General features: G+C 43.6%; 1 long non-coding RNA gene across 1 annotated transcript; it reads left to right on the forward strand.

Annotated features, from left to right (window-relative positions):
• Positions 1–25,463: 25,463 nt before the first annotated feature.
• Positions 25,464–35,111, forward strand: LOC308594674. The gene is made up of 3 exons (XR_014011549.1): positions 25,464–25,623; positions 27,546–27,662; positions 34,261–35,111. It is a non-coding gene; the product is annotated as an uncharacterized lncRNA (long non-coding RNA).
• The last annotated feature ends 36,978 nt before the right edge of the window (positions 35,112–72,089 follow it).

A 72,089-nucleotide genomic window follows, 5' to 3' on the forward strand; every position in this document is an offset into this window, starting at 1 on the left:
TCACCCATGAGGCAAGGAGAGGCAACCACCTCAGACAGCAGGATCCACAGGGGCTGCAGCTCCAGCCTCCAAGGACGGCATCAACAGTTGTTGCTGCGGTGACAGTGATGGCTATGGCTGGCTCTGCCATCTCCTTAGCAGCCCCCCCCCCCAATGCTACTTCTATACCAGACTCTTGGCAAATAGGAGGCACTGCTGGTCTCCTCCCTCTCCTAGGGAGGAAAAGGTGGGGGCTGCCCTCTGGGGTCTCCTGGGCATTTGCCTGGCATGATTCAGAGTGGCATCTTTCCCTTCTGTGATGACCTTTGATTCCCACTTCAACCATTGAGGAAGGTCGATGTGATTCTCCCCCTTGTCCCCAATGTAGATCTGCCCCCCCCCCCCATTTCTGATGTAGATAGTCACTCCTTTCTTCTTACTTGGTTGGTGGGTGTGCCATTTTGTGGTTCATCTCAGGTGCCAAAATGTCTTGGTCAGGCCCTGGTTGGGTCAGTGCTCTGCCATTCTCCACCCAGAGAACTGCCTGGGGCTGCCACCTGAGGCCTCAGACTCTACCATGTTGTCCAGAAACTTCTAACACCGTATTGCACAAGGAACCGAGGGAGAAAGATCCCAGCCCTGGTTAAGCTAAGAGTGCTTTGATTTATTTCATTTAAACCAGTAGCAGAAATCCCCACAAAAGCTGCATTGTTGAGCAGCGGCCTGGGCTGAGATTTGGGGTAATTATTGCATCCTTCCCTTTCTCCCTCAACCCCATCTTCTTCTAATCATGTGCTCACAAGAGAAGTTTTGTTCCCCACCCCCTGCCAAACCTTCTGGTAAGGAGAGGAGAAACTGCACCCCAGACTGTGGTGCCCTTGAAGCAGTCACCGTGAGAGAAAGTTTCAAAGCCAAAGAAAACCATACAAGGTAAATTGCTGTGCTGGTTTCCCTTTCTCTTCCTCAATATATAGGAAGCTGGGAGAATAGCCACAGAAAAAGTGCCAGAAAGCATTACAGAAGCCTCCCTCTTTCAGGCGATAATCATCAGAACCTGGGAAAATGCATGCAGAAGGAGAGGAAAGTTACAGTTTCCACCAAAATATGTCTAGGGAAATAGTTTCTTTCGTCAACAAATCACCCCAGAAGAGTTTCCAAGGGGTTTGGAGTAAGCGGTTCCAGGTCTGTTCCCCAATCCAAGCTTCAGATCTGCTACACAGTGGGGGTCTTTGCTACAGATTCTGTTTCAACGTTGCCAGTTTGCTTTGTTAAATCTCTCTCTCTCTCTCTCTCTCTCTCTCTCTCTCTCTCTCTCTCACACACACACACACACACACACACACACACACACACACTCACACGAGGAAACCACAACTGTAGTCATGAAAACAGTTAAATAGAAGCATGTCTGTTGTAAGTCTATGCCCCAAATTCTTCTTGCATGGAATGGAGACAGATACAAGTGAATTGCATTACAAGTGAACCAGCATTACAATAATTGTCTTTCGAGGAGCTGGGACTGGGAGTTTATGTAGGAAAACATCATGAAGATTTGTGATCTTGATATCTCTATATATTTATTTATCCATTTTTATTTATATTCCTTAGTGCAGAACCACTACAACTGGAACTAAATAGCTCAGTCAGTACAGAGTGAGACTCTGGATCTCAGCGTCATGGGTTCAAGCCATGACCACGCTGGGCAAAAGATTCCTGCTTTGCAAGGGGCTGGACTAGATGACCCTCATGGTCCCTTCCAACTCTACAATTCTATGATTCTTGAATACAAATCACTACAAGCTTCCTAAAAAGAAGAGGGCAGGGGCCTTGAATTTTGAGAGAAAAGCTCTCTCTGAATATTCCAGGCATGTTGGAGTTTTCCAAGAACCTCTTGCTCATCCTCTGGCTATAATTCAGTGTCTCCTGCCAATCAATACCACCAAGACATCTTCCTTTTGCCTCTGTGATGCCTGATTGCTGGGCACCAGCACAAGCCAAGAGAAGCCAGCAATTTCTCTACATTGGAAGAGTAATATTTTGTAACAAACCAAATTTTAAAAAATTAGACATCTATGTAGAATCCTGTCTCACACAAGCTCAGATAACAACAAGTAGTTTCAACTTTTCAAAGTCTTCACATATACATGATTTGGGCATGATTTCCACCAGCCCTGTAAAATTGGTAATTTGTATTATTTCCTTGTTAAAGGTACAGACACTTGGAGGCTTCGTGGATGAGGGTTAGCATCAAACCTAGACAGCCTCAGGTGGTGCTGGTGAGAAGTCGGGAAGAGCTGTTGCGCGTGTGCCTTCTTTGCATGCTTTCCTGGTGCAGACTGCATTCCTTTGGGGGTAATATTTTTGGGGCACACTATGGCTGTGGGGAGCCCCAGGGGCAGAGCCACCCTTTCGCTCTCTTTCTGACACTCACGCCTCTCTCTCTTTCTGTCTGTCACCTTTCTCTCTTCCCTTTCCTGCTCAACAGGTGATTGCAGGAGGGACAGATTGCTATGGTGTGGCAAGGCCCCGGGCCCCACAGGTCCTCTGAAATAAACACACAGGCACGAATATATTGGGTTAATTGGGATAAATTAGGCCACAACTTTATTGGTTACAGATGTGAGTGGTTTGGCTTAGGCATTTGGGTGAAGCCAGACTATATCCTGACTTCTGCCCGTCAGCAGCAAGTCTCTGAAGGGTCAACCACTGATGGGGGGAGCCCTATGATATACATCAATTAAGAACACCCCCAGGGGCACCAATAGGGTTGTGGCATGGCCCTAGCCCACACCACAGGCTTCAGACAGGCATTTTAAATAAAAGCATACATTCTACTCATGTAAAAACACACTAATTCCTGGACCATCCATGGGCCGGATTGAGAAGGTAATTGGGCCGCATCCGGCCCCCAGGCCTTAGTTTGCCCACCCATGCTTTAACGGGTTACTCTTAACGTGGTGGGCCAAGCCAGAGGCAACAACCGCCCCTCCCATGACAAGGCAAAGTTGTGACGATTGCTACAAGGTAGTCGAAAACCAAACGTCTGGTGCCAATTTGCCAAATGAAAAAATTCCTACCTGGCCCCGACAATCAGGTGACCAGGCATTAGTCCATAGCAAGGCCAAAGTCAAGCAACACATAAAAAAAGAGGGTGGGTGGACTGGGAGATCCGACAAGAAGGTGAATGGCGGTTGCCCCCCACAGCCGCACCACAGATTAAATCCGATTGGTCAGCCAGGGGGTGTGACCGGGCTGGGAGTCCTAATGACATGGGCGGCATCCCTCCACCCCCTGCTGGGTCACAGGGAGGTGCCAGATGCTCGGCCACAACTCCACCCCCTCCCTGGGGAAGGGAAGTGGTTTTGCCAGAGGTGTAAACTGAGTGCAAAGGGCTTTTGAAACAGACCAAGGGCCACAGAAACTAGGCAGACCTCTGATCTGATCTAAATGGATGTAGACATATACATGCAGGGAAGCCCCCATGTAAACTGGAATCCTGTTGGTCATTTATAGTATTATTATATCTGTTACAGAGCTTTGTGCTCTCAGGGAGAATGTGTCATGTGGAATATTAACAGGATTCAGGTTGCCCCCCCCCTGCACCTGGATTAGGCAGCAACCATAAATTACCTACTTAGAGGAGAGTTTAACACACACACCTCACTAAACAACGATCGGTATAAAAATTAGACACAGAGTTTAGTGGCAGATCTGTTAATTAAAGCTCCGTAGCCTTCTGCTTTGCATGCTGACTGGGAAGAAAGCCCCAAGGGGCATTGCTGAGAACTGTGTAGGATTGCAGTCATAGTGGATTAACAGACAATGACACACTTGTTTAATTTGGTCAGTGGCTATTTTGGGTCTATCTTCTTTTTCAAAGGAAATGAAAAATAAAATATTTATACAGTGGCACCTTTTGCTTGTCAAACTGTTAAGTTCTTACATATTTGTTTAGTCTCTCTCTCTGTCTCGAAAAAAGGGTGTGTATATGAAGGTTTGGGCAATGTACATATATATTCAAATTTAATCAGTTTAAAATAATATATTATTAAGCTGAAATAGTTTAAATAATCAATATTGTAGTTCTCACACTGCACTTCTTTTGAACCCCTTCGGCTACTAAATGCCACTTTAGGGCACTGAAAGAGCCACAGCCATGAGGGAGTGCTCGTTTTACCCTAAGTCTCCTCTCCTTTGCTTGTGCTTCACTCAGAGCTTCCATGCAGATTCCAGAAGCAAAATAAGCTGTTGGGTGATTTGAAACTGGCCACATTCATGTGCTCCTTTGAAATGAGATCACAGTCTCACCAGAAAGAGTTAAGACCTTAATTGCTGATGCTCGCATTAAATTTCAGGAACTAAAGTAAAAAGCTTTTGCAAGTGAGAAGACACAGCCATTTTCCCCAAGTGAATTTTGGTAAGGACTTACATCAATAAATACTTTCCTTTCAAAGCTACACAAAAGCCAATGGCTTTGGAAAGGTTTGCGAGAAAAAAGCACACCAGCCACTCCAGTGCAGTTTATGACTGGCGTCGCTCAATCCTGCAGCTCAGTTCACAGCTTTCACACATTACCTTGTTAGGTGAACACTTAAGATGTTTCAGAATGTGAGAAACGTGTATCACCCAGGGACACATAATTGGCTGCAAATTCCCAAATAGTGTACGCCCATTGGTGAACTCAGGTTTGCTTTGCGTAATGTGTGAAAGGGCTCTCTTGCTTCTCTTAAACATTAGCATCACCTATGTGCTTCATGCTGTGTGAACGAACTTAAGGAACATGCTGAACTCAGTGGGACTTATTTCTATATAATGTGTTTAGAACAGGTGTACTTTTCTCATTAATCAAAGTTGATACATCAAAGTTGCTGGCTTTATTATATCAGTCTAATCCATTTGCACTTAGTTGCATTAATGCAGTTTAAAACCATCCAACTGGTTTAGCTGGTTGAGAATTGTACAATGTCTATTGGTTTAAAACCAAATATTTTTGTTTAATGAGGTTTCTGGCCTGGCCAGGTTTCTGGGCCAGTTCTGATCCATGTTTTGAGCTCCCTTGTAGAAACAAACGCAGCACAACCCTTCCCCTCTGCTTACATACAATCCTGGCAACAAAACTTCTGTCTAAAGATTTTTACTGTGACCTCTACCAAAATTATGTTGACTACTTAGAAGTCAAAATCTGAAGCCAAACTCTGCCTAATTTGTATGTATTTGGTCCTGTGACATGAGGGAACATGGAAAGAGACTCTCTGACCCTGACGTAGCCCAATTATGTGAAAACAGAGACTGGTTTATCATTTCCAGCATCGCATCCGGGAGGAACTGGAGGCGCTCCCTGTCGCTTTGATTTTCCTCTTCAGCCACACTTGCTTTCAAACAGTCTGGAAACCTTTTACCTTTCCTTTGATGAAGTATCTCAGAGGAGGGAAGGTAAGAAGCCTTTTCCCCTTAGAGGTTCCGGAAGAAGGGCCAGGGAGGAAGCTGCCAGGTCATCTCAGTGGAAACGGGGGAAAGGTACAAAAATCTGGGATTGCTCAACTCCCAAATTTTGCTTCCTTTTCACATAGTTTGCCCATGATCTGGCCAAATCTAAGCACTTGTGCAATTTCTGATGGGAGAGTTAAGAGTGGCTTAGCCACACTTTTGTATTGGAATCAAGGGGATTTAAAAGTACAGTGATACCTCGGGTTACAAACGCTTCAGGCTACAGACACTTCAGGAAGTAGTACTCAGGTTAAGAACTTTACCTCAGGATGAGAACAGAAATCGTGCGGTGGCAGCGGGAGGCCCCATTAGCTAAAGTGGTACCTCAGGTTAAGAATGGTTTCAGGTTAAGAACGGACCTCCGGAATTAATTAAGTTCATAACCAGAGGTACCACTGTAATGGAACATGTGCTGAATATTGCTAAGCTCTAATTGGGAATGTTGGGCATAATCCATCAAAACTGACAAAGTCCATCACCAAAGACTCCTGAGTAAGATTAGCAGTCATGGAAGAAGAGGAGATGTCTTCCTGCAGACCACCTTCAGCAGGAACATGCCATTGAAGAGACAGGATTGTCCCTCAGTTCTGAAGGAGTACCACTGAGTTCAAAGGAATGGAGCTGAGGGAGGAAGAAAGCCCAGCAACCTGATTCTTACCTCCAGATATGAGGCCTGGGAGAAGGTTTAGGGCAACCCCACCCCAATGCCGTCCATAAGCAAGCTCTGTATTTTCCCCTTTGAAAAACACATGCATTTGCCCATACATTGAAATCTTTGGCAGGTGACGATCCAAGTGTGAGCCTTGTCAGTAGTGGTGTCACAATTGCTGGATGTTCTCTGCTGCCTACTTTGTTGTCTTTCTTGAGGCTAGGGGAAAAAAACCCCTCTTTTTATTTTTCCCTAAGCTTTTATCTTATCATTTTAGTGCTGAACTCAGGCCTGAAGCCATATACAAATTGGTTCAGATTATTTCTTTATTGAAATGTATATGTTTGATTGTAAAAAAAAGAAAGAAACACCACCTTCTAAATGGTTTACAGCAGGCACGTCCAACAGGTAGATCGTGATCTACCGGTGGATCACTGGACGTCTGTGGTAGATCACTGGTAGATCACTGGCTCCCCCCAAAGAAGCTCAACAAGTTTGGCTCCCCTAAAAAAAGCTCAACATTTTTGTCCTGCATGCCAAAAAAGCATGGCTTTCCCCTCCCTCCCCTCCCTAAAAAATGTCAACAACCTTGACCTGAACCCCCAAAAAGGGGGCAGATCACTGCCAGTTTTTAACTCTGTGAGTAGATTGCAGTCTTTTGGGAGTTGGCCACCCCTGGTTTAGAGTATAAAACTAAATGTTAAAAAATATTGCTAAAAATAGTTAAATGCTGGTATTAAAATATTTAAAAGATGAATAGAAAGAATAAGATAAAGAATAAAAAGAATAAAGAATAAAAAGAAATAAAACACATGCAGCTTCTATCTTGCCGAAACATTTGTTTAAAGCAGGTGCCAAAGAAAGTACAGTGAAGGCACCACCTGCCTGATGCCAATAGGCAGGCAGTTCCAAACATAGGTGCCGCCATACTAAAATATTGATTTCTTACAAGTGTGACAAGAATAATACAAGGCACCTGTAATGGTGTCAGTTTTACAGATCAAAGCAGTCAAGGGGGCATATATGAAGCAAGGTGGTTCCACAAGTAAATTGGCCCCAAGCCATTAAGGGCTCTATATATGAATAGAAACACTTTGAATTTGGTCCTGTAGCAAATGAACGACCAGTGCAGATATTTGAGCAGAGGTGCTATGTGTTGATGGGGTTGCACTCCTTTCAGCAACTGAGCCGCAGAATTCTGCACTAACTACAGCTTCTAGGCCAAATTCAAGGGAAGCCCCACATAGAGGTTATATGATATCACATCAAGCAGTTCTTACCCCATGTTTTGTATTTCCCCATCACTTTCCTTACCTCAAAAAGCCTGGTGTTTTTTGGTGTTGTTGTTGTTCTGGGTGGTGGTAGAGGGAAGAAGTAGAAGTAGATATGTTGTGCAAGAATGCCAACTCCACTCTAATAATGGAGCATGAATTTGCTGTTACGTGATGGAACCTTACCTGCAAAATAGCAGCAGTCTGTAAGTGGCCAAATAGGGAAACTAGTTTAAGGAATATAAAGCTACTGATTACAATAGTGGGCTCATTTAAATACATGGAAATGAAATCAAAAGGAGGAAGAGGAAGAGGAGGAGAAGGAAAAAACATGGAAAGAACAGGGTGTTAGGACTTCAAAAGAATTAAACCAACACATTTATTTAGATTTATATTCCTTGGGTCTCCCCCTCTCCTGCCCCCAACAGATTTAAAGATCTATTCTCTCTATGATTCATGCACACACATAAATCCCATTGATGGAGCATCTCCAGGTGATTGGATGTGCATTCCAAATAAGGCATGGTGTCAAGTGCATATTCCCCAGCACAAAAGGGCCAACTGGCAACCAATATGTTGTCTATTAGTATTATGAAATTCGTTTCAGCATTTAACTGGTGCATCCTGTGTGCAAAATTGAATAATTCCATCCTAGAAGATCTCTTTGCTTTTTACTGAGACCTCAGACCCCGACATAAGTTTCGCTCTGAGGTACAGAGTGACTTACACTGGGGTCTGGGGGGTCCTAAAGCCAAAATCACATATAGTCAAAATACATTAGGTTCAGTGGTGAGTGGGATTGCCAAGGCCTTTTTCCCTAGATACCCACCTCTTTTTTAATTTGCAACAAACCCTTCAACCCTTCAGGCCTTGGGCACAAACCTTCTGGAAATTCTCACGTGCAAGTTGCATAGAAATGGTATTGTTTCAATGAGGTTTGTGCAGGAAACCTTTCAGGCTGGCTGTGCCCGTTACATATAAATGGTTTAATAAAAATGAACAAAATGGAATGAGCTAACTAGATATGTGGATCTCATTAGCAGAAAAGTATCTCTTGGAAAACCTTGAAACAAATTGCATTAAGTGACAAATCTATTTTAAAAGGAACAGAGGAAAAAAGGATCTATGTTTCTCTCTTGACCTTTATTTACAAAGCATATTTTCATGACAACAAGATGTTCATTAGGTTTAGAATTAATCTCCCAATTACCTCTCTCTGAAGATAGGCTCTGATTTGTATTGGCATGAGCTGCTATGAAGATGCAACAAGCCTCTGCTCTGTGGTGTCACAAATGAACAAAACAGAAAGATATGATTAATCAAATGCCCGCGATGCCAGTGCTCTAAAGCTATGGCAATCCTGTTACAGAAAAGGTCAGCCAACAACTTTCACCCCCAGAAATGTCTTGAGGAATGGAGTGCCAAAGAATGTCATGCTCCTAAACTTACTGGCTATTATTTCTCAAGGCAAGCAGATGGACAAGTTATGACTCACCCAGAGGTTTCTCTCTCAGTCTTTACCAGTTAATGGTGTGGGACATGATCCACGAGAGGCAGTCAAGTACAACATTCCTTGAAATGCTAGAGAAGACATGTGAGGGAAAATTTGGTCCAGCCAGTTGAGGGAAAATTTGGTCCAGCCAGTTGAAGCTTCCTGTTCCTCCTGGCCAGAGCATCCTTCCTTTTGCATGTGATAGAAGGTGGGCGTGACCTAACCTGTCCAGGTAACAAAAGGACAAGTCACGCAGCAACCTCTCCCTGTTTTGACTCCCTTCTTTTTTTGACTAGCTTTTAGCTAGGACTGCTCTGCTAGATCTCAGCTAGCAGAAGCACCAGGATTATTCCCCCATATGGGGTAGATCCACATGTACATATTTGTAACTAAGTCTGCCTTCAGGAATCCAACTGTGAACTGATGTAAGTAAACTTCTTTTATTGACTTTGAATATGATTGTGGCATCTTTATTCTTTTAAGAGGGATTCAAGGGAACTTACCAGAAATGTACAATTCAATCTGAGACAGACTGAATTGTGTAATAGTGAGATGCTCACACGAGCCTGCAACCAGCTATCTGCTGTGCATATAAAAAGGGGAATGTAACTCTGCTAAGTAAAGGAACTTGCTAGCGCAAGTTAGGAAGGATGCTAAGAAACAATATATCCTCTCCTGCCACCCTGAACATTCCCACAAATGGAAGATCAGTGCCCGGCTGACGCTGACGCATCTGACCTGAAGCAGTTATGGTGAAAACATTGAACAGACTCACATCTCTGTGCCTTATTCAGTCCCTCTTCAGGACCAGCTTCCAAGCAGAGGGTGGACTAGTGTTATCCAGGCATTAATATGGGGACCAGTGCAATCTAATCATCTCATTATGGTCAGGATCTATGAATGATGGCATCACCAAGCAGGAAAGTCCTCACATGGATAGAACACATTTATTTATTTTAACTTAAGGTATAAACCCACCCCTCCTCATGCGGATCCCAGGGAGGACACTGCAGACTACCAAACACATACAATAAAATCAATACAATAAAACAGTTCATAACATGCAACACTCACTTGTGTGAGTTACAGAAACAGGAGCTAACTGCATGACCTCACCTCCTCCGAGAGTCTGGGTAAAAAGATGTATCTTTAACAGGCATCAGAACTCAAGGACACTTGGCACCAGGCACATATTTTTAAGGTTGTAAGCTGTTTTAAATTGTTTTTAATTTTGTGTTAATGCTGTAACCCAGCTTTGGGTGAAGGGTGGGTAATAGACAGACAGACAAATAGACAGAAAGACAGACTCTGAGGTCATTCTGGAGGTGTGGGCTTGTTACAGAGAAAGAAAGCCCTTTCTCACAACATTGTACAGTGGTACCTCGGGTTACATACACTTCAGGTTACATACGCTTCAGGTTACAGACTCTGCTAACCCAGAAATAGTGCTTCAGGTTAAGAACTTTGCTTCAGGATGAGAACAGAAATCGTGCTCCGGTAGCGCGGCGGCAGCGGGAGGCCCCATTACCTAAATTAAGAACAGTTTCAGGTTAAGTATGGACCTCCGGAACGAATTAAGTACTTAACCCGAGGTACCACTGTACTGTGTTCTTGCCCGCGTTAGCCCCAAGAAAGGCTTCTTCCTTCCCACTCTCAATACACAGGCTGGTTGGTCAAGAGAAACCAGGCCAGAACTGGCCCAGGATGTTCTGCTGCTTCAGGCATAACAGAAAAGGACCCCACCCCAGCCCACTTCCCCTGCTGCCCCGCCCCCTGCTTCCCACCATGGCTGTCTCCTCTGTGCCCACCACACACATCCAAACTTGGTAAATGCAATTATGTTAAAAACCTCCTGGTAGGATCTTAGTTGTCAGCCTTCCCTGCTTGCAGCAATTAACATCCCTTTAAAAACCTAGTTGAGAAAATTTCTGGGGCTCAGGGGTTGTTACTTGGGCCAAAACATTCCCTAAAGGGGATTTTTTAGAAGGGGGGGGGGGTGGCTGTTAAGGTAGAACATAGCCACGTGAAAGCACATATAGGACACACTATTTTGGCATGCAGAGGTGAAATGCTAAGGTTTCCCATGTGGAAATTAAGCATAACTATTTTGTGGATCAAACTTGAGAAGAACCCAGACATAAATAACACAATGTCCGCCAGGTTTCCTAGTATGATTTCAGACAAATGGGTTTAACCAAACGTGGATGCTTCGTGGGGTGTTTTTGTGGTTAGTCCAATTGCTTTCATTATATCTTTATAGCAACAATGTGTCTGCTCCCCATGTGCCATAAAACAATCTCTGAACTGAAGCTCAGCTTCAGAACAGAAGGGCTCCTTTACCATCCTGCATAATAGCATTGCTTGTTTGCACTATTCTTACCGAACTTTCCAAACACATGTCATTTTCTCTTTCATTCTGGGAGTGATTGTACGCTAAAGCAATTATAGGCAAACCCTTCCAGAGTTCTGAAGACCAAAACTTTCTTTGTGTGGAAGCCCAAAGGCAATTATTGGCATTAGAGTTTAAGGGAGGCATTCCATTTCTCTGATGTAACAGTAGCTTTGGGGGGCATTTTTAAATGAAACAATTTGCCCGCTTGGCGAATTCAGCGCAAATTTGAATTATTAGTATTACTATTATGCAATGATAAAGACCTAACATGGAAACATCTTTGATAAAGTACAAAAGCAGTTTTGGCATTCAAAAACCCCCTAAAAGACAGAATCCATTGAGGGGTGTTCTGTGCAAGAGTTAGTGAAACAAATGCGAAAGATGCAAACACTCCCAGTGATTTCAGCAGAATTTGCACTGGATAACTTCCATATAGATTAGCTTTCTCCAACTTGGCCTTCCAGATGCTTTGGACTACAACTCCCATCAGCTCCAGTGTGCTGTCTGGGGCTGATGGGAGTTGTAGTCCTTTGCCCCCTCCCTAAATTGGACTGGTGACTTCATTAGATCCCTTAGACCTATCCAATTACCGCCCAGTTTCAAATCTTCCATACCTGGGTAAGGTAATTGAGAGAGCGGTTGCTGAACAGCTTGGTAGGTTTCTGGAGGAAACATCGGCATTAGATCCATTTCAGTCCGGTTTCCGTCCTGGTTTTGGGACGGAGACGGCTCTGGTTGCCCTAACAGATGATATTCGTAGACAACTGGATCGAGGCGGGTCAGGACTGCTGATCCTTTTAGATTTGTCAGCAGCCTTTGACATGGTCGATCATGATCTTCTGGACCATCGCCTTGCAGACGTGGGGATACAGGGCATAGCCCGTAACTGGTTGTGCTCTTTTATCTCTGGTCGGGGACAGAGGGTGGCACTAGGGAGGGAAATGTCGTCACGCCACTCCTTGGTGTGTGGAGTGCCGCAGGGCGCAATTCTCTCCCCAATGCTTTTTAACATCTTTATGCGCCCTCTTGCCCAGATTATCCGGAGCTTTGGGCTGGGCTGTCATCAATATGCTGATGACACTCAGCTCTATCTACTGATGGATGGCCACACCAACTCGGCCCCTTACACACTGACCAGATGCTTGGAAGCTGTGGCTGGATGGTTTCGTGGGAGCCGATTGAAACTAAATCCTTCGAAGACAGAGGTCCTATGGCTAGGTCGGGATAGCATGGGGATGAGGGACCAACTCCCTTCTCTTGCGGGGGCCCAATTAGTGCCATTGCCTTCCGTTAAGAGTTTGGGTGTAATCCTTGACGCCTCCCTTTCCATGGAGGCGCAAGTCACAGCAACAGCCAAGGCGACATTTTTCCACCTTCGCCGCACCAAGCAGTTGGTCCCTTACCTTTCCCGCCCCGACCTGGCCACAGTGATCCATGCAACAGTCATCTCCAGGCTTGACTACTGTAACTCGCTCTACGCGGGGCTGCCCTTGAAGCTGTCCCAGAAACTCCAGCGGGTACAGAATGCTGCAGCGAGGCTCCTCACAGGGTTTCTGCCATGGGAGCATATTCATCCAGTGCTTTTCAAGCTGCACTGGCTCCCGGTGGAGTACAGGGTCAGATTTAAGGTGCTGCTTTTGACCTTTAAAGCCCTTCACGGCCTAGGACCCTCGTACCTACGGGACCGCCTCGCCTGGTATGCCCCACGGAGAGCCTCAAGGTCCATAAATAACAACACCCTAGTGGTCCCAGGCCCTAAGGAAGTTAGATTGGCTTCAACCAGAGCCAGGGCCTTTTCAGCACTGGCCCCAACTTGGTGGAACGCTCTGTCTCATGAGACCAGGGCCCTGCAGGATCTGATCTCTTTCCGCAGGGCCTGTAAGACAGAGTTGTTCCGCCTGGCCTTTGGATTGGAGCCAATTTGATTCCCTCCGCCCCCTTTTTCTTTTTTCTTTTCCTTCTCCTGCAATGAGGCTCCATTTTAATATTTTAATGTTCCATTATTTTAATGTTGTATTTTATTTTTGTTTTTAAGTTGTAATCACTCATCTTGTTTTTATTATTGCTTGTAAGCCGCTCTGAGCCCGGCCTTGGCTGGGGAGGGCGGGGTATAAATAAAAAATTATTATTATTATTATTATTATTATTATTATAACACCAGTCCTAAAGAATCGTCAATGGCTCCCAGTACATACATACACACATACACACATTGTGCCACTGGGGTGGCGCTGTGGTCTAAACCACTGAGCCTCTTGGGCTTGCTGATTGGAAGGTTGGCGGTTCGAATTCATGTGATGGTAGTGAGCTCCTGTAGCTCTGTCCCAGCTCCTGCCAACCTAGCAGTTCGAAAGCATGCCAGTACAAGTAGATAAATAGGTACTGCTGCAGCGGGGAGGTAAAAGGTGTTTCCATGCACTCTGGCACTCGCCATGGTGTTCCATTGCACCAGAAGTGGTTTAGTCATGCTGGCCACATGACCCAGAAAGCTGTCTGTGGACAAACGCCGGCTCCCTCAGCCTGAAAGTAGAGATGAGTGCCACACCCAATAGTTGAATTTGACTGGACTTAAATGTCCAGGGGTCCTTTACCCTTTACCTTTACCTAAAATAACAACCCCTGGGTATGTTCAGCTGCTCATGCACTGGGGCTTCAAACAGTTAGGATCCTAGATTGCATGGGCATCTCAATTGCATGGAGTTCATCTGCCAGACCAGCTCCATTAACATGTGACCCTGAAATCTCAGATTCCACCCCAAAAAAACTGAAGCCAAAGTTTAGTGTTAGTTTTGTGCCATGAACTCACATGTTAATGGAACTCTGGCATTGTGCTGATTAGGATGCAAGCCCAGCAGAGAGAGTTACTATTTGGGCTCAGTCCAACCTCCCACTTTTGTCCCGGGTCTTCAATACACACAGCAAACAGACTCATGTTTTCTACCAGTGGATTTCTCCCTTTCACCTCAGTGAACTTGACAAGTGATGGAGTCTCTGCATTAGGGATGTGTAACTGATTTGGGAATGGGAAGCAGAAAGAACTAGTAAATGGATAGTTCTTACAATGCAGGTAAGTAAGAAGTAGGAGCATGAAACTAAGCCTCCTGATGTATATTGTGCTCTAGGAGGCTCAATTTGGTCAGAATTGAGTTTACACCTCCAGAGTTAGCGCTAAATACATTACTTCTGGTAAATGAGCCACCATAGCCACTAGAGGACTGTGAAAATTTGTGTTCCAGACTTTTTAGACTCGTCTACCCATGTACTATCTGAAACCAAAAGGGCATATTACCGGTAATTGCCAGGTGTTAATTTCCCCCCAGCTCTCCTACCCCACTATTGAGATCACCATTTACCTCTTTCCCCCCGTCATGGTCTTTTAAAAAAGCCTCTCTCAATCTGATTTCATTTGTATTTCAAGGCCTTCATTGGTGCCAATGGTAGCTTTCCTTGAAATGCATGTATCCATTTCAGAAAGACAATTTTTGTTGGGCCTGTTGTTGATTTTTGTAGTGCCATAAATATGAACGCACTTTTACTAAGCAATGTAATCCAAAAAAGGTGTCCCTCCTCCAAGGACCATCCTATCTAAAGCAGGAGTGAAGAACTTGTGGCTATCCAGATGTTGCTGGACTACAGTTCTTATCATTACAGTTCATATGCTGGCTGGGGCTGGTGGGAATTGGGGTCCCAACATCAAATGGAGGGTCACAGGTTCCTCACCCAGTATCCATTGCTGTGGCTGATTCTGGAGCTCTTGGGCTTGGTGGCTCATGTGCCCCATTTGTCCTGGGTCTTCAATATACAGCAAACAGACTCACAGCCTTGTCATCCAGTGGGGTTCTTCTTCCATCTCAGTGAACATCCACCCTCCAGATGAAGTGGATTTTGGATAGCCCTTCTGCTTCTTCTTCACTGCCTATTTTCAGCCTAGTTCATTTTTGCCTTTGAGAATATCTGATTCTCATTCATCTCATGCAATTCTTGAGCACAATAAGAATACGCCAAAGTTTCAGTCAGAAGAGAAAGCTTTGGTCAGCTGTTGTGGGCTACCATGAAAGGTGGAGTCAAACAGCTGAGGTGTTATCTGATGTGGTACAATCACTGTGGGTGAGTATTGTGTGTGTTGCAAAACATTTGCATGAATGCTACAGTAGGATGAGAAATCCAACTCTGATGTCTCACCAACTACTGTTCTCATAAACTGCAGGGTTCATAGTGAGAAGCTATTTGCCAGGTATTTAGATGTACAATCAACTGAAGTTTATTGAAAAATGTGCACTGGTACAAGAAAAATCAGGGTTGATTGCAGGTAGCCTGAGGGTCTTGGAGTTCTGGAAGCCTCCCCTTTTCAGAAATGTAAAAAGAAAAGAAAAGTGGTATCTTACTCAATAGAGCTTGAGCAGATGGCCACATTTAGGGGCACAGAGAGATGTTGGCCAGGTATCTTTCTCTTTCTCTCTGGCGATTCACACTTGACTTGTGGAAAGTGAAATGGGCGTGGGGTGGGGGTGGGAATCTGGTTTCCATGGACAACTTAATTTTGTCCTACTTGTTTATTTGTTGTTGAGGGATTATTTGTGTGGGTGGGAATCTTTGCAACAACAGCAAGAAAAATCCTGCTGAAAATTCTGCAAAAAAAAAAAAAAATGCTGTTTGAGAATTGAGGCATAAGAGGGGGGATGTGAAGAATTACAAAAGGCTGTAAAAATATGAAAAGAGATAAACCTGAAACTTTTAAACTTTTGCGTAATATTTTCCTGTTCATTTTGAGAAGGAGTATTCTAAAAATAGTCAGAGCCAACTGAAGTCACAGCCTGGAAGATGAAAGATTCTGTAAACTGTAGTTCTTGGAGGCTAATTAGAGAGCATTTTGTCCGTCTCTGATGCTAATCTGTTTAATCTGGCCTTGTAATCAATACTATCTATGCTTTCAAGTCACCTGTTCCCAAGAGCTTAAATTAACCAGTTTCATAAAAGTAATAAGAAAAGGAAACTACATATTCAGAATGAAACTCCAGGTCAATGGTCCAGATATCTCGTGTGCTAATTTCCAGTATGCCACCTCAAAGTACAACTATATTTGCTTTTATAGTAAGCTTACTTATTCATTTCTCCTTAAATATGCCGCCTTTTTAAGCAAACATGTTGTGTCTCATATAGGTTTAGGGTGTCTGTTTCTCCTACTCCTTTGTGGCCTGCCTGCATTTCTTGTGTATTACATTGGAAAGTGAATTCTTTCAGCTCAGTTCTAAACTTGTTTGCTGATAACTCAGTTCCAGCCAGTTGAAATGACTATTTTGCTCCACTGAAGCAAAATAGTGTCTCTCCTGTCCCTGCCAAGACCAACAGTTACGGGATCAAGGATGTTCCCCTTACACAGTACAGTGGTACCTTGGTTCTCGAATGAACTCCGTTCTGGGAGTCCATTCGACTTCTGAAACCATTCAAAAACCAAGGCGTGGCTTCCAATTGGCTGCAGGAGCTTCCTGCACTCAAGCGGAAGCTGCGTTGGACATTTGGCTTCCAAAAAACATTTGCAAGCCGGAACACTTACTTCTGGGTTTGTGGCATTTGGGAGCAGATTTGTTCGGGATCCAAGCCATTTGAGTACCAAGGTACCACTGTACCAGGCAAGCTACAAGCCATGGCTATAGTAAGACCAATGACACTGGAGCTGTATTCAGCTGTCTCCCTGTGAGGTTGCCAACTGTCTTGCCACCAGTGATGGGTCAGACTCCTCTGGTCAGGTTTGGAACTGGGCTTCAAGAATTTTCCCAAATGAGAAAACAGTTTGGCTTTTCTCCCCCTAAGCCCAATTCTAAACCAAATCAGGCACCACTATGCCTTGATGATGTCATCAGGAGCAGGCCAAGTTATGATTCCCACCCGCTGGTTACTTTAAAAATCTGCTCTGCTCCCCCATCCAGCAACCTACTTGTCTACCTGCTGATCTAGCTTGCTGTTTTGGTGCTGGCAGGCAGCAGCAGAATGGAGAAAGAGAGAGAGAGGGAGAGGACTCCCCCCCCCCCGTCCTTCCCTGACACCCAGGATGCAGCCTTGAGACATGGGCCATGAGATCATGAGATCAGCAGCACTGGGAACATCTCTTTAACTTTGCAGAATGACAGTCTGGTTACATCAGTGGTGTCCAGACTTTTTCCAAAGAGGGCCAGTTTCCAACCAAAGGACCAACCAAACTTGCCAACCTTTATTTAGGATTGAAGCTGTTGAGCTTCTTTTAGGATTAAACTGACCGGATTAGGCCCCTGAAACGGACTTTGGGCATGCCTGGGTTACATGAACAAAGGCACAAATTAAGGTTCAGTGGAGAGGATGGTCCCTAACGCAAGGGAGAGAGCCCGACCCTTCCATTATATTTTTCTGCACCCCAGAATCCAAAACCCGGCAGTCTTGTGTCCTCTCCCCCCTCCCAAGCCACATTCAAGTACCGTATTTTTCGCTCTATAACACGCACCTGACCATAACACGCACATAGTTTTTAGAGGAGGAAAATCCGTAGGCATGCCACCCGTAGCCATTCCCTCCATAAAACGCACAGACATTTCCCCTTACTTTTTAGGAGGGAAAAAGTGAGTGTTATGGTGCAAAAAATACGGTACTTCTTATCATTCAGAAACTTCCTGGAATCTTTTTAGTCCATCTCTCTTGGTACAAGCAGGACTAAAAAAGTAAAAGTATAACTACATATTTGATGCTAACTCCTAGGCAAGTGTCCAGCTTTTCTCTTCTGATACTTCCCCCCCTGAAAATAGCTTATATGTCTTCTGCATCTTTGCAAGGGAGGAGGATGGGAATAAAACCAGAATAAGTTGACTCAGCCCCCAGTGACGCCCCCCCGCCAACTCCAGTTCCCATTAGCTGCCCTGCCTCCAGCTCCATCAGCTCCAACATGTTACCAACTCAGATACTGATGAGATGCTAAAAGAATTCAGTTAGCTGAAGTGGAAATGCCGTAATAATGGCACTACTGTCACATGAACTGGGTAGATGTAAATTTGAGAAATGACAGAGAATAAAAATTTCTAGATACAATGGATGATTGTGACTTACTGGTAGCCATGCAGCTGACAAGAGAAGAAGCAATCACCGATTTACTCCCTTAGTGGTGGTGAGAATCTGCTGCAAGACAGAATTTTTTTTAAAACACACACACACCAAAACACAAATCTGTTGAGAGTTGTGCACATGCACCAACACCCTTTTATTAATGTTTAATTGCGAAAGAGACAGAATGGGGGAGGGAAAGCAACACTGGTCTTTGGAAAAGAGGAGAGGGGGGAGAAGTCTTTTTATCTTTGTCTTGTCTTACTTAGAGACAGATCTCTTGCAGTATTTGGCGCCTGACAGAGGCATTTTACTCACTCAGAGGTTTGTAGTTTTCTTTGTTGCTTGCTTTCTCTGAGGTGTGTGTATGTTAGAGTTTTGGCAGGCTTTGCCAAGCTGATGCCCTCCTGATGGGACTTGTAGTGCAAAAACACAGCAAGGGCAATAGCTTGGCAAAAGCTGAGCTTAGGTGTTGGGTATATTGTGCTGCCTATACATCAACAGAAAGCAAGTTAAGCTCCTAGGGTGACCAGGTAAAAAAAAAAGAAAAGGACCAGGCTCTTGTACCTTTTAGAAGTTGTGCAAAAGAGGGAATTTCTGCAGGCAAACTCAAACTGCATCTGATTAAATTTCATCTTCTGCAAACCTCTTAACGCTGCAGGAGCCCCATTCTCCTCCCTGCACCCCCAGCCAGCCTGTTCTTGCTTCCTACTAATCTGTAGACAACAGCACAATTTATTCCAAACTGGCTTCTCCTTGTGCGCTCCATCCCCTTCTCCTTGTGCCCTCCATCTTTCCCAGCATCAGGGTCTTTTCCAGGGAGTCTTCTCTTCTCATGAGGTGGCCAAAGTCTTGGAGCCTCAGCTTCAGGATCTGTCCTTCCAGGGAGCACTCAGGGCTGATTTCCTGAGGTGTGCCTGAGCTGAAATGGAGGGAGGTAGAGTTGTGTGCGGGGTTTTTTTTTGGGGGGGGGGAGAATTGAACACTAATGGAAGCTCCCCTTTTTGAATTAACCAGGCAAGGGCCATAATGGCCCTAAGTATGGGTCATTGCTCTGTGCCAGAGGGCAAATGGGTGGCCCCCTTCCTCACCTTCCTGGTAGCTAGAGTTGGGGTATGTCTGAAAGAGCTGGGTTAGAAGCAGGCAGAAGCCAGGAAGTCAGAGCCATGCTTGATTTCTGCTTGAACCCATGGCTAGGACAATGGAAGAAGCAAGACCTCTTGGGGTGTTAATGCTGTGAGCCCTTCCATCATTGGCTCAGGAAATAAACCGTATATCATAAAGACACCACAGTCTCTCTTGCTTCTCATTCCAAGGAAACTGGACCCTCTGTAAGCTCCTGGAGCCCCATACAGTGGTGCCCCGCAAGACGAAATTAATTCGTTCCGCAAGTTTTGTCGTCTAGCGAATTTTTCGTCTTGCGAATCACGAAATCCCATAGGAATGCATTGAAAATCAATTAATGCGTTCCTATGGTCAAAAAAAGTCCAAACAAAGCCAAATTTGGTACAGCAACAGTTTATTAACTGCTCTTTAAAGTCACACATACTGTAAAGAGCAGTTCAAAAATTGAAGGGAAAATAAATTAACTTTATAAACAAAACATGTCTTTGTTTTTAGACAAAGGAAACAAAGTCGCGAGACGTTTTCGTCTTGCGAGACAAGCCCATAGGGAAATTCGTCTTGCGAGGCAAATCGAAAACGGAAAAACCTTTCGTCTAGCGAGTTTTTTGTCTTGCGAGGCATTCGTCTTGCGAGGTACCACTGTAGTACATATGCTAATGTCACATGACTTCACCCTGCCTTTTACACCCCTGAGGCATATTTTTAGGACCGCCCCCCCATCTTCTGATAGTTAATTGTTTTAAGATGTTAATCGGCAGAAGCTGGTTCATTTGGGCCAATGGGGCAGTGACCCACTAACCTTAGTCTGCCCTTAAGGAGCCCAAACTTTCCTCCTTTCTTACTTACAACCAGTCAAATGGCGTAGCCTTGGCAGTTAGCTTCCTCCACTTTCCTTAGTCTGTGTGTTGCCCTTGTAGAACTCAGCTGAGGGGAGCGGTGGGGGGGACACACACACACAATAATTAATTGGCTCCAGCTCCAACCCCTTGGCCTACCACCCTCCCCATCCCAATGGGGACCAGGCACCTCTGATTTCATGTTTGCATTTTTACATTGTTGTAATCTGCCCCAGAGCCTTATAGTGTAGGGCAGGGGTCTGCAACCTTTAAGACAAAAAGAGCCACTTGGACCCGTTTCCGAAGAAAAAAAAACTGGGAGCCGCAAAACTCATCATTATAAAAATAACTTTTTTCTCACTTTTTTTATTATTTCTTTGTTTGACCCCTCAGAATTACTCCTCCTCATAGAAATAGACGTTAAATTAACAAGTTACCTTTTTGTGTGTGTGTGTTCTTCACAACCCTTCAAAACAGTGACCAGCGTACATGCCCCCTTTCAATGCAGTGACCAGCGTACATGCCCCTTACAATGTAGCGGGCAGGCGGGCAGGAAGGTGACGTCGGGACGGTGCGTGACTAACGCACGCACCGCCCCCGTGCGACGTCACAGCCAGTACAGCGCCCGCCACAGTGGGGAGTGTCGGGGCGCACAATGCGCCTCCTCCCCTCACTAGTATTCGCCCCGGAGCTGCGGCAAAGGTGTAAAAGAGCCACATGCGGCTCCGGAGCCGCGGGTTGCAGACCCCTGGTGTAGGGCAAGTAAGCAACCCAATTTACCAGCCCCTCCAAGTATCCCTATTTTCCAGGGACAGTCCCGGATTTAAAAAAGCCGTCTTGGTTTCTGATTTGATCCCAGAATGTACCATTTTTCCTTAGGACGTCCCTATTTTCATTGGAGAAATGTTGGAGGGTATGGTAGGACTTCCCTGTTTTCATCTGAGGGTATGGAGTTATGCGACCCCCCCGAGCCACCAAGATAAGTAACTATGCAACCTTTAGAAGACTTTTAGAAGACATCTGAAGTATTTTCTAATGTTTAATGTTTTATTATGTTTTTATATTTGTTGGAAGCCACCTAGAGTAGATGGGGCAACCCAGTCAGATGGGCAGGGTATATTATTATTATTATTATTATTATTATTATTATTATTATTATTATTATACTAATGGAATAGGATGTCCCTGTTTTCATCAGACACATGGTGGAGGGTATTAATTTACTAGTACTAAACCACGACTGCATAGATGGGATAAAGCAGATCCTTTTGTCAAAATCTGAGCAAATATTGAGCTACAGGCTCCTTACCATGCAATCGTATTTTTTAATCTATCACTTCCTTTTGTACATCTGTTTTAGAATGCAGAAGGCCTAGCAATTTAAAGTTTATTTTTGTGTGTTAACTTGGACAGATATTATTATAACTGTATGTATTTATGCATGTATGTATGAATGCCTGTATAAAGACACACTATCAATGAAATGTTGTGAAAAAGAAAAAGAAAACTCAAGCTTGATAAACAAAGGACCCACGCATTATCTTCACTATGCTGCCTACTAAAGTGCAACCAACTTGTTCAGAGGCTTGAAGCAGATTCCTGCTCCGAAGAGTGTCCCACTGAATTCAATGGAGCTTCTTGCTGGGTAATTGAGTATAGTATTGCAATAAGGCCAGCAGGCCAGAGACATTCTCGCTGGCCCCTGGCGTGCAGCCTGACACATAAATAGCATCCAGTCATTGAATATTGCTGGCAGGGAGAAGAAAACTGCTTCTGATTAGACAGTAACAAGTAGTAGATTTTCTGATCAGGAGCTAGTGAGAACTTTGGATTTCTGCACAGAACCATCAATGGCCCACAGCCACTTTTAAACTGTCCATGATGTCGGTAACTACTGTTTTTTGCTTTTGCTAGCTAGCTTACTCCATGCTCCGCTAGATGTGCTTTCGACATGAAAATGAACTTTTTGATTGTGCGAGCAGGTCTGCAATTGATGCTTATTAGCTTCTTCAGTTTATATCCTGCACTGCAGCATTATCCAAGCATCAGAATCCATCATGAACTGTTATGTCGTTGTTCCCGCGTCAACCCACGAGGAAGTGCAGTTTTGTATTGCCTCCGTGAGCGGACAATGGAAGTGAGGAGACAAGAGATGGGTGAAAGAAACAGATGGAAGAGTGTGAAGCAACAAAGAGTTTATTGTGAGCAGCACGACAAGCTGCGATCCTGGCAAACCAGCTGCCGAGCTACTGCCAAAGATTTGTAGACATAACGGCAGAGGAGACATTCTAAGGAGAAGTGAGGGGGGACAATGGAATCTCTTCGCAGCTATTTATCGTAGACTTTCATAGCAGTGATTTGATTGGAAGGAGCTACAGGAGTTGTGCCAGGACAGCTTTGGAATGAAAAGGCGGGGAAACTTAGTATTTTAACGTTTTATCATCCCTGAGAGACCTTCCTCTTTCCTTGCACCAGTTTCCTTAACGTGTGTTCCTTACACTTAACTGCTCATAGTGGGAGGTGTGAAATATATGTAATATTCAGAAGCTTGGGTAATGCAGGACGGCATTGTGAGCTCCTGTGGGGTGATATTGGGGGCCAAAGTTAGCTTCAATGAATCTTGGCTTTCGTTTAATACCGAATGTAATGCACACCTATTTTGGCCAGATTACATAGCGGAAATTAAGGTGTGCTAGCAAATACTTTTTTGGTTTCAAGGTTTTGAAAATTGAGGTGTGCATTAGATTTGATGGTGCATTAGATTCCCGTAAATATGGTAAGAAAAAGTTTCTGTCCCTTGAAGCTGCAAAGATAGTCTTGAAAGTGTGTTGGTGATTCTAGCTGAAATCAGAGCAGCTGAAGTTGCTGAAGTCTGTAGAGTTGGGTGCTTCCCTCTTTCTACGTGTGTGATATCCTACAGTGCTTTACATCACCAAGGAGATGTTAACCAGGCTGTCAACCATGCACAGGTGTGTGTATAAACATCTGAAACAAGGGAGACTGAGAACTGTGACTTGCCCAACTCAGGACAGCAGATCTCTGCTTTGCCACCAGTGAGATCCAGCCTACAGTGGTACCTTGGGTTAAGAACTTAATTCGTTCCGGAGGTCCGTTCTTAACCTGAAACTGTTCTTAACCTGAAGCACCACTTTAGCTAATGGGGCCTCCCGCCGCTGCCGCTCGATTTCTGTTCTCAACCTGAAGCAAAGTTCTTAACCCGAGGTACTATTTCTGGGTTAGCGGAGTCTGTAACCTGAAGCGTCTGTAACTTGAAGCGTCTGTAACCCGAGGTACCACTGTACTTCAAAATCCCGGGGAGGAAACCAAATATTTATAACCAGGTACCTTCTAGCTCATATATTCTTGACAGCACTACTTTTTTTTTCACTAAAAAATGTTTAGGGGATATTCTCATTTTCCTACTCATATTGAAAATACCGGATTTTTCACCCTATAGGACGCACCGGCCCATAGGACGCACCTAGATTTTTTTGGGGGGGGGAATAAAGGGAAAAAAATTATCCCCCCCCAGGCGCGGGGCTGGGGCGGCGGAAGCTCGGGCTTCGCCCGACGCCAGCCCCCAGAACAGGACCCAGAGCGATGCCGAAGCTGCGTGCAGCTTTGGCATCGCTCTGGGAGCTTGTGGGGCTGGAGGAGGGGGAAGCCCTCCACCAGCCTTCTAACCAAGTCGGGGGACAGCGGGAAAGGCGCGCTGCGCCTCCCTGCTGTCCCCCGAGCTTGTGGGGCTGGAAGTGGGGCTCTCCAGGCTTCAGCGAAAGCCTGCATTCGCCCCATAGGACACACACACATTTCCCCTTCATTTTTGGAGGGGAAAAAGTGCGTCCTATAGGGCGAAAAATATGGTACTGCCCCTCAATGAGGCCAAAGTTAGATTCTCAAAATGTTTAGGGGTATGTGTGCCCCTGTGTCCCCCCAGAAAAAAAGCACTGCTTGACAGGAAGCTGTTGTCTACTGTGTTGCCTGATTCTACACCATAGGTACTGGGATATTTTACGATTCCTTCTGGGTTTAGCTTGAAGGTGTCTGCCGTGAGGACCCAGATGATTAGTTCAAACTCTTTGCTACAGCAAAAAGCACCGTTTGGCCAGCTGAAGTGTCTGCTGTCTCTGGAGTTGTCAAGGCAACAACTTTAGCATTTCCAAGGAATCTGTTGCAATAATCTTGGCCTCTGATCTTTTGACAGGCCTATAATGAAGGAGGAGTTTGTAAATGCTGACATAAACATTTTGAAAACCTAGAGAGGTGATTATTTAATGCTGTTTAGGAAGTCAGCCGATGCACAGTCAACAGAACAGTCTTCTGTGAAAATATTTACTCAAGCAAATTTCCTCAGGAGGAAACAAATGTCCGCTTTACAGTGGAACTTGACTATCAAGGGCCTGGTGTCATAAGGACTCTCCAAGTTCCTTTGCCTTTTTAGATCCTTATAATGTACATTTTCCTGCATAACACAGAGCCAAGCCAAAAGGTTTCTCAGTCAATTTTCTCTTTTTCATAACCCAGTCTTTGCTTTCCAAATGACATAGCTTCGTTTCTACGAAAAGAGATGCTGAAGCTATCTGGAACCTTTCTCCTCTGACCTGACAACCAATCTCTGTACTTTCTCATTAGTGAGGGAAAGGACCCTGTGCCTGCTTAAAGGTGTCTATTCTTCCTTGCTAAATTCCAAAGGAGAGCCTTGGCACTGCAAGCAGGTAGTCAAGGGATGAGGGGCTGGGGCACTTGTTTCATTCACTTGTTTTCTCCTGCTCTGGAGGGTAAGACTCGAACCAGTGGCTTCAAGTTACAAGAAAGAAGATTCTGACTTAACATCGGGAATAACTTTCTGACAGTAAGAGCTGTTTGGCAGTGGAACAGACTCCCTCAGGAGGTTGTGGACTCATCTTCTTTGGAGGTTTGTAAGCAGAGGTCCGATGGCCATCTGTCATGGATGATTTAGTTGAGATTCCTGCATTTCAGGGGGTTGGACTACATGACTCTTGGGGTCACTTCCAACTCTGCAATTCCAGAGGACTTTGGATGTTGGGCCTCTTCCTTACTCAGGCTGGGGCCTTAGGAGTGGCCTCCAAGGACCATTCATGGAGGAAAGTTGGTTTGTAAATTACACCCGATCCCATGTTACTCTAAGATCCCTTTCCCTATTGTGTCAGCACAACAAGCCTGTGAGGTAAGTTGGGTTGAACGATAATGAATGCCACAATGTGGTTCTCTCTTGTGTCCTATTCAGGCGTGCCTACGAGGGTGGTGGGACTGAGAGAGAGGTTTACCCAAAAGATATCAGAACCTGGGAATGCTCATGTAGAGAGGTATGGTCCTTCAGATGTCTGGATCTAAGCTGTATAGGGTTTTGTAAGTCAAAACCAGTGCTGTGAATCTTGCCCGGAAATGGAGAATTAGCCAGTGGAGCTATTGCAACAAGGCATTTCTGTTCTTCCTATAACTGGCTCCAGTCAGCAACCTGGCTGCAGCATCTCAGACCTGCTGAGGTTTCCAAACACTTTCCAAAGGAAGTTCCATGTAAAGTGTGTTACAGTAATCCCAACATGATGCAACCAAGGCTGCTGGAATAGCTCAGTTGGAAGATCATGAGACTCTTAATCTCAGAGTCATGGGTTTGAGCCCCACATTGCATTGCAGGGGGCTGGACTAGATGACCCTGGGGGTCCATTCCAGCTCTACAATTCTGTGATTCTATGGCATATACCAGTGTGGTCACATCAGACATCTCTAGGAACAGGTGCAGCTGGTGCACTAAGTTTTACTGCAAATGGGTAAATTCTCTCCAAGCCACCATGGAAACTTGGGTGTCTAGACTAAGCATTGAATCTTGGAGTACACGCAAGAGGAATAACCTGAGTTTTCAGGAGGAGAGGAACCCCATCCAGTATGGGTTGAATCCCTGTTCTTTGATCTGCTTTTTGACTGATTAGGCGCACCCCTGTCTTGTCTGAATTCAGCTTCAATTTGTTCTCCACAATCCAGTCCATCACTGATGGATACTGGCTTAGCACAGAAACAGCCTCCTCAGATGCAGATGGAAAGGAGAGATAAAGTTGGGCACTAGCGTATTGGTGGCCCCAGGCCCCAGCCAAAGTCCAGCACTCTTTCCACCACTCCACAGCGCTTTGCTTGCCTAAGAGATTGTGAGCTGATTTTCTAGCAAGCATCTAGCGAGACTGTTTAGCGAGGTTTAAAAAGTGAGGGGGAGAAGATCAGTTCAGCTGAGGATTCTTCCACCACCTCAGTCCAATGGTGGCTGTAGAAAGAAACTGTGCTCCCCCCCCTCCGCCCCTTGCACTGCACATTGTAAGTCAAAAACCCTTGTTCCACCGGGAAGGCCATTACTCCTGGAGCAATTTCCAATAGTAGCTGGAGTGCTCGAAATGTCCTCGGGGGGTGGAATCCATCACGCAGTGTGCTGAATCCCGTCAAGGAAGCCTGGGAGAAAGGGTCAAGTGGTCCGCTGCCATGCTGTTGGAGCTCATCAGAGACATATTTAATTTAATTAAGGTTGTCAGTGCTATTGATTTTGGCAGTTTCAATTACTGTGCTGTTACGGCTTCTGGATCTACTGATCTGTGATGAGCCATATCAGCACCAGCACACATGGAGGAAAAAGCCCTTTGTCTCCTTTAAAAGCTGACACATCTGCCATCGGCCATAACTTATTACTTTTATCCAGCCCAGCTCCTCTTCTGTTCCTCATAATTAATTTCTCATTAGACAGCTCTTTATTGTTTAATTTGTGCAGTTTATAATCAAATTGGGCACATTAATTGTCGCTGAATTTAAGGCTAATGAAAAATAAAGGTTTTCAATAACTTACTCTTCCATTATTCCAGACAAGATAAAGTAAAACACTTTAAGGATTGTCAGCTTTTTAAATTATAAATTAGGTTGTTTAAAGAGCATGGGCATTTAGGAAGCCGTTATCACACATTTAGTAATTATAAATCCTGGCCTCCAATACAATTATTGGGATTATATTTACAATTCCTCTTTGCTTCCCCCATCCCACAGTCTTGTTATTTAACTGTGTTACATCTTATTGCTGTTAGTCAAAAATAACTGAGTTCTGAGATAATGAAGGCTCTTTTACATGCATAATTGCACACCATAACTAACTCTGAAGAAGTCAATAAAGTTATGAAGTAATACTTGAATTTACAAGCAAACAGCTGTAAACTCTAATGCAAAGCATCTCAGATATGTGTTTTCTTTCTTTCAGATTCTGGAGGGTTCTGGAGGACTGAGTCCTTTCCGATGGAGATAGTTGGTGCTGTGTCACGGCCAAAATCCTGTGGCAGGAAAATTGGACTGCAGTCTCACCTTTGCCCTGAATTCAGTGAGTAGCTTTAGGCAGACCCTTTTTCTATTAGTCTGTGGTATGACCACATCACATATGAACACATTAGGAGATCTGTGGTGAGGTGTCATCAATGCGCTAAGGATATCCAGCTTTATTTCTCTGCAATATTTGCGTCAGAAGAGGTCATGCCAGCCCTGGACTCGCAGTGGTGGGCTGGATAAGAGCCAGCAAACTGATGCTGAATCCTGACAAGCTAAAAGTGTTGATGGCTCCCATGCCTAAGAGCTGGTCAACAGCTTGCTTTGGATGGTGTCGTTTTCCCCCAGAAGGAGCAGCTTCATAGTCTGGGGGTCCTCTTGGATCTATCTCTGTCACTAGACAGGTGACCTCAATGACTATGAGTGCCTTTTACGAACTTCAGCTAGAAGGCAGGTTTGCCCATTTCTGGGCTGGATAGCCTGATCACTGATGTCCACGCATTGTCGGGCTGGACTACTGCAATGCACTCTTTGTGGAGCTGCCCCTGAGATTGGCTTGGAGCTGCTGCTAGTGCATTGGGGAGAAATAGTGCCACCAATATCCAGCAGCTTCTGAAAAAACTTCACTAGCTGCCAATTAGCTGCCAGGCTAAGCTCAAGGTGCAGAACATTTCCACCCACTATTGTGATCGAAACAATAACTGGGAGCCACAGCAATAAAGTATTGCTGGGAAAATTAGATTTCCCTACCACAAAAATGCTTAAAGAAAGATACTTGGATCCTGAGGTTGAAAGAACTCCCTCCCCCGCAATTTATTCTTCAGATGACTTTTGCTATGTCCATGTGTTTCACCAGGAGCTAAAAGATATGTTTTTGTTGCCTCCCCTCCGCTCACTGCCAATGCCTCTATTAATTGGTTTCAAATGCTGGCAGGCCTGTGAAACATGGCCTTGTGAGTCTAGTTCCTTATATGATTTTTATTAAAATTCACTTTGTGTCCAAAGCACATGAGATTTACAGCTGAAAGTAATAGATTGATTCTTACTAAGGCATAAATCTGCTAACGGTTTATGGAGGCTTGTTGATATTAGAAGGTTGGTGAAAGTCACTGCAATCGTCCTGCCGAAGAGCCGTCTGTTATGCCCCTTAATGCATTTGCTTAATTGGATAAATCGTACACGGCTTCTGAGAATACAAGCAGAGGTGTGGGAGGTGGAGATACTCTGCTTGGTACAGTTTCTCCTTCCACGCCCTTCCTCTCAAAAAATTGAAAATGAAGAGGAGGTGGAAGGGAACAAGAGAGGCAGCCCTGCAGTTTGCTACCTTGCAGTTGAAGCAATTTGTTTTCCTGCAGCCATGGAGAAGCCCTGCCTTGCCTCTGGGAAGGAAGGAAGGAAGGAAGGAAGGAAGGAAGGAAGGAAGGAAGGAAGGAAGGGGGACAGAAGCCTTTGGGGAAAACTTTAAATTAAAGCCACTAGCGGTTGATGAATGGGGAAGGCAGAAAGGTAGCAAATGTATGGATTTAGGGTTGCTGTTGGTAATTTTTTCAATGACTATGAAGAATATAAGAAACAGGAGGAGTTCAGGGGGAAATATGAGGTTTAGTCTTGGATATACAGTGGTACCTTGGTTTGCATATGTCTTGGTTTGCATACGTTTTGGATTACAAACACATCAAACCCAGAAGTCCAAATAAAAAAATTCCTTCCTGTAGCACCTTAAAGACCAACTAAGTTAGTTCTTGGTATAAGCTTTCGTGTGCATGCACACTTCTTCAGATACACTGAAACAGAAGTTGCCAGATCCTTCTATATATTGAGAAGGTGGGGAGGGGTATTACTCAGAAGGGTGGTGGGAATCGGAGATTGGCAGATAGCTGAGATGAGCCTGTTGACGACTCTTAACGACTGTAATAGGTCTTACAGGAAAAGGCAAGGGGTGAGGAGGTGAGAGATGGCTTAGTCATGTATAATGAGATAAGAATCCAATGTCTCTATTCAGACCAGGTCGCTCCATTGTTTTAAGTTTGGTAATGAGTTGTAATTCAGCAGCTTCTCTTTCCAGTCTATTTCTGAAATTCCTTTGTAGTAAAACAGCTACTTTGAGATCTTGTATAGAATGTCCTGGGAGATTGAAGTGTTCTCCTACTGGTTTCTCTGTTTTGTGATTCTTGATGTCAAATTTATGTCCATTTATTCTTTGGCGTAAGGTTTGGCCTGTTTGTCCAATATAGAGAGCTGAAGGACACTGTTGGTATTTGATGGCATACACAATGTTAGACGATGAGCAATTAAATAGCCCCGAGATGGTATGTGTGATGTTGTTGGGGCCAGTAATGGTGTTGTCCGGGTGTATGTGGCAGCAAAGTTGGCATCTGGGTTTATTGCAGGCTCTGGTGCCAGTGTCCGTGTTAAGTCTGGTTGTAGTATTATTGTGGGTTAGGAGTTGTTTAAGATTGGGTGGCTGTCTGTAGGCAATGAAAGGTCTTCCTCCCAGAGCTTGAGAAAGAGAACTGTCATTGTCCAGGAGAGGTTGTAGATCTCTGATGATGCGTTGAACTGTTTTAACTTGGGAGCAGTATGTGATGACTAGTGGTGTTCTGTTATTTTCTTTTTTGGGTCTGTCTTGCAGCAAGTTCTCTCTGGGTATCAGTCTGGCTCTGTTGATCTGTTGTCTAACTTCATCTGCTGGGTATTTTAGTTCTGAAAAGGTTTGCTGTAGATCTCTTAGGTGAGAGTCTCTGTCTGTAGAATTGGAACAGATGCGGCTGTAACGTAGTGCCTGGCTATATACAATGGACTGTTTGGTATGTTTGGGATGGTAGCTAGAGGCATGTAGATATGTTTGTCGGTCAGTTGGTTTACGGTATAAGGTGGTGTCTATGCGTCCATCCTGTATTTTTATAGTAGTGTCCAAAAAATGTATTTCTTGCATAGATTGATTCATTGTAAGGTTGATTGTGGGGTGAAAATCATTGAATTTCTGGTGAAAGGTGTCCAGGGTCTGTTGACCATGTGTCCAGATGATAAAAATATCGTCAATGTATCGCAGGTACAAGAGAGGTTTGAGTGGGTAGGAGTTTAGGAAACGTTGTTCTAAATCTGCCATGAAGATGTTGGCATACTGAGGGGCCATGCGGGTGCCCATTGCTGTGCCGCTGATCTGAAGGAACAGGTCATCACCGAATTTGAAGTTGTTGTGGGTAAGGACAAATTGGCAGAGTTTGGTAGCATCTGTAACTCAAACCCAGAAGTGCGTGTCCTGGTTTGCAACCTTTTTTTGGATTATAACCCTTTTTTTTTTGGATCACAATTTTTTTGGGGGAGGCCCCATTCGTGAAAGTGTGCCTTGGGTTACAACCTGTTTTGGTTTACAAATGGACCTCTGGAACGGATCATGGTTGTAAACCAAGGTACCACTGTATTCAGCTTGAGATGATGAAGAAGCACTGAAGGGGGAAGATCAGAGAGACTCTTGGAAATGGAGGAGTGGAGCAAGGCAAGAGAAGAGTTGGGTGTCACAGGCTGTGATGAGATTAGACAGTAGGAAACGGACAGAAAGAAAATCACAGAGGATCAAAGAGAGAGAGGGAAAGTGAGGAAGGACTCCCTATGAGGAGAAACTGAAAGAATGATTGGGCAGCTAGGAAGCAAACTGTGATGGACAGCTGAAGCAGTCACGGGGGTTCAGTAATTGTGCTTAGTAATTCTTTTTCTGAAAAGGGGGCGGTAGGCCAAAAAAGTTTGGGAACATCTGAGAGAGCAGCAGGGAGAAAATAATTAGAGAGCAGGTTCTGATCTATGTGCAACATCCACTCTGAGGAAAATAGCTACAGGTAGAAAAAAGTGTCTCTGACCTTAGATAGAAAGGCAGTGTTTAGTGTCTTGTGAGAGTATTAAGCCAGGAGTTAACTGGAGGGCTGGGTTTGAGCAAGGAGAAGTAGAGTTGGGAGGATACTGTCTACTTGGGTCTCATTTCAGTCAGAAGGGGAGAGATCTTCTAGAAAGAGAAGAATCCAAATCCAGTCCAGAGGAGTGTGGTGACCCCCTGGGTGTGTTGTTATTGTGCTGCTATAAGTACCTCTGGAGTGTGACTGCTAGAAGGTTGGGAAACTGACAGAAAGTGCTACCTTGGTTAAGAACCAAAGTATTAAGCTGTAACACTTATGCAACAATTAAGTTAAGGAACTGAAGTGAAATAACTTGAAATAAGCTAAGCATTTACCAACTAGTCTAGAAACCTGTAATATCTAACTGAAGAGTAATAACTAAAAATAAGCAACTGAAAATTAAAAGAAGCAAGCTGTGTGTTTACTACCTTGTTTAGAAGCCTGTAACATCCACTGGTTTTAGTATGATTATTAATAAGTTAACTGTTTCCTAAAAGAAGTTGATCTCTTGACAAATCATTTGCTTGACCAACTTTGTCCTATATGATAAATCTTTCTTATTTGTTCAACTTCTGCATGAGTCTCCAAGTATCAAAGTTTTACCTCATTCAAAACCCATAACCTGTGGTGCATATAGAGGGTCTACAGTGGAAGAACCTACTGAAGATGAAACTCCAGAGGTGGAGGGCATAAGGGGAATCAAGCAAGGAATAAACTGTATTGAAGGCAGCAGAGAAGTCAAGGAGGATGGGGACTGAGCAGAGACATTTGGATTTATGTGTGCGAAGATCATCAGTGATTTGGGGGAGGATAGCTTCAGTGCCATGGTGAGTGAGGGTGGAAGGCAGATTGGAGGGGGCCAAGAGCACAGCTAGAGGCGAGGAAGGTCTCCTCTAGATGACCTGTTTATTCAGCATTCATCCAGATTTGTCTGCATGAAGTTTACATGGTGGTTAGACTAAGCCTGTTCTTTTCTGACAATGAACATTCATTCTGCATTCATCCTGTTTTGCTTTCAGGGTGTTTACATGTCTTCCCATGAGTTGATCCCATATGAAGTGCCCCCCCATTATATTGGAACAAATGTAGCATCACTCTCAGTGCCAGCATGCTGAGCACTGATTTGCACATCTCTATGGAGAACTAAGTTTCCATTTTACAATGCCAGTCTTTCCTGACGACACGTCAGACTGATCCAGTAACCAGTTGCATTAGTAACCTGATACTCCCTTGAGTTTATAACTGGTAATTTGGGCCAACAGCAATGCGCTGAGCCACGTAACATCTGCAGGCATTAAGTGTCACAAAACTTTACAGTGCTGATTGCAAATATTGTCAGCCATTCAAAATATTTTATAGTCACACATACGTTCCAAAAGCCATTCCAGTAGCTCTGTCTTTGATCTACTTCAGAGCCTGTCTCTAAATAGGATCCTTGTAATAGCACAGGGTGCCATTTTCTAGAAATTAAGTACTTAGGGAACAGATCCTTTTCATTGACTAATGGCTTGTGGGCCAGATGCTGATCCAGTTACCAGTTTTAGAGTGGTGTAATTTACCCTGACCTGCAGCTGAATAAGGGAAGCACTTCAGACATTCATACATATCAAAGACAAAAAGCGAAAACTCCCATAATTGTCATGTCCCCTGACCCCCCCCCCTTTCTAGGCCTCTTATGTAATTCATCCAAGGTTAGTCCTTTACAGCCAGTTATTTTAAATGGGGGAAATTATTGGAAAGGTGTTGCCCAGTGTATATATGGGCATAGCCCATATAACTGATAGATTAAGAAGAGATTGTGGATGGTTCAAAATTCTGAACCCAAGTTTTATGTTACTCTGCTACTGGAAGCTCCCTTTGTCAGAAACAGTGCTGACTTTTTTACAAAGGGGAAACATGGCCATGGCAGGTCTCGTCTAAAGACTTATGCGCCTTGAACCCCAATATTCACTGAGAACCTGGGAGATAAAAAGTGATCCTGACAAAACAATGGAGAACCTTGTTGGATGCTGAGGCTCTGGCGAAGGCAAGTGATAGCACCTAGTGGGGAGGGCAGAGTTTGCTTCCTCTGCATGGCTGTAAGGCCAGTAACAAGCTCTTATCAAGCCAGCTGGAAAACTGATTAGCCCTTGATTCTGGATCCTCAGTCTGAGATCTAATGCCTTTCCCCTGAGATACTTAGAAGGAGGCTAAACCTTCTAGATCCCCTTAAATGTCTCAGGCTTTGAGATGTGGCCAAGCTGTGAACCTGCTCCTAAGTAAGAATTTGTAGGATTGCGGTCTTAGTATGTTATAGTTTTATATCTTTATATATTGCAAAATTCTTTCAGAGCCAATTTGGACATGTTGTAAAAGGCTTAAGTTCTGAAACTGAATGAATGAATTTTCACGGAATCAAGCCTATTGTGCTAGATTAGTGGTTGTTGGCAAGGAAAGGTGAGAATGATTTCATAGGTACTTGGCTAGCTGTGTTTCCATTTACTGTCTTGGCCTTGAAGATGGAGACCAGTAATGTGGTCAAGGGCCTTTGGTGACTCACTAAGCAGAATGCAGGCAATTCATGACCTGCAGTTGTACCTGAAAGAAACATTCTATTACATGCACATGATTCACTTTTGGATGTTTCCAATTAAGTGCAACCAGGATGCCTCCTGAACCTTGAAAGGTTCTGGGCAAATTCTGTCAGGCTGTGTGCTGGTGGTTCATTTCTCTGCACTATTTCCTGCAGCAATGACAAACTGGACATGCTGAAATTCTTGTTTTCAGTCCAAGACAAGTTGAATTTGGAGACTAAATCAAGAGGCAAGATTGCTGCAGTTGCAGGAGTCCAGGGGAAGTGAGAGAGAAAGAAGAGGAGCCATCATATATTTCCAGAAGAGGCAAGTGCCAAGCATGTAAGCCAGGCACCAATCTCACCCTCCTAACAGACTTTTTACTAGGGACCAAAGGTTCTACCCTTGTCCTATTCCTTAACTACTCCAAAGGTTCCCGATCTTTCCACTCTTACCTCTTTCACTGATTGGCTGTTTCTTTTAAGTTCCACTAGAACTCACCTCCAAGAGTGCATAAATGACTTGGATGAAGAAATTGAGGTGATGGTCATCTACTTTGCAGATAGCACCAAACTGGGTAGGGCAGAAGACCGAACCAGGATTCAAGATGACCTTAACAGATTGGAAAACTGGGCCGAAACTAACAAAATGAATTTCAGTAGGGACAAATGTAAGGTTCTACACTTAGACAGGAAGAACCAGCTGCACAGATATAAGATGGGGGACATCTGGCTTGCCAGCAGGATCTAGGGGTCTTAGTAGACCACAAGCTTACTGAGTCAACAGTGGGATGCAGCAGCAAAAAACCTTATGCTGTTAGGCTACATCAACACAAGTATAGAGTTCAGATCAAGGGAAGTCATGATACCACTCTATTCTTTCTTGGTCAGACTCAGAACACACCTGGAGTACTGCATCCTGTTACGGGCACCACAATTTTTATTCAAAATAAACTGCAAAAGAAATGCCATTGGTTTATGTGAATATAATTGCTCATCAGCAATGCATAAATCTTGCACATTCATCTTAAGTGTTGATGTGTCCCCAAATTGTATGTTTTCTTCACAGATGCAACTACAGAACACAGTGGTAAAAGGGCAAAGCCCAGAGCAAGTGCCTTTGATTCATGGTATTAACAGCTACTGCTTTTGTTTACAGACATACTGTATTGCCTTCAAGTTTCACAAATGTTCTAGCAGACAAGGCCAACACAAATCAGCCTCCAACTGTGTTGGAAAGACAAACCAAGGATTAAAAGTGCATTACTCAAATAGGCAAGTACAGCCACAGGATAATCAATGAATGTGTGGGCTCAAAACTGATGCAGTTTAGTGGATCATTCAAGAAAGTTGGTGAATCCACATAGTACAGGCTAAGTGAATAACGGACGGAACACAAATCCATTCAAAACCTAAATTCAAGAATATGAAGTATTCATTCTCTCTCTCTCTCTCTCTCTCTCTCTCTCTCTCTCTCTCTCTCTCTCACACACACACACACACACACACACACACACACACACTGCCAATGTTATGTAGTGGTTATTGTGGGAGACCATGTTTCAAATCCCACTCAACCATGAAGTTCATCTGGGGCCATTAATTGGTTATCAGGTAACCTGCCATTATGACTACAAAATGGGGGAACATATGTTGCCCTACGCCCCAGGGACTAGAGGTGGAATATAAGTGAAACAAACAAACAAACAAGCAAACAAAAACACAAAGGCAGACTTGCCCCACTTTCACACTGAATCACACCACCTTTTCTCTTTCTGATCTGAATTCCCACCTTCCCCGACTCTTCTTTCATTCCTTTTTCCTTTGCTTCTGTATCTCACTTACCTTCTTTCTTTCCTCCTTTCCCTCTTTCTCTTCCGCCATCTCTCTGCCCCCTCCATCTCCTTACAGAGCTCAGGTTGTGTACACATTACCTGCTTAAAAAGCAGCCAGGTCATTTTTTTCAATTCAGATCAAAGCTGGTTTGCAGGGTCTGCATCAAAGCCACAGTATTTCATTAGAGGATGGATGTGTGCATTATGGGTGGCATTATGCACACACTGCTTCCTAGACCAGTGGTGGAAGCACATGGGGGTGCAGAGTAAACTGAAGCCCCCTTCAGAAATTCTCCTCTGCGCATTCCAGGTAGGAGAAGGGCAGCACCCATGGGTGTCATTGTCAGTCTACCTGTCTCCACTGCCTTCACCCCACTTCACTGTCTTTGTGCATTGGATGGGAGATCAGGACAGGGGGAGGGAATATGTGCATGTGCTACTTCGTGTGATCAAGGGCTTCAGTTGCGCCAGGGTTCTTGATCACATGGAGGAACCTGCACGCATTCAGCTTATAGGTCCTCTCTTCCAACCTTCCGCAAAACACGCCAATGTCACGTGGGCAAGGTGTGTGCAGGGCCCTGCTCCCCCTTTCCCTGTTCTTGGAAAATGTGAAACTTCTGAAGGATCTTTTGTTGCAAATACCTGTGTAGCATCTGAGAAGGCCAGATCTCCTGTCTCCTACTCTGCCATTCTGGATGGCACTCAAATTCTGTCAAATGAGACGGCTGCCTCCTCAGATTTGCTGGGGGGGGGGGAGTGCATGCTTTCTCCTACAAAGCAACAATGCATGCAAGGGATTCTAAGAGGAAAAAGCCACTTACAGCCCAACAAGAACTGGTTTCTGTTTATGAAAACTGGCACTGAAGGCCGTGTGAAATGCGAAAAGCATCTGTCTCAGAGAGAGATCCGTTTTAAATGCATGTTGGTCTGCTCACAATCTGGATCATTTTTGCCTTGCAAATGTCCCAGTAGGAGTTTCAGGAGTCAGTTGCAGCCAATTGTACTCACTTCTCCTGCTCTCCTTCAAAAGGGATAAATCTTTCAAACCTTGTGAATAAACTGTGATTACATCTTCATTTGTCAGTAATGGGATTACCGTGCCAGTGAAAGAGACTTCAGACAAACATACATGTTTAAGATGGGTGTAAATTACCCAAGGGGATTGGGAGGGGGGAATTCTTAGGGCTCTCCTGGCCCCAGCCCCCAACTCCAGCTTCTTTAGAAAGCTGGCCTGCGGCAACGAACTTGAATAGCCTGGGATCAGCTGACCATTCCCTGCTGCGCGTTGTTGCTGTTTTCCTGTGCACATGCTCAGTGAACTGGAAAATACAATTATACACATCCAAGAGAACGGCTAGAGTTTTTGACTCTGGCTAACAAGCTAAGGATTTTTCAACTAATTGATTTTTATCTCTGTATGAAGAAGATGTCATAAATCTTCCTTGGCTAATAATAGTTAAGAGATAAAGGCTGTTCTGAAGAAATATAAGCTGGGCTGCTGCTTAAAACTCAGAAGGGGTACATGGGCTAAAGTGCAGAAAGCCTTAGGTAGCTGTTGATAAAGCAGAACAAACTGGGGGCCAAGGAGACTGTAAAGAAATCAATTAGATTAAAGTTTGTCCTGTGAAAGCTCTACTTAGGTCCTTTTAAAGATAAAGGAAGGCGAGAAGGCCCGAGAAGTTTCATTAGCTTGTTATGCTTCTAATGAGCAAGATGAGGAGGAAAGCCAAATGTATCCTGGAAAAATGAGCATGGGATCTCTTTCATTTGAAGGAGGAGGTTTTGGTTATACTGCTGGAATCAGGGCTTCTTTTCCCAGGTCCCATGGCACATCAAACGCAGAAAGAAAACCCTATTCAGGGCTTACAGACATGAAGGGGGAACATTAGCAGGACCCCACTTTCACCCCACCATCACGCAGCTTCCCGGAATTCTGTGTTGCTTCTGCAGTGGGGATACCAAAGATTCACCATACAATGAAGAGTCCTTTTTTTTTAAAAAAAATGATATTTATTGAGAATTTAAAGTTACAGAAAGAGAAAGAAAAAAAAAACAACAAGAAAAAAAGGAACAAAGGTAGACAAAAAGAGAAATTAAACAATACAAGTCAGTAAAAACAAAAGGCAAAGGCAAAAAACAAAACACACAATACATCAGAATCAAAAAACAAAAATAAACAAAAAATTAAAAACAAATCCAATATTCCCAAATCTTTATCTTTCATTAACTTGTTTCATCGACCTCCTCACACCTCCCTTTTTTGTATTCTAGTTATTAATTATCTCAGCAAATCCTTTCCATCTTTCACAATATTTATTAAATTACCTTAGTCTATTTTAACCTTATCTTACCATAAAAAGCCCTAAAGTTTAAAACTTAAATCTTATTTATACCTAATTCTTTTTAACAAAACATATTTATACATAATTCTTTTTAACATTTCTACTAAAGCCGAATAGTTTCATTCCAACATTTTTCCAATACTCATTAATTTTACAATGATTTTCTAAATAAATTTTTAAAACTTTCTTCCAATCTTCATCCATCGTCTCTTCTTCCTGGTCTCGGGTTTTGTCAGTCCTTTCTATCCCATCCATCTAGTCCATCAACCTGGTGACCTTCTATCCGAGGCTCTTAAGTCTTTTCCATGTCCCTTCTGCAGGTCTTCTTCATGTTTATACCTGCACTTTACTTTATCTTCTGCTGATCTTATTCTTAATTTCCATCCTTTCTCTCGGGGAGACTCCAACTTGACAATGTCTTTATCCCTTCTCAACAAGTCAGCCCATTCTCCATAGTCAGCACTGAAATCCAAAAGGTATTTAAAGGCATGTTTCAAAGTCCCTCCAAAGTTAAGGGCCCCCACAACTCCAAACTCCCCCTGGCCCAAAGCCAGATCCGAAAAGTCAAAACATCCCTGCATAGGGGGATCTATCCAACTTCCCATCTCCAGACCAAACAGTACTCCATCTCTCCAAATCTGACTTTCTCCAGGTTCAGTCGTCAAAAACAGCAACTTATGTTCCTGCAAAGCCGCAGCTCTCTCCATTTCTGGTACTTGAGGTTCAGCAACTACCTCCTCCTTTATCTTCTTCACCACTTGCTCTGTCAAAGCACATTCCTGGGTTAATTCCTGAGTGGTTTCTATATAAGTATTCACTGTTTGTCCAAACTTTCCAACTGCAACAGTCATCAAATCCATCTTCTGATGTAGCTGTTCCAGTAAAGCACTTGTCTTGCAAAAAGCAAGCACTAAGGCTTCTTCTGGGCACATTCTTGTTCAAGGTCAATGTCTGGTTCTCACGATCTTTAATCTCTACAGCTGCAGAATTCCCCAGATCGACTCTAACAACAGTTTCACAAGCTCCCTCTAGAGGAAACAATTTCTATTTGTATCCATCTTTTTAAAAGCAGATCTAGCAACAAAGTTCCTTTCGTTTTCCAGTTATTTTGTTCCTTTTAAGTGCAAAAGGGAACATTGGAATCAATATGTTTCTCTTTTTTAACTATCTGTCAAAAACGTTATATCCACAGTCAATGAACTTCCCCAAAGTGTCTGTCTCTGACACCCCGCTCCCAGGATCAAGACGGTGGAAATTTATCTTTCTTTACTCTCTCTTCTGCAGGTTTAAACAGTCTAAAAAGATTCCCCCCTCTTCTCCTGCTTCCAAGGGGGGGTTAGTAAATTTTAGCTGGTGGAAATTTAGTCCTTTACAAATGACTTTCCAGACTCTAGCTTGCAATGTCTTTGCTTCAATCTATTTACAAAAGCGGAAGGCAGACTTCCTGTTTAGACCTTCCCGCTTCGGTGCCAAATTAAGAAGTTTCTTAATCCAATTTTCCGTTCTACTCACGGGCAGTTGTTTAAAATCCAATTGTCCACAGGAAAAAGTCAGCGCTCTCCGGCAACAGCAATGCGGTTTCACTCTGTGGAAAGAGCAGTCGATTCGAAGCACCGCGCCATTCACCCCACGTCGCTCCGGATCCCTGAAACCGGGTTTCCCCGCGAGTAGGGGAGGCGCGAAAGGTGCCAGCCGAATCCCACGTCCACAGGCTTCTCCTGCCTGTGTTTTTTAGTGGGTCTCCGCCTCGCTGCGGCGGTCCAGACCCTAGTTCTCACGAAGCGGATTCCTCCCGATCAGAGGAAATCCGCCATTGCCGGAGGCGCTAACCTGGAAGTCCAATGAAGAGTCCTTCATTGGGTTCTAAACCACAACCAGGGTTATAAACCACACCTGGAGTTTCCACGAATCCTGGAGGGCCCCCCCCCCCGCTGCCCTTGGAGACTGCAGAGCCAGGCACAGTGAGGTAACAGAGAGAGCAGGACCCTTCACTCTCCTGATCACAAGATGGAGATTGTGTACTTTAAATTACTGGAGAAGGCTTAAATCATGGGTAGGCAACCTAAGGCCTGGGGGCTGGATCTGGCCCAATTGCCTTCTCAATCCGGCCCATGGATGGGAATCGGCATGTTTTTACATGAACAGAATGTGTCCTTTTATTTAAAATGCATCTCTGGGTTATTTGTGGGGCAAAGGAATTCGTTCATCCCCCCTCCCCAAATATAGTCTGAGGGACAGTGGACCGGTCCCCTGCTGAAAAGTTTGCTGACCTCTGGCTTAAATGCTTCCAAAAAAGCTGAATGATAGAAAGTGGATCAAAATCTGGGCGAAAACAAAAGGGCTAACTTCTTGTCAGCAATATGTTGTGATATGGCACAGGCGCAGGGGGAGACTTTGCTCATGCCTGAACACAGCAAGTCTTCTGCAGAGTTAAGCATGTCTTCTCCAAAGGGCTCCAAAGCAAAACATGCTGCTTTGGAGCTACTTCAGAGTTTTGGAAGGGTGTTTGCACAGCCTCACCCACCCCAGTTCTCCATAAAGGGAAAGCTCCAGGTAGTAGGAAGAGGAGATTATGTTTTATGACTGGTGAAACAGGGAATGCCTTCATTACCAGAGCTCTTTGGGGAGGGGCCTTGATAAGACAGAATATCAGAAATGGTGCAGTATTTTTTACGGTTCACTTCCGAGTTGCCTCATGCAGGAAAAGGATGCAAAGTTGATGGCATTTTTTTTTTGCAGCTCCAATTTCAATGTGGTATTTCATCCTTGGAAGGGGCAGGGGAAGAGATGGACTCCTGTATTTCCACACACACATACTCAGTGAAAGGAAGGGTGGTTTTGAGCTGAAAAATGATAAAAGGGGTGGGGGGAAGGTTGGTTTGGCACATGCTTTGTATGCAGAAAGTCCCAGATCCAATTCCTGACATCTCCAGTAGGGCTATTAGAGATCCCTGTCTGAATAATAATAATAATAATAATAATAATAATAATAATAATAATAATAATAATTTATTTATACCCTGCCCATCTGGCTGGGTTTCCTCAGCCACTCCAATAGAATATTAAAATACAGTAGTCTATTAAACATTAAAAGCTTCCCTAAACAGGGCTGCCTTCAGAAATTCTGGAGAGCCTCTGCTGGTCTGTGTAATAATAATAATAATAATAATAATAATAATAATAATAATAATAATATACCATTGTGACTGGAATTTGTACATAGGCAATTTCAAGCAAATACAAGCACCTTGGAGTGAAGTTATATGAAATCAGAGCATGCTATGTACACTCAATAAAGCAAAAGGCTATTAAATAGATGAGAGTTATACTTCATTATAAAAATGACCAAACATTAAAAAGGGGAAATTATTCATTGTACAGTGTGGTGGGTTGCAAACCCTGACATAACCACTCTAGCAAAACCCATAATAGTCATTGTAGGCGAGTCTCTTTTCATGGCCCAAACATCATCAGTTTCTTTTGGGCTTTGAATCAGTGGACATTTTTGCTAATCTCTAAATATTAAGGTCAATCTCAGACCCGTCTTAGTTGACTGGTCTATAAGATGTAACTTTATTTTGGCCAGATAGAATTATTGTAGATGGGTCATGTGATATTGCCCTTTCCTTTCACTTATAATCTTTGGGGATTATGAAAGTGAAGGGCGTAGAAAAACCTCACACAATACTCAGCAAATTAGTCCATCTGTCAGTCACTTAGTCACTTCTGGAGCTCAGCATGGAGGACTCTCTGCAAGTAAAGGATGGTGAGAAAAATCGCAGGACAGGAATTCCCTGAAGGTGAGTTTGCAAATGTTGCTTTAAACCGACTGGATAATTGTCCTAAGGTGGCACAAGACTCTTGGTTGTTTTACTGCAAAAGCCTAGCGCAGTTACCTATTTTTCTGTGCTGGCTTTCTTCACTTCAGAATGAAACTAAATCTACTTAGGAACTTTTTGTTGTTTGCAATCATTTAACTCATTGATCACCAAATGTGGAGAAGACTGAATGAATGGGTTAAAACTACAGCGGCTGTGTTGACATGATTGCACATATTTCTAATCTCAGGATGTCTACTGCAGTTTATGGAAGGAAACAGATCCGAATCCATTGACTGTTTATATGAGGACACGCTGAAAAACTGTGGTCAAATAAAATACAAAGAAAATATCACAGCTAGAAACCATTTCTGAGAAATAAATTACAGAGTTGGAGGAAAGCTTAGCTTAAAGATGTTTTTGGCCCAGTCAAATAGCACTTTCCCTTGGAATGTTTCAGCACAATAAAAAAAAATGGCTTCTTCTCAACAGGGAGAGAATAGACTAACTTGGAATATTTTGGATTCCAGTCAGCTTTTTGTCTCCAAGTTTGCTTTCCCACCACATTTGCATGCCTCCCTCTTGTAAAATATTTTGTCAGGGAGAAGTAGAGCCCAAAATAAGGGCAATCAAAGTTGCTTCAATTATCTTAGAATCATAGAATCATAGAATCATAGAATCATAGAGTTGGAAGAGACCACAAGGGCCATCGAGTCCAACCCCCTGCCAAGCAGGAAACACCATCAGAGCACTCCTGACATATGGTTGTCAAGCCTCTGCTTAAAGACCTCCAAAGTAGGAGACTCCACCACACTCCTTGGCAGCAAATTCCACTGTCGAACAGCTCTTACTGTCAGGAAGTTCTTCCTAATGTTTAGGTGGAATCTTCTTTCTTGTAGTTTGGATCCATTGCTCCGTGTCCGCTTCTCTGGAGCAGCAGAAAACAACCTTTCTCCCTCCTCTATGTGACATCCTTTTATATATTTGAACATGGCTATCATATCACCCCTTAACCTCCTCTTCTCCAGGCTAAACATGCCCAGCTCCCTTAGCCGTTCCTCATAAGGCATCGTTTCCAGGCCTTTGACCATTTTGGTTGCCCTCCTCTGGACACGTTCCAGTTTGTCAGTGTCCTTCTTGAATTGTGGTGCCCAGAACTGGACACAGTACTCCAGGTGTGGTCTGACCAGAGCAGAATACAGTGGCACTATTACTTCCCTTGATCTAGATGCTATACTCCTATTGATGCAGCCCAGGATTGCATTGGCTTTTTTAGCTGCCGCGTCACACTGTTGGCTCATGTCAAGTTTGTGGTCAACCAAGACTCCTAGATCCTTTTCACATGTACTGCTCTCAAGCCAGGTGTCATCCATCTTGTATTTGTGCCTCTCATTTTTTTTGCCCAAGTGCAATACTTTACATTTCTCCCTGTTAAAATTCATTTTGTTTGTTTTTGCCCAGTTCTCTAATCTGTCAAGGTCGTTTTGAAGTGTGATCCTGTCCTCTGGGGTGTTAGCCACCCCTCCCAGTTTGGTGTCATCTGCAAATTTGATCAGGATGCCCTTGAGTCCATCATCCAAGTCGTTGATAAAGATGTTAAATAAGACCGGGCCCAAGACAGAACCCTGTGGCACCCCACTAGTCACTCTTCTCCAGGATGAAGAGGAACCATTGATGAGCACCCTTTGGGTTCGGTCAGTCAGCCAGTTACAAATCCACTGAGTGGTAGCAGAGTCAAGACCGCATTTTACCAGCTTCTTTACAAGAATATCATGGGGCACCTTGTCAAATGCCTTGCTGAAATCAAGATAGGCTATATCCACTGAGTTCCCTTCATCTACCAGGCTTGTAATTCTGTCAAAAAATGAGATCAGGTTAGTCTGACATGACTTATTTTTCAGAAATCCATGCTGACTATCGGTGATCACAGCATTCCTTTCTAGGTGCTCACAGACTGTTTGCTTAATGATCTGCTCCAGAATCTTCCCTGCTATTGATGTCAGACTGACTGGGCGGTAATTATTTGGGTCCTCTCTTTTCCCCTTTTTGAAAATAGGGACAACATTTGCCCTCCTCCAGTCTGCCGGGACTTCGCCTGTTCTCCAGGATTTCTCGAAGATGACTGCCAGTGGTTCTGAGATCACATCTGCCAGTTCTTTTAATACTCTTGGATGCAGTTCATCTGGCCCTGGAGACTTGAATACATCTAAACTAGCCAAATATTCTTGTACTGTCTCCTTAGTTATTCTGGGCTGTGTTTCCTTTGCTGAATCATTTGCTCCAAATTCTTCAGGTCGGGCATTGTTTTCTTTATCGGAGAAGACTGAGGCAAAGAAGGCATTGAGGAGTTCAGCCCTTTCTGTGTCCCCTGTTTGCATTTCACCATCTTCTCCTCTGAGTGACCCCACTGTTTCTTTGTTCTTCCTTTTGCTACGAACATACCCATAAAAGCCTTTTTTGTTGCTTTTAACCTCTCTAGCAAGCCTGAGTTCATTCTGTGCTTTAGCTTTTCTGACTTTGTGTCTACACGTTCTGGCTATTTGTTTGAATTCCTCTTTGGTGGTTTCCCCCCTTTTCCATTTTTTGTACACATCCTTTTTTAATCTTAATTCAGTTAAAAGTTCTTTAGATAGCCACCCTGGCTTCTTTAGGCACCTTCCATGTTTCCGTCTCATTGGTATTGCCTGACGTTGTGCTTTTACTATCTCCCTCTTAACAAACTCCCAGCCATCATGAACTCCCTTTCCTTTTAGTATTGCTGTCCATGGGATCTCACCCAGCACTTCCCTAAGTTTTATGAAGTCGGCTTTCTTAAAGTCAAGAAATTGAGTCCTAGTATGCTTGGCTGCTCCTTTCCGCTGTATAGTAAACTTCAGAAGAGCATGATCACTCGCGCCTAATGATCCTTCCACTTCTACCCCACTAACCAGGTCATCAACATTGGTTAGGACCAGATCTAAAATGGCTGTTCCTCTTGTTGCTTCTCCCACTTTCTGGACAATGAAGTTGTCTGCAAGGCCAGTGAGGAATCTGTTTGACCTTATGCTCTTGGCTGAGTTTGACGTCCAACAAATATCCGGGTAATTGAAGTCCCCCATTACTACTATCTCCCTTCCTTTTGCATGCTTGGCCATCTGTTCCAGGAAGGCATCATCTATGTCCTCCGTTTGGCTTGGGGATCTATAGTAAACTCCCACAATGAGGTCTCTGTTATTCTTCTCTCCCTTAATTTTGACCCAAATGCTCTCACATTGGCTTTGAGGTTCTAAATCTTGGATCTCTTCACAGGTATACACATCCCTGACATATAACGCCACTCCTCCTCCTTTCTTGTCTGGTCTGTTTCTCTGAAATAGATTGTATCCCCCCATTATTACATTCCAATCGTGGGACTTATCCCACCAGGTTTCAGTGATGCCTATTATGTCATATTTAGTTTGCTGTACCAAGAGCTCAAGCTCATCTTGTTTATTTCCCATGCTTTGCGCATTAGTGTACAGACATTGAAGTCCATTAATCATTCCCCCGTGTCTCTTATTTAAGGATTTTTTCCTCCCACCACTAGGTCCGCGTGCTGTTTGCTCCATTTGGTCTATGACATTTACTAGAAAAAATGTGGTTCTGAGCCTTTACAATTGTTTCTAATAATAATGTCAAAGATTAACACTGTCTGATTTGAGGGACTAAAATATTTAAATGTTTACAAACATAGGGCACAAACCAATCTCACCAAAATTAAGAACTTTTAAATCTCTTTTATTTCAATGGGATGGAGTTAAACACATTTAGTTCCAGCATTTGAAGATTTAATTTTTTACTAGAGTAATTTTTTCATTCTCATGAGTAATTGGTGCACTTCACAACTTTGGTATAATGACTTTTGTTTGTGCCATTTAATTTCTATTTCTATTCCAGGTGATTAACCTCGCAGTGAGCCTCAAATAGTCAAGACACCACATTTCCCAGAAAAATGTTGGTCCTTTTCTGTCTATTCCAGGACAAGGCCATGAGCTGAGCTCTCAATTGCAGGGTCACCAGTTTTGGGCTATGTACACATTAGCAGCTTAAAACACAGCGAAGTCACACACACACAACCCTGCTGCATTTCCAGTTGCATTTTTGTGTTGCTGTACAGACTGGAGGGGAGCAGAGATAGTTTCACCTGATGCACATTACCTGATTTGTTTCCCTGCACCTGCAACCCCTCATAACTCCTATTCAATGAAGTTATCATCTACACATATACAATGATTATCTCAAATGTACACACTTCAGCTTAACCACGACATACATTTTCAAATCAGATGGAAGCTGATCTGAAGGAAAATGCATCAAACAGCGCTATTTTTCTAGAAACTACAGGATATATATGGATTGTGACTAACATCACGGAAGTGCACTGGAGCCAGAGTAATTGGTAACATCTGGCATTTGGAAGAAGGGTCACTAGGTGCACTGTGTTTGGGGGCCAGCATCTTGACACTGTAGGACAGGCACGTCCAACAGGTAGATCGTGATCTACCGGTAGATCACTGGACATCTGTGGTAGATCACTGGCTCAAATTTTTTGCCCCGCACCCCCCAAAAATGGGGCTTTCTCCTTCCTAGAAAAAGCTCAACAGCTTAGACCTGAACCCCCCAAAAGGGGGTAGATCACTGCCACCAGTCTTTAACCCTGTGAGTAGAAGTTGGAAGTTGGCCACCCCTGCTGTAGTAGAATAAAGAATTCATAAAGCTGGAAGTAAGCTAAGTGGATATTTTTCTCTATGACTACCATTAATTATATTCTTGACCATACTCCAAGAGGAAGCTATTACTAGTAGTATCCATGTATTGTCATGTGTGATTATAAGTCATCTTATGTGATCAGGGTTTTGGTGAATCTTTCCATGTCTGTTTGTTGTGTGTGCGTGTGTGTGTGCGCGCATGCACACAGAAATATGAGAGCAGGGAAGGGAAGAAAGAGCCCATGCATGACTTGACCTGTCTTAAGGCTTGGCTCGCCTTGCCTTCTTCAGTTATCTGCTCATCCTCTTTCTGTGTTTTGTGTAGTACTTCTGGGCATCCAGCCACCATCCAGAACTTGCTCCCCATATCCTGGAATTTGAGTCATTTTGCACCATGGGGGAAAACTATCATGGTGGCCTGTGTTTCTGCCTCAATGGCTTGGGTTGGCATTGATACAGCTGCCCAGATTGTTTAGAAATACAGCCCTTTTCAGCCCTGTTGAGGAGACATTTCCCAGCATGCCTGGCTCAGTGGAAGATGTCAAGACTATCAGAGCCTGACCTCTGCCTGTATAACTGGAACCACTCAATAACTGCTGAGGTCTGCTCCCATACAGAGGACTGAACAACCACAAGCTTTCTGGCAAGAACATTCTGGAACATTCTGGTGTGGTTCCACCTACCAAGGCTGGGCAGCGGCTCCTTCCTGGGATGAACAGCTCTTTGGCCCTGCCATTCTCTGGTTCTGCCTTTGGCTTGTACTCTCCTTCTGATTGGCTCCTGGTTCCTCTTCCAGTCATGGCTATTTGGCAAAGCCAGACTCCTTGCTCTCAACTGCCACCTTCCTCCATACTGCTGCCCACAGCCTAGATCTGCCTCTCTACTACCCATTATAGATAACTGTCTCTGAGGTGCGTGAAACAGTTGTTGACATGCTCTGGTCACCACCAGGGGAGAAGACAGTGTTGTAGGGAAAAGAGTCCAGGTCACCTGCATGGGCCTCCTTGAAGGTTTCCATTTGATGTTCCCTGGACTGAAACGGAGTGTCAGCACATTGTGATTATAATTTTTGTCACTGAGTTGGAATTAAGACTTTCAGCCCATCAGGACCACACAGGGCTCTGAAATTGTATCACACGGGACTCTTATCTCATTGGGATGAAAGAGAAACTTTGTCCTCCTGTCAGGAACTATTGTCATTTGGAGTTAGGTTCTTACACTGGGGGACACAAAAGCCACACACTGGGCAGAGGGGAAAGCACACACTGCATGTTTGACCATCAAGCTCATTTCATACATGTCAGCATCATTGTCCTGAGGAAATATGATCAGATCATTTAATACTACATCTGAGGTTCTGCTAATTTCCCTGACCAGCCAAGTAGTTGTTTCTTTTCACTATCAAAATACCATCAAGCCCAACATGCAAGTTCCCTGGACAGAAGTGCTGAAACATTTCTTTCACTTATCTTCAAGGATTCTACCTTCTCCCCACCCCCATAAAGCATTGCTATAAGGAATTACATGCAATTCTGTAATCATGATTTAAAACATGAACCTCAAACTTTGATGGAAATGTCTACCAGTTTCATTTATCATTAAATGGAGGCTCCATGAAACATTACAGCAGGAAAAACTTCCTATTTAGAAGAAAAAACAAAAACTTAGAAATACAATTTCATATTCAAGGAAAATCCTTTGTATTGCTTCACAGAGCAGTATGGCTGTTACCCATGCAGTTCCTGGGTGAACAAAGTATATCTGCTGTGCCGAATGGTTGTTTGCTTTTGTGGGGGTGGATGCCAGTTTTTTATGCAAAAGTTGTCATTTTGGGAGTGCAAAGTCATCAATTTTTGTATATGATCCTGGCAAATTAAGGATCACACAGTGAACATGACAATGTCATAGAGATAAATAGCTAATAAGATCTGGCTACATGATGATGGATTGGTAGCTGGTACTCACTGGAGTTGGCAGAGAGAGCCAGAACCAGAACCAGGGACAGGCAGAACCAGCTAATTCCAGTTTTGTCCTCATTCTGCTCCCTGCTGCATACAGTGAGGCTCCTGTTGCAGGTGAGAAGGCAGGCAGGTGGGCACCAGTTGAGAGCAGGTGGAGCTTGGTGCAGGTGTGTGTGACTCATTTGCCCATATGTACAATTGCCCTCACTCTGGTGGGGAAGAAAGAGGGGAACACATCCTTGCTGCCCCTGCATGACCAAGCAAACCATTGGCTTGATTGGAATCTAGGCTTAGACAAGGATCCTCAGTGTAATAAGCTTGTGATACATTCTGCCCCTGAGCATTGCATGCAGTGGTGGGGCTGCACCTGGACCTCAGAGGAGACTCCAACCTCGCCCCACCTTCCACCCCCCAGCAAGTTATCAGATTAGAGCAGGGGTCAGCAAACTTACTGCGCCTCGGGCCAGTGTCTCCAGCGCGTGCCATTAGCGTGCGCACATGCTATTTCTGGTGCACTTCTGGGTCAGAGGAGCACCGGAAATAGCTTGTGCGCATGTGCATGGGTCTCCTCTGACCCAGATGTGCACCAGAAATAACACTTGTGCATGCGCAAATAACGCCTGCACATGCGCACAAGCTATTTCTGGTGCTCCTCCGCCCTGGAAGTGGACAGCTGTGCAGCGCATTGCCGGTAAGAGCAGGCAGTGGCAATGGGTGGCGGGGGTCACCGCGGGCCGGATAAACAAGTCCCTCGGACCTTAGTTTTGGGACCCCTGGATTAGAGATCTGGGCCAAAACTAACAAAATGAATTTCAGTAGGGACAAATGAAGGTTCTACACTTAAGCAGGAATAATCAGATGCACTGATATAATATGATGGACACCTGACTTTCCAGCATGATCTGGCAAGTTAACAGTGTGATTCAGTAGCAAACAAAAGTTAAAGTTCTTCTAAGCTGCATCACTCTATTCGGCCTTGGTCAGACCACACCTGGAATCCTGTGTCCAGTTCTGGGCACAACAGTTTAAGAAGGATATTGACAAGGATTCAAGATGATCAAGAGCAGGCATAGGCAAACTCGGCCCTCCAGATGTTTTGGGACTACAACTCCCATCATCCCTAGCTAGCAGGACCAATGGTCAGGGATGATGGGAATTGTAGTCCCAAAACATCTGGAGGGACGAGTTTGCCTATGCCTGATCAAGGGTCTAGAAACAAAGCCTGATGAGGAACGGTTGAGATAATTTAGTCTGGATAAGAGGAGACTGAGAAGAGATATGAAAGCCATCTTCAACTATCTTTAGAGATGTTCCATGGAAGATGGAGCAAACTTGTTTTCTCCTGCTCTGGAGGGGAGGACTCAAACCAATGGCTTCAAGTTACAAGAAAGGAGATTCCAACTAAACATCAGGAAGAACTTTCTGACAGTCAGAGCTGTTTGACAGTAGAACAGATTCCCCCTGGAGGTGGTGGACTCTCCTTCATTGGTGGTTGTTAAGCAGAGGCTGGATGGCCATCTGTCATGGATGCTTAGTTGAGATTGCTGCAGTGTAAGGGTTGGACTAGATGACCCTCAAGATTGCTTCCAACTCTACAATTCTATGGTTCTGTATGATTCTATGGGGTTACCATAGGACTCCAGTTACCAGTATATTAAACTTACTGGATGCTGGTGTTAGCGACTGCCAACATAGGAGGCTCCATAGAAAAGCTAAACGGTTTTGCTACATCTCAAATCTCCCCTGTCTTCAAATATTCCTCATTGTAGGATGAAGAACAGTATCTAAAAGGACAGCTTTCATTCCATTATACAATACAAAGGTCTCTGTGCTGAAATGTTGATTCTCAGGAAAGATTAGACATCTTTTTAGTTCGCCAAACACAAAGTGTAATAATCTGTCCTAAGTATGCAATCCAAACTCAGCTCCTGGAAACATATATCTGATGGAAACCACAAGCTGAATTCACCAGAGTTAATGGGTGGGTGAGTAAGTTGAACGCAGTGCTTCCTGCAATTAAAACATATGGATTCAAATCAGAAGGTTACAGTTACCAACCAAGATGCTAGAAACTATTTAAGTCTCCGCAGAGCAGGCACAAGTGAATTCTTTGTTGTTCTAAAGTTTATTTTATTATCCTAGAACTTTAGCAATTGGTTTGAAATTGAAGTGAGAAAGGCTCAAGCCCACCGGGTTTACTCTTTTCTGCTAACATATGGACTATTATCCAGGTTTCAAAGTGGCCACCAAAGAAGGCTGTTTCCAAAGCTGTAGTAGGATAGCAATCTAACACCCCTCCTGAATGAAAAGAATGAATACAACTTTTCAGCTCACAAATGAGGTAGATTAGGTGCAGTGTTTTAGTCCTGTGTGCAAATGCTCCCCAAAATGTCTCTCAGACAGGCTCCCTCTCTCCCTCCACAGCAGCCGTCTGGAACGACTGCTAATAAATGGCAGAGGAGGAATCAAGGAAAACTTGTCATTCAGTCCAGCCAAGAAAGGGACAGTATTTGATAGCTGATGTGTGATGGTGGCAATTAGCATCTGACAGTATTGATAACCAATGTGAAAATGTGGGTTGCTGTAGTTTTCAGACTTTCTTGATGGAAAACTTTTCACACTGAATTATTAGCCAATGGACTCCAGATATCTGGTGCAGGTAAACTTGAAGGTATCTCCTAGGGTTGTGTTCTTCAACACTGGTTCCTCAGATACTAGGGCTAACATATTTCAAAAAGTAAAAACCAGGACACCCCAAAAGTTGTTGAGCTTATTTTAGGAACCCCGCCCCCCCCAAAAAAACCCGTGGGGTTTTTTTTGTTTACTTGCCAAAGATCCAAGACAAACTAGAAATCCCCACGCCCCAGACATTACTTCCGCCTTTGAAGTCCTGGTAATGTCCGGGAAATCTGGGGTATACGGCAGGCCATATGTGCTCAGCTAGAAACATAAAGACATCAACAGTGGAGGTTAGCTGGCCACCTGTCAGGGATTCTTTGGCTATTATGCCTGCATTTCAGAGGGTTGGACTAGATGACCCTCGGGGTCCCTTCCAACTCTACGATTCTATGAAAACTGTGTACACACACACACACACACAGAGAGAGAGAGAGAGAGAAAGAGAGAGAGAGAGAGAGAGGAGTTATCACAACATTAGAGCTTGAGATGCTTGAATCCCATCCTTCTGTTTCTGTGCAGTTTTTTTACTTTTCTGCCTTTTTGCCTCAGATATTCACAGAAAATCCATGGAGTGCCTCAGATATCCCTTCTGTCCTTCTGTTAAGAACTGCAGGCATAAATTGCACATTAAAACCAGCATCCAAATGTAGATCCATCTTCACTTTTAAACCCACAGAAAGCTTGTGTGAGAATTTTTGCATCCAGCCACCAATTTCCCCCCTCTTAATTAAAACTTAAATCAAAGAGAGCCAGGCAGAAACTGGGTTGAAGTTAATTACAATAACCATGTAAAAAAAAAAAAAATCTAACCTGCCAGATTACTGCTGCATCCCTGAGTACAGCAGCGAGGGAGAGCTGGAGACTTAATTCAGTTCTCTGGGTTCTCTGGCCTTACAGCATTTTAACAGCTTTCTCATGTCTGAATAGAACTCAGCTGAATTTGAAGCCAAGCAAGCTCTTTATCTCTTTTTATTTTGAATAGGCAAGGTTTCTGGAGGCAGAGATTTCGATTGTCAAGGGTCCTGAGTTATGCGTTAAGGGTAGAGATGCCAGTGTAGATCTGAGAGTTTAACTTTCAGGAGGTAGCAAAAAAGACTTTTTGTTGTAAAGATCCCTGGCTTCTTGACTCCCAGCTGTAAGAAATCTTTGTTTCTTTCTCTTCCTTAGTGAAAAAGGAGATTATCTACTGCAGAGCACCTATTATTTTACCTTTTCATTCACTGTAAACTCTGTTTTCATGCTTGTTGCTTCTTTCTATGCAGTCGCACTTGGTGCTAAATGCTGACCTTTACTTTGTTGCCAGAGTAAATGTAGACCATTTTACCACTTCAAAGGACAAGCCCTGGACTTTTCAACATTTAAAAGCCAGCTGGCATGGATATTTACCTGTCTACAGTAACATCTAACTACTTGTCAACTGTAACTTGGCTAACATACTACCAAAATAAAACTCTTTTCAAAAGCTAGTCCAATGGTCATTTACTTCATTGTGAAGATGGCAGGATCCCAGTCAGTTGTGGGTAAGTTATAGTTGTTTGTAGCAGAAAGGGTTAGGTTTGCTTTGCTTCAGACCATATCTACCTAAGGGGATGCAATCTGACTTTCATGAAGCATTAACAAATGTTCTCTCCACCCCCTTTTCTTTTCTTTTCTTTTCTTTTGAAAATCCATTTAACTCTGCTTTGTCATTCCATCTGGAAATGAAAGAGCCGGGGTGATGGGTTTGCATTCTCTCAGCCCCACTCACCTCACAGAGTGTTTGTTGTGGGGGAGGAAGGGAAAGGAGAATGTTAGCCGCTTTGAGACTCCTGAAGGGGAGTGAAAGGCGGGATATCAAATCCAAACTCTTCTTCTTCTTCTTCACTAGCAGAAGATGAAGGAACAAAATTTATCTCCTGATGTCTGCCCTTAGATCAATGCAATGAGGTTGATTTCTCTGTGTTTTAACAGAAGAAAAAAGAATAAACAAAATGAACTGTATTAGGGCCTCCTTACATAATCAGACATCGTGGGATAACAATGGTTTCTATGTACTGCATGTTTTTTTAAAAAAAAACCAAGGGAGAGCGGGCCCTAGTGGTCCAAGTCTGGGGACCCTGAGCAAGAGCTTGGGTTTCTTGAGTCGTTCTCTCTCATCTACAATAAAACAATAACTGGATGGTCTTCTCCAGTGGATGGAGTTCATAATTTCATCAAGGGCCTATGACCTTGGACCAAACTACTTTCGGATCATCTGCCTTAGATGTCTGTGCTACCCTGCCACATGGTAACATAGTTTTACCACACAGCAGCGGTACAGGTGAAGTAAAAAATGTGGTGCAATGTGTACAACTGTGCTTGTTTGACCTGCCCACCCTGACCAGAAGATAATCCAAGGAATATAACAATGTGATGAGCACTTCCCAAGTTGTAACAAAGTGGTGTACAATGTAAATGACTGGGAAGGATCATTGTTTGCATCATTCAGCCAACTCACAAGGAGAATTTTATTACAAAACAGGCGTGGTCAAGAATATGGCTCACTCCTTGAAGAATTTAGTATTATTTTCGTTTGTGCACCAGGACTTCCTGAACAGATGGGCTTGGCTGGAGATATTTTTAGTCAGGTGCTAACACCAACTAAAGTAGATAGGTAGCCGTGTTGGTCTGCCATAGTCAAAATAAAAAAATTCCTTCCAGTAGCACCTTAAAGACCAACTAAGTTAGTTCTTGGTATGAGCTTTCGTGTGCATGCACACTTCTTCAGATACTGTGAAGAAGTGTGCATGCACACGAAAGCTCATACCAAGAACTAACTTAGTTGGTCTTTAAGGTGCTACTGGAAGGAATTTTTTTATTTTGACCAACTAAAGTGTTAGGAGATTAATTAATTCGAATCCATTTTAATCAGTGATTACCTTGGTGCTCCTCACCCAGCAAAGATGACATGGCAACACATAATGGTTAAAAAAAACACCCCAGTGATTAGCCATACTGCCTTTCAAGCTTTGGACCAGTGGTGAGACTTGATACGGCCTTTATCAGTTGCTGAAATGCTGCATTAGCAAGTAAGCAGTAAATTATGTCTAAAGTAATTAAACAGCACCTAAGCAAAGGACTGGAGGAGAAATTGAATAGCGGGTGGGAATAAAAGCAAACGAGAGAGATTCTGCTTAGGCATTTTTATCAGGCAGTTACTTATCATCTTCCAGAGGGGGAAAGAGAAGGCTTCAGCAGTAGGTAGCAATTCAAGGCTCTTAAACTGACTCATTTACATAAGTGAGTGTTGCATTAACTGTGATAATTTGTACATCAGTAAATCTCAAGAGTGTACCAACAATGATCATTGGTCACTGAACAGTGGTCAAAGGGTAATGCCGGGGAGTTCTCTGCAATTTATACTGTGCGGTGCCAGAGGATTCCAGCTAGCATCTCCATGAAAGTTTGTGGCGAGGGCTTATCAGTTGGCTCTTTTTCGCTCAGCAGGAACCTCCACTCTAGTCTTCCAACTGGGGAGGCAGAGATGACAAAAAATATCACACAGGTTGAAAAGAGATAAGATTGTTTCTCAGAGTTTGGATGCTTCTAGGTGGGGGCTCAGTATTGCAAACAGGTTGCTGAATCTTCTAACTTACTGGGTTTCTTGTGTAAATGGTACAACTGGATCAAATCCGGGTAGGGGATGATGACGCAGACAGGTATTTTGATACCCACAATGTCTTGAGAATACTGTGGATCAATTAATCAATCTTTATTGCGGTCAAATACCAGACAGCAAAATTAACAACAACAACAAAGGTTGGGACGATGGTGGCACTGTGATCTAAGCCATCAAGCCTCTTGGGGTTGCCAATCACTCTGTCCCAGCTCCTGCCAACCTAGCAGTTCAAAAGCACACCAGTGAAAGTAGATAAATAGATACTGCTGCGGCAGGAAGGTAAACGCCATTTCCATGCACTCTGGCACTCGTCACGGTGTTCTGTTGCCCCAGAAGTGGTTTAGTCCTGCTGGCCACATGACCTGGAAAGCTGGCTGTGGGCAAACACCGGCTCCCTCGGCCTGAAGTGAGATGAGCGCCGCACCCCATAGTCGCCTTTGACTGCACTTAACCATCCAGAGGTCCTTTACCTTTACCTATATGGGTACAGATGGCCTTTCAGATATCCTAATTCAAAACTATGCAGGGCTTTATAGGACAAAATTGTCATATAATTGTCTTATAATTTTGCCTGGAAACAAATTGGTAACCTGCAAACCTCTTTTAAGTCCCAGCAAGATGTGTTCGCACCTACCTGTGATTTACTGCTGTATTCTAACCCTGTTAAAGCTTCCAGTTGGTGTTCACAGGCAATTCCATATATAACACATGTCCAGTGGGCACTGATGCCAGATTATGTGTTTCCAGATATGTATGTAAGTTCTGGTTTAATATGCTGGCTGTTTGCTGTAATAAACATTGATTGATTGATTGATTGATTGATTGAGTTTCCGGGAAAGTCTGAAGCTGGTATACCAACAAAATTCTTTAAATGCTCTTTGTGCCATGGACAGTACTTGCGCATCTATCTCTGTGGAGGGAAGGTGGGTATTTCCTTATTTTATTAACAAAAATCTAACTCCCACTCCAATGATTTTCCTGAATGCATCCCACTGCCACCGATTAATAACTCTTATACCCTGTTCACCAGCAACTTAATTTTACCTTTAACTCTGCTAACTATACCTTTACCAACAATATTATGTTGATAACAATATTATGTAGTGCACAAGCTTATGTGATTGCGTTAATATAGTGCCATCTCTTTAAGTGGGTATATACTGCTCGGTATAATATGGAGCCAACCAGTATCCACTAAGTGGAAGACCAATCATGCCAACCACCAATCTCATTTCGATTCCAACTTTCAAGAAATCCTATGGACTCATCCTCACCTGAAAGTGGGCCTTCTTAGTTGGTCTCCCACCTTGCAGAGGCTAAAAAATCCCTGTGTGTTTCATTCTCAGCAGGTAATGGTCTATCCATCACAAGGACACTGCTGATGCCTTCGAGACTATTGTACAAATAGCCCTACTTTCCCCCAACAGGAAGACAGGCTGCTGAAGGCAAATTTCCAGGGCTAAGTGTGAGGTGAAGTACCCTGCTGCTTCCCCATTGCAAATCTCCACTTTGCTGCCACTTTTCAGTGGAGAAGAAACAGCCTGCAGTCCCAGACCCAGGTCTGTTGTTTCATGATGATGGTGGACTGGATGGGTCCGTGGCCTGATCCAGCAGGCTCTTCTTACATTCTTAAGTTTTATTTCAATAAATTAATATTTATTTCATATAGACATTTTTAAATATATGGATTTTTTAAAAACAAAACAAAAACAAAGCCCTACTTTGTGGCTAGAGATGGAACCCCTCTATAAAGAGATCTTGAAACTCAGCAGCACGTTGTGGAATATGGTATTCAATTACCAGTATAATTAATTGTCTTGGAAAGAAAACAATTTGCTAGTTAATTTGCTGAAATAACGAACTATAAAAGCAGTGAAGGTGGTAGTTCAGCAAATCTGAGTAAATCATCGTCTTGCTCTGACTACTGTTCACTAGCAAATGGAGATAAGTGTTAATGAAAGAAGTCTCTAGGGGTGTGCATTCGTTTTGGGACGAATGGGAAAATGGGACTAATAGGTCCCTTTTGTTCATTCATCATCCATCACGAGACAAACACCATAGACACAAACGACTCCTGGATGAGTAGCTGTGCTTTTGGGGCTGCTTTTGGTTTTCAGTCTTGATTTCCCAGCAAACGGCAGCACTGCCAGGTTCAGTGGAAATGTTCCTGTGCTGGTTTGTGTGCGTTAGGAGAAAATGGACACTCATCTCTCCAACTCAGACACATCCTAGCAAAAGTTATTTTCCCAGATCTTTTTTCCGCATAGGAACCTTCAAGTCCTGGCATCTAGATGAAGGATATGAAGGAAAATGGAACAGAAATGCAACACTGTTCCTTGTTTCCCCCACTCTGTAGCTCTGATGCTTTTTAGCAGGAGAAATGGAGAGAAACATTTCGTTCTGTGATTGCCCTTTGTGTGTGTGTGGGGGGGGGGAATGTAGTCCCTCATCTCTTTCCATTTGTAGTTTATTCATTCATAAGAACATATAAAGCATCCAAATGCGGACCCTAATTTCTTTCCATCGGAAAATTATTTATTTATTTACACATACATACATAAGAATGAATATCACAATTTTCTATGCACTATAGAAAGGTTTTTAAACAACTTAGACTCTGGCCTCAGGCTTACAGTCAAAACTACGTCTTTTTCACCCTTATTTAGCTTCTGTGTAGCAGGACTCCTAGGTGATGCTGGGCCTTTGTAGCATTCCTGGCCGAATGTTTTTAGCCAGCCCCAGAATGACAGCAGAGCAGGGAAAGGAGAGGCTTGTGTGTGGCAAGGGCCTGGTGCCGCAAGAGACGGCATGGTGGGCCTGCTGATGACCAAATGCAAGCTCAAGCCCAAGTGTTTTATTCTCATATACTGAACGTAAATGAAAGATACACAGGAGCGAGACATCTTGGTACAATTAAAGAGACACTGTGAAGACGGCAAAGCGCAGAGTCTTGACCTGGAGCTCTATAACATTGGATCAGTCTGGTTGGCTTGACCTCTGGTGCTCCCAAAGTGTTTGTTTTATTTTATGAGACTTTATTTTCCATTTTTCCAAGCTCAATAGGAAATTTAACATGCAACACTGATGCTCAGCTCTGTCAGGCTCACACTAGGTCAAGCAGGCCTCATTCCTGTTTGTGCGGAGGCAGCATGAATTCTTCACCTGGTGTGTGGCAAAAGATGTGGCGGAGGAGGCCTTTTCTCACATTTAGCAGCATGGAGATCGTCAGTCAGTTTTCATTCTCATTCCTTTGCTGTGGGATGCAACAATATCTTGGCTGGATTTAGGAAGCAACAAGGTGCAGTACTCCTGGTTTAGATCATCATGTGCTCACAGTTGTATGTGCTTTCTATTTTTATGAGTATCAGTCTCCCATGTTTCACTAGCAGGACAGCATAGATCCAAGATTAGATTCCCCTTTCTAATATGACACTATATTCCGGACATCTCCAACCAGCACCTCCTACATATTTTGCAGCTCAGCACGTGAGTCATGAGTGTGTGGCCTGTGCTGTTTTGCGAGGATCTCTGGACTGGTCCACTAATCTTACACTGGCATTAGAAGATGAGTCCTGTACCTAAAGGAAACATCACAGAGAACAGAGAAAAATAACCAGAATATTGCAGCACCTACTCTTGTAGTCCCCACTTCCCCCAAAATATATTTGGATTATGAGGAAACTGGATGAACAGTTGGATACATATCCCATATGAATCACCAATGGATATAGAGATAGACCCCAGTCTTGACTGGGGGCAGAACAAAGGCCCTCTGCTTCAGAATCACTCCTTAAAAAAAAAAGTTTTTATTAAAGATTTTCTTGGGTTACAAAAGTACATACAGCACCTCTGCTTTCAGTTAATAGGGACCTTTCTACAGATCAGTTATATTAAATGTGAGACACTAATGTTATAGATAGTATGAGGTTGGGGGAGAGAGGGGGGGAGAAGGGGGGGCAAATTTTCATTCCTTTACCTAGTGTATGTGCAAGGTTTTGTGTCAGCGTCATGTGAGTAGTTTCTTTTTCTATTCAGTTATTAGTTTTAATTGGCGGGAGATATTGGGGGCCCCAGGGCCTCCTTGGTTGCCTTCAGTTGACTGCAGTGAGTTTTGTTTGTGTGTGTGAGAGAGGGGAGGGGTTGTTAGGTCAAGTTAGCCAATTTGTATGCCTTTGGTGTGTTCTTGTTTCGTTGGGCTGTATGTGTAATAAAAGGGAGTCACACCAGGGTGAAGGTGTCCTCTTTTATTTGTCCCCATGCTAGTTTCAATTTGTTGGTTAGCTTTTCTAGTAGAGCTGTTTCCCATACGGTTTGGTACCAGTGGTCTACGTTCACTCCTGACATGTCCCTCTAGTGTCTAGTTTATGAAGCTCCTGGTTGCTGAGAGTAGGTGGCTTATGAGTTCTTTGTAGAGTGAGTGTGTGTTATTGTCTTGGAAAATATTCAGGAGGGCCAGTTCTGGGGTGGCTTCTAGTACCTGGTTTTCTTGTAGGACTGAAGTCCAAAAGGGTTGGATTTGGGGGCAATCCCACCACATGTGGAGGTATGTGCCTGTAGAGGTGCAACCTCTCCAGTATTTAGTGAGGTTTCTGGGTGTATCAGTGCCAGCTTCCAGGGTGTTAGGAACCATCTATAGATAAGTTTCAAGGTGAGTTCTCTTCTTTTGGTTGAGATGGAATTAAAGAGAGGTTTAGACACCACAATGTAGTCCATCGAGTAGCCCCCCCCCCCCCGTAGCCTATGTCATTCTCCCACTGTTTTTTTCTTAGGATGAGGAGGGTTTGTGGGATTCTGAAGTAGTGTTTTGTACGCAGATTCATTTCTGTCTTCTATCCTTTGCCCATCCATGCTGAGTTTGAAAAACTAGTGAAAAGAGAGGAAATCCTCACTTGCTACAGCTTGTTAATGATTATGGTTACAGAGAATGCAGCAAATTTCTTTGGGATTAATAGTGGCTTCATTGGCTACAAGGTACTGCTCTTCTAGATGACCACCTTCTCCTTTGCACTGTGGCATATCACAGCAGAGCGTTTTCCATGATGGTGGTGCAGTTACTGGATGCCTTCCCTAAGGAGATAATCAGGCTCCTTCACTGTTGAATGCCCTTCAGTCATAGGAGAGTACACCTGGCTGTTTGCAATTGTTTTATGGATGAATGAAACAACAGAGGACATTCCCCATTACTGTTGCTATGCGCTTCCTTATATTTCTGACAACAACCGGTGTTCTTGTTTCACTGCATTTCAGTTGATATCACTGGTTTTACTGTTACTTTTTTAAAAAAGTTATTTAAAGAAGAGGAGGTTATAAAACACAATTGTTCCAAAGGGATGGGTTCTTGGAGCCTTGTGGTTGGGTCGTCAAATGCCAGCAGTATGCAGTGCTGCAAGAATTAGCAAACAAACACAGAAAATATAATGGGCAAGTATTTAACTAGTAGTTAAAAGCCAGTAAATTCTAGCTTCACTTTTGAGGATTTTACCTACCGTTTTTATTTTTGTTACATATCTTATTATCTAAAATTCAAAATTTTATTATTATATTATATTCATTTATTATATATTAAAATGAATATAATATTTATTATAAAGCTTAAAGCATTATATTATTATCATTATTATTATTTCATGCAGGCGTTCCCTGGAGTGTTGTCTGCCCTACTGAATGCTTTGCTGTTTGTTTGTAATTTATTCTGTATATGCTTTCAAATTTTAACATGTACACTGGTCTGGTATTTTATATGGTGCTGAGTGGTTTATATAGGTTGTATACCACCATGAAATCAGAATAGGATGAAGGGCAGTTTATAAATGTTTTTAGTAATAAATCAAAAAAATTCAATGGTTTAGTTAGCTATCAAGCCACTCACTTTTGAGAATACTTGTTAAAAATTCAATTCGAGAACCTGTAACAGAAAACAGAAAATATGTGTACTTTAAGCTGTCGTTTAGTGTATGATACCAATGTGTCTCTGTAGTCTAATGCCACGACAATTGTCAAACCAACTCAATAGGTGGCAAGCAAAGTCCTTTTTGTAATAAAAAGAGCAATTCTATTGAGATGCAGTGCTTACACTTAGAAGTGCAATAAAACCCAATGGATATCTGAAAAAGAAAGAAAGAAAGACCTGAAAGAGGGATGAGATTTGAGAATAAAAGATATTGTAAGGATCGCATGATCAGATGATGAGAGGTCTTAGACAAGGAGGTAGAAGACCAAAAGGATGCTCATTTGCAATCCTTGGGGGATAAACTAAGGAGGAAAACAATCCCCCTTTTTGTTTATACTGGTGAGTAACTCAATTTCGTCTTATTTGGAACATAACAGAAAGATGAAAACTAAAATGAAAACAGGTTTTGAATTAGGGTCAATTTTTGTTTAATCAGCCAACATTAAAGCAAAATGGAATTAGGACAGTGAGTGAATGACATGCATGATTGATAGGAGACGTTTGAAATCCCATCTCTGTAAACAAAATGGTCACCAATGTGCTCACTGATGGAACTGATTGAAGAATCATTTGGATGACCCCTAAGACTAATATATACATAGTCAAGACACACAGTTATGCTGCTCCACAAAAATGATTTAATGCTCACTCCAAAAGGAGCACAGCTACCTACTGAGCTGATACAGCAGGCGCCATTAGCAGCACAGCCCCTACCCTCCAACACTTTGAAGCAAAAATCCAGAACGCCACCTTCCCGGATGCCATCTTTCCATTCCCCCCCAGGACATAACCCCCAGGAAAATGGGGAGTCGCCTGTATAAGAAAACGGGAGAGGCACTATTACTATTGCTTGAGTCTGTTGCAGTGTCTGCTGCTTTGGGTGGGTGTGTTAGGGTTCACTCACAGAGGTTTCTGCAGCTCTGGTAAGGGACATGGGTTGCGCTGTGGTCTAAACCACCGAGCGTCTTAGGCTTGCTGTTCAGAAGGTCAGCGGTTCGAATCCTCGCGACGGGGTGAGCTCCCGTTGCTCAGTCCCAGCTCCTGCCAACCTAGCAGTTTGAAAGCACGCCAAAAAAGTGCAAGTAGATAAATAGGTACTGCTCTGGCGGGAAGGTAAACGGCGTTTCCGTGTGCTGCTCTGGTTTCGGTGTTCCATTGCACCAGAAGCAGCTTAGTCCTGCTGGCCACATGACCTGGAAAAACTGTCTGCGGACAAACGCCAGCTGCCTCGGCTTGTAAAGCAAGATGAGCGCCGCAACCCCAGAGTCATCTGTGACTAGACTTAACTGTCAGGGGTCCTTTACCTTTTTTTTTTTTTAAAGGTGACTGCAATCAAGCAAATCTTACAATCAAAACATCTGGTGTACGTGCAGACTATGCAGCAACTTTACTCAAAGCAGTTCAGGTTTGTCCCCAATATTTATCTGAGTCAAGCTGTTGCTCATATTGTTTTGTACTAATCGTCAGCAGGGTTTCCTCATAAACCTCATCAGTGAAATGGTGAAATGCTACTGCTTGGGGACGTCTGCAACAGACTAGGACCCAGGGAATATTCAAACCATATAGCAAGCTGCATTATCCATCTAGGTCAATATTGTCTACACTGACCGCTGGCTATCCAGGATTCCGGAAAGGAGTTTTCTCAGCCCAACCTGAAGATATCACGAGGTGGGTTGTGTGTCCAGGGGGCGGCGTGGGGGGAGGAATTGGGCACTTTTTCCTGGCATGAATTATTAAGAACAGATGATACACAATCAATTTTCCAACAGCAAATTTCATTGATTTATTTCATTGTAGGAATTCTTCCATTCATATTACTCTTAATCTACAAATTTCATATAGATAAGAAAATGTCATAGAATCACAGAATCTTAGAGTTGGAAGGGACCTCGAGGGTCATCTAGCCCAACCACCTGCAATGCAAGAATCTCAGCTAAAGCATCCAGGACAGACAGATGGCCATCCAACCTCTGTTTAAAAACTTCCAAGGAAGGAGAGGCCACCACCTCTTGTGGGAGTCTGTCCACTGCAGAACAGCTCTTACCGTCAGAAAGTTTTCCCCAATGTTTAGTCAGAATCTCCTTTCTTGTAACTTGAAGTGTTCTACCCTCCAGAGCAGGAGAAAACAAGCATGCTCACTCTTCCATGTGACAGTCCTTGACATATTTGAAGGTGGCTGTCATATCTCCTCGCAGTCTCCTCTTTTCCAGGCTAAACACACCCAGCTCCTTCAAATGCTCCTCATAAGGTTTAGTTTCCAGACCCTTGATCATCTTGGTCACCCTCTTCTGCACATGTTCCAGCTTGTCAACATCCTTCCTAAATTGTGGTACCCAGAATTGGGCACATTATTCCAGGTGTGGTCTGATCAAAGCAGAATTAAGTGGTGCTATTGCTTTCCTTGATCTGAACACTATACTTTTGTTGATGCATTCTAGAATAGCATTAGGTTTTTTTGCTGTTGCATCACACTGTTGAGTCATGTGAAGCTTGTGGTCCACCAAGACCCCTAGATCCTTTTCACATGGCCTGCTTGCAAGCCAGGTGTCCCCCAGCCTATATTCGTGCATCTGGTTCTTCCTGCCTAAGTAGCAGGAACATTTGTCCCTATTTAAATTCATTTTGTTAGCTTGGGCCCAGTTCTCCATTTTGTTAAGGTCATTTTGAATTCTGATTCTGTTTCTGAGGCACTTTTCCACTTTATCTCCACTCAGAAATACACTCAGAACAAGAACCTCATGCCCAGAAAGTGTGGCATCAACCCACAGGTTTCTCTTAGAAGCCTTTTTCAGCATGAATTTGCAAAAATCTTTATCGTGTAGGTAAAAGTGTGATCGACTGAGGGTCAAGGTAGATGCTAATTTTATTTAGGGAAAAATAGCTCAGTCAATAATCTCAGGGCTGTGAGTTCGAGTCCCAGGTTGAGCAAAAGATTCCTACATTTCAGGAGGTTGGACTAGATGACCCTTCCGGTTCCTTCCAACTCTATGTCTCTGTGATTTGGTGAATTCTGTGATATAAACAGCTAAAAAACAAGCAAACCCTCTAACAGTGTACACAGAACAATTACCTGTAATACAAGTTGAAATCAGAAACATTTTATATATTTATAGAAAATTATATGGATAGGATCACTGAAATCATTTTTTAAAATTCAGGAAATTTAAAAGGGAAAACATGGTGAGGGGAGATTTCTTTGGATCAGGACCACTGTGGAAGGTGTTTAACCTGAAGCTCCCTGTTAAGTAGTGTATAGTTGGTGGCAATCTCAAGTTTGCCTCTACAATTCCATTTGCCATGACCCAGAGACCATGCAGCGTGTGAATGCCTCAGAGGAAGATGAGAGTAGGTCTTCATCCTTGGGTAAAGAGCTGCCAGAATTATCTTCAGAGGACACGGGGGGTGAGTTTCCCATGGAGCCCTGTCTCCCCAGCCTCATAGAAGCCAAAGAAGAAGGAGAGGACCTCTTAACATCCAGCCAGCCCCCTTTCGGAGGCTGAGCTTTCTCCGCTACAGCTGCATGCAATGCATGAAGGCTTCTGTTGGAGGTAGGTGCTTGCAGAGACAGCCTCATACAAAGTTACCTCAGCAGGATCCTGGACGCTCTCCAAGGTCCTGCAGGTGCTCTCAAAGCCTCAGCCTCCTAAGGAGACCCCTCCAGGCTTCCTCAACGAGCCCTGAGCTCTGTGATGCAATAAATCTGCCAATTCATGAAAAAGCAGTGTTCAGCAATCCAATATTCTTCCTCAGGAGACGGACCGAGGGCTTACCCCACATACATTATGCATTAGGTACACTCAAGATATTATAAGGATATGCTTCATATAAGTTTGTGTGTTCTTTTCTGCAAGTATATAGTCATAAGAGAAACCCTAAGCTCCCGGGAAGAGCAGTTAGGAGGGTGTTGAATATCGCAGGGCTCCAGTGCTGAAGGGGGAGGTCAGAGGTCTCCCTGGAGTAGGGTTGCCATATTTTTGAAGAGCAAAAATGCCCATAATGTTCCTGAGGGGGGACAAAGCAGCAACTCCACCCCCCAAAAGACACAAACAGCCCCATGTTTCTTCTTGAGCCCCTGTTTCCACCTCTTCCTATTCACTGTGCCAAACAGCTACCCTCAATTCTGCCAGGTACTTTTAGCCCACCTGTGCCCTTTCTGCATGCACCACCCAGGATGGTGTGGTGCCTCCATGCGTGCATTGCCTTCAGCCTGGTCCTTGCTCCAAATTCACACTCATCCCCCCAAAGCGCGGTATAGTCTGCGGTATCAGCAAGCCCGTCTGCTCCAACATCCTCTCCAGGTGCAGGGAACCCGGGGGCTCGGCTATAACAGGCACCAGGAGCTGGCCTGGGAAAGCAAGGCACAGAGCCTGCCGCCAAGGAGGAGAAGAAAGCAACAGCCGGCTCTCCTTTCGAGCGGCCCTGCATGTTTTGCACACTGTGACAAACGACAGGTTGCTTGACTAGACAGCAACCTAGGCTGGTCGAGTAGCAAGAGAAAGCAGGAGGGGGCAAGGAGAGAGAGAGAGACAGGCAGGCAGACAACAGAGCCACAGCCTTGGAGTGGGTGGGGGGTGGGGAGGAGTGAGGGCAACTGCACACATGTGGGACCCTCTTACCCCACAGAGGAACCACCGCTGTGCCAGATGCCCAAAGCACCAGGGGAGATGTAGTTCCTGCTCTTCATCAGCCCTGAGGGGGGATTTGAATTTCCTTTCCCCTTGCCCCTTCCTTCTTCTAACGGCACACGCGCAACGCTTGCTTGTTGCCCTGCTCCTTACCTGCAGCTGGTACCAGACAAACAAATGAAACCCCCGGACATTTTGCCCAATACTAAAAATCCACCTGGACAGAAAATTTAAGCTTGAAAAAGAGGACTTGTCCAGGAAAGACAGGACATATGGCAAACCCTACCCTGGAGAAGCAACAGAGAACTCCACCCCACTACTGATCAGGGTTCAAAAGGCAGTGAGGCCAAAAAGGAAGAATTTGGTAGAACAGGGGAAGTTTTGTATCCCTGGCTCTCTGGAAATGCCTCTGGAATAGGGGGGGGGGCTGGGTTATTCTATCCCAAACAAAAGTAGGCCTAAAAAACCTGATGAGAGCATTTTCAGGATATTGCCAGAGAGAACAGCTGGCCACGAATTACAAGAAAACCAATCTGAAGAAGTGTGCATGCACACGAAAGCTCATACCAAGAACTAACTTAGTTGGTCTTTAAGGTGCTACTGGAAGGAATTTTTTTATTAAGAAAACCAAAGTCATGGTTTTCTCAAGAAACTATAGGGCCCATAGATGGCGCATGGACAACCAGCCAATTGAACAGGTCAAAGTTTTCAAATATCTTGGCCTTATTTTCCAGTCTACGGGGTCATGGGGAGCACACCAGAAATGTGCAAAAGAAAAAGTGTCCCAAAGCGCCAACATTCTGATACGCTTTTTCTACACAAAAGGTGGCAAATATATACCATCAGCCCTGGAAGTGTTCCAAGCTAAACCCCTAGCACAGTTATTATATGGGGCTCAGATTTGGACAGGCACTCCCCTTGGATCTGCAGAAGCTGTCCAGTCAAAGCTCTTAAGGCCAATTTCCTCTGTCTCACCCTGTGTCCCAAACGCATCATTGCGCCCAGAGGCTAATCTTCCCTCGGTAGAATTATGGATCTGGCATACGACACTTAACTTCGCCTAAACTCAGTTCCCCGCTTTCTAATATCCCTAGTGATGCAAGATTGTCACAAGAGTGCCTGGACTAAAATTGTCTATCAAAAACTTCACTTTGGGTTTTAGTAAAGCAAACAGTCTAATTTGTCAGTGCCTAAATGATATTGAGCATCAGAACAACTTGGCCACAATAAGGAAATTTTTCTCATGGTGTGATTATTTTCCACTTTCCCATTTTCACTCTCTGGCACTCTATCTGCATAACCTAGCAATTCTAAAATATAGACACGCTTTTACTCTCACAAAATTGAATGTTTTGCCTTCGGCTGCACTTGAGGGATGATTCCAACAGATTCCACACGGAAACGCTTCTGTCCCTGTGGAGATGGCGGTACCAAATCGGTGGTGCATGTCCTTCTGGCTTGCACTCTTTATAAAGACTTGAGGAATGAGGTTATCACCCCTCTTTTATTGTCCATTCCGGGTCGCCCAGCCCCTGCCACAGTGTCCTTTCTCTTGGCAGATCAAGATGAGCAGGTGACAGCAAAGGTTGAAAGGATTTTAGCTGGGGCAATTAGAATAAGATCCACTATTTGACTATTGATTCAAAAACCTAAAATGTATATTATGTAACTGACTTTTTATTTCTATTATTTGTTTTTGTATTGTTGTTTTATCGCTATGGCCAATGGCTGATGCAAATAAAGATTAATTCATTCATTCAACCCCTGGAACTGACACAGGTCTTTCCCCTCCCATTGGAATGAATAAACAAGAAATATAGAAAAAGGAGGAGGAGGAGGAGGAGGACGAAGAGGAAACATGAATGAAAAGGGGACAGGATACACCTGCTTCTGTTCTGTTCAGCCATCAGGGTTTTCCTCCTGACGTTCGCCTCCTCTGCACTCCCCAGTTGTTGGGATTGACTGAGTATGGCAGATCCAGGTCTGCTGCATACATAATGAAATGGCCCTGGTGGTCTACTCAATAATTTGAAGATATTAGCCTCTAAATATATCATTACATTTCCCCCTTGCCGATGGTCCCTTGCCCTCTTATCTCCAGTGACAGCAGAGAAAATCATGGGAATTCCCAACAGGAAATACAGGCCTTGATGTGATCAGACACACTTCTGTGGCCTGCAGTTGATGTTTCATTTTGAACCCCAAACATTCCTCCTTCATGTATCTAAAAGTATTTCTGTTTGGTGATTAAGGCTGGTATTGGGTGACCTTTACTCTTCTTTCCCTCGCTTTCCTCTTAAGAGTTAAATGAGAGCCTTCCGTTCCTCTACAGGGTACTTAGAACTAAGGCAGGATGGCGCTAGCAGCAGGTTGGTTTCATTACATTGATCGGATACATGTGCTGTTTTTTATCTCTAGCATTTTCTCAGTAATTCAGCACTTTAAAGTCTCAGCTGTCTACTGATCTGCAGACAATTGTTTGGTGTAATACTATCCGGAAAAGGCTGATAAAATGCAGATGTGGCTGGGGCTCTGAAATTTGTGGTTTGCTAAGTGGCTCCCTCCCCCACCCCCGCCGCCCCAATACTTGCTCATGGCAAATCAGCTTCCCTGCTAAGCATGAAGACAGATTTTTTATTAAAATGTTGTGAAGAGGAAGTAATTGCCCCAAATTATCTGCAATTAAAAAAGTTAGCGGAAATGTAAAAGAGCAGAGTTGTATATTTCTCACCTTTGTCTCTAAACTTTAGCCAATCTGTGGGTAATGGTTATTAATTTCCAAGAGGTTTAGTTGATCAAAGTGAATGGTTCTCTGGCTGCTCAAGCAGCGCCTTCTGCTTTGAAATTAAAATGCTTTCAAAATGCACAAATTCATATAGCTCTGAATGTACAGCTATCTGTCTGATAAAATGTGATTGTGCACCAATGTGACTGAGAGCAATAAATCTTGAGCCAGGAATGATACCATATCTTAATGGTTGGCATAGGCTAAAACAGATTGTATTTGCTCTGCTATCAGATGATAGTGATTAAAGCTGGAGTACTCTTTGCTCTAATCAACATATGTCTCTCAGCTCATTGTGGTTCATGTCCTACTTCACTTGATCATTCACAGACATGTCAGTGCAACAGTCAAATAAACGGCTTCTACTGTTTTTAAGGCTGACATTAACACCAGCGTTGTGCTAGGTGGCATGGAGAACAGAAACCTCATTGTCTCTGGACCACTTGGCACATTACATTTTTTGATGTGCACCTAAGATGTTTGCAACTAACATGTGCCTATGAAAAGATTATCATCTGTGACTTCAAGCTATGGGTGGCAGCTGCTCCTTGTTGAGAGCACTTTGTGGCAAATTCGGGTCACTAAATTTTGGACCCTTTGTAAGGTTCAGATTTCAGATCTTCTGGCAGAGAAGCAAAGATGTTGAAGAGCAGAGGTGCCAACTTGTGAGGGAGATTGGGGGGGCGACCCCTGATGTCACACACGTGATGTGCAGTGTCGCATCATGATGTCAGGAAAGGAACAAGTGAGTTGGACAATGGATGGGCTTGAACAAAACAAGCTTCACAAGAGGGAGATATCTGATATATACACAGGATGTTCCAGAGCCCATCCACTCTTGGCACCAAATGGCAACATGATTGTAGGAGGGATCACAACTTTTATCTCCAGCCCCCTCATCAACCACAGCTTTTGTGTCCCACCCATCATATATAATGCTTTCTTCTTTGACCATCATTTGTAGCCGAGTAAGATTGTATTCCACAAACACAGTCTTAACAGTGAGTCCGTGACTGTGGAGGCCAATTCTGGATCCACACGTCCTTCCACAGTGGGGACATCGGTTTCCGGGTGGGAGTTGATCACGATGAGAGTTTGCCAAAAGTGCCTTTCTCTTAGCTTGTTTCTCCTTTTCACCCCAAGTTTATGCTTCTTCAAAGTCCACGGCACCTTTCTCCAACTGGAGCTCTCGCAGGCCAGTGTTTCCCAGTTATAAGTGCTTAGACCACATTTTTTTTAAGATCATATGTAATACAAAACCAAAATGTGCCCCCATTCAAAAGTAGGTTCTTCAGTTTCATTTCATGTGAATGACACGTAAGGACTTGGATACAGTCATCTGTCTGTCCATCCGTCTGTCCAGCTATCCACAAAAGCCAGTTCTGTCAGTTTCTAGTGAAATCAAGAAGCAGAACACAGGGTGAAATTATGCATGTGGAGAAGCAGGATTCTGCAGGCAGGAGCCGCTCACTGGCTCCCAATACATTTTCTGGGATGAGGTAAAGTGTGCTGTTTGCAAGACTGCTGAGGGAGAGGCCAAACCTGCTCCAGCCAAATGCTAAAGTCATCTGTGGGTTGGTGCAATTTCATCCACTCTCCCACTAGTGTTGGCTCCTGTCTCTGTGCTTCTGCACTTCTGCCACTCCTTCCTTTTGGCAATATTCAGGTGCTACCTGAAGACAGCATGAGACTCTTCTTCTTCTTCTTCTTTGGCAATCACTCGTAGCCAAGTAAGATTGTCTTCCATAAACACAGTTTTAACAATGAGTCCGTAAGTGACTGTGGAGGCCAATTCTGGATCCACACATCCCTCCACAGTGGGGACATTGGTTTCCGGACGGGAGTTGATCACAGTGTGGATTTGCCAAGCGTGCCTTCCTCCTAGCACATTTCTCCCTTGCGTCCTGAGTTCGAGTGTCTTCAAAGCCCATGACACCTTTGGTAAAGGCTGTTCTCCAGCTGGAGCGCTTGCAGGCCAGTGTTTCCCAATTGTTGGTGTTTATACTACATTTTTAAAGATTTGCCTTGAGACAGTCTTTAAACCTCTTTTGTTGACCACCAGCATTACGCTTTCCATTTTAAGTTTGGAATAGAGTAGTTGCTTAGTTGTAAGATGATATAATCAGGCATCTGCACAACATGACCAGTCCAACGAAGTTGATGTTGAAGAATCATTGCTTCAACACTGGTGATCTTTGCTTCTTCCAGTACACTGATGTTAGTTTGCATGTCTTCCCAAGTGATGTGTAAATTTTTTCGGAGACACCGTTGACGGAATCTTTCAAGGAGTTGAAGATGGCGTTTATAAGTGGTTCATATTTCACAAGCATATAGTAAGGTTGATCGTACAATAGCTTTGTAAACAAGCATTTTAGTTTCCCTCCGAATCTCCTGGTCCTCAAACACCCACGCAAGGTCCCCTCCCTCTCTTGGGCATTCTGCACGTTCCCAAATAACCAATAGGCTCACTTATGTGAAATAGAACTGAGCAGCCAATGGCTGGAACATTCACCATATTGGTCATACTGAGCTTGTTCCCATTCCTCACTTCCATAAATCCCTGTGCCACTGGGAAGTTCCTGAGTTGTGCTGCTAGTATCTTACTACATTGAACAGGATGTGAATATATATAATTGCAGTAAAGAAACTATCCTCAAAGAGACTGAAAGCTTAAATTCTCTTTTAAAGTCTGGCCTACATTTTTTTTAAAAAAAAACTTTTTAATTCATCCATTAATTCATTCCTTGAGTCTTTTCATCCTTTCTGCCCTAGGGGACTCACTGCTTACAGCAACCATTCAGTAACCATTAAAACAAATCAGTAATTAAAAGTAAAGAAAGTATTAACTTCTAAAAACAAACTAAGCAGCACAGGCTTTTTTAAATTTTAAGGAAGCTATTTTGTGGTTGTTTAACTCCCAACTCTACCTTTTTGTTTCTTTCTTTGTTTGGGCAATTTATATACTGTACTGCTTAATTACAATTGTCTCTAAGTAGTGTCCTTAAACTTCCCAAAGGCTGGGTAGCTGTTGGTTTTTTAAAAAAAGAAATGCTTTAGGCACTTGTTTTGAAAACGAACAAGGACTTGTACTTATTGGCTACTTGAGAGAGCACATTAAAAATACCACAGTTCATAAGACAGTCCTGGAGGCTCCCAGGAGCAGGTCCCTCTTATTGGCTCCCATTCACCAGGCACCTAAGAAGCTCCTTTCCCTTATAAAATCAAATGGTGACCCTTTCCTTGTCAGCACTATTTATTTATGAGCTTAAAGCTGCAACCCTATGCATACTTACCTGCCCCGGGACCACGTAACTCCCAGGAAGTCCCGTTGAACACATTGATGGTAACTTCTGAGTTAAAATGCATAGGATCCAGCTGCCCATCAATCAAAGTAGAGATCTGGGTGTTTTGAGCAGTGACTGTGGAATTGTCTTCACCTGCAGACCTTCCAGAATTCCTTCCTTCCTATTTTTTAGGAAGTGGGTGAGCTGTTTTGTAGGATTTTTTATACCAGTTAATTCGCAATAGTATTGCCTGTTGTTTGTAGCTGATGAATGTGTTTTTCTTCTATATTATAATCCACACTGAGTTTTCTGTACTCAGTGGTGGTTTTGTGAAAAGCAGATGATTACAGAGCAGATCTGAACTGTGTAGGTTGGGACATGTAGTGGATATTACATTCTAC

Source organism: Podarcis bocagei (assembly GCF_964188305.1).
Source record: "Podarcis bocagei genome assembly, chromosome: 9".
Taxonomy (NCBI): Eukaryota; Metazoa; Chordata; class Lepidosauria; order Squamata; family Lacertidae; genus Podarcis; species Podarcis bocagei.